The following is a 72,089-nucleotide window of genomic DNA, read 5'->3' on the forward strand; positions in this document are numbered from 1 at the left end:
GTGTGTACCAGACTCGGCACCGTACAACCTACAGGTCCCTGATGGTCAGCAGACCCAATCTGTAGCTGACATAGGCAGTGTGACTACACACACCTTACTTTGAGCAGAATGGGGTCTGAAATACAGATTGCTGAGGGGTGCCTAAGGGCCATGGACAGACCCACTTAAGGAGACCAAAGGAGTGTATATCAAGCCTGTTCAACAAATACTTCAATGAACACCATGCAGAACCTGAAAAAAGAACAATATTTAGATTGTCATTTTTTTTTCAATAAAGGCAAAAAGCAATCAAATGAGGAAAGACAAATCATTTAAACAAATGATATTGGATAACTGGATATCCACATAGAATGAAAAGAACCTTAACTCCAATCTCACACCATCCAAACTGATTTGAAGTGGATCATGGACCTAAAAAGAATTTCAAAAGCCATAAAAATTTTAGAGGTAAATGTATGATGGTAACTTAAAACCTGATGGTACACAAAGGCTTTATTGATAACAGAACAAAAACCATAAAAGAAAAATGATAAAATGAAACTTTATCAAAATTAAGCATTTGTGATCATCAAAGATCACCATTATAAATTAAACAGAATGGGTAAAATTGAAAAAGACTGACAGTATCAAATATTAGCAAGGATATTGAACCACCAGAACTCTATAAAACATTGTTAGTGGCAGCATAAAAACCGTACATTTACTATAGAAAAAGTTCTGTCTATTTCTTTTAACAACTATGACCCAGTGATTCCATGCATAGGTATGCACCCAAGAGGAAAGAAAATCTAGGACTACAGAAAATATTTTTACAAGATATTCACAGCAGAGTAGTAATGTAGTAATGAAATATTGGAAAGAGTTTAGGTATACATTAATAGAAAAATTGAAAAACAAATCATCTTCCTATAATGGAATATTCTTTGACCACAAAAATGTACCTTGAGGGGGACAAACTTCTAATACAAATGGTAACACAAATGAATCTCAAAAGACATTATACTGAGTGAAAGAAGACCTAGGTAAAATATTACATACTTTATGATTGAATTTATATGACATTGTAGAACAGGCTAGATTAATCTATTGTGAAATAAAATCAAAACAGTAGCTGTCTGTAGATGAATGGGAGCAAAAAATAACTGAAAAGGGGAATGAGGATTGCAACCTTCTAGGTCTTTGGATTATACAGGTAGGTGTATGCAATTGTCAAAAGTTAGTGAATGTAGATGGACTAGTGCAATTCATTGTATGTAAATTTACAAAAGGAAAAAAACTAAAAATTCATGTCTAGCTAATGGTATGCATGGTGAAGAATTGAAGGGCAAGTGGACTGATGTTTGCAATTTACTTTGAAATACACACAGAGAACAAAATAGATTCATGACTTTATAGAGGAATTGATAGATAAGTGATAAGTCAAGTAAAATCAACTAGATAATTTAACTTCTTTAGAGACTTCAGGTATTTGATAGCAAAAATATCGTTCTGGAAAAAATCTGTGAGTATAAATTCAAATAAGGAAAGGTTTTGAAATGAAGGACACTGATACTTGGTAGTGTCGGGGGAAGAGGGAGAATCTCCCTCTGCCCTTTCCCTTAAGATTCTTCTGGCTGGCCAAATAATCAAAAAGACAGGTTAGCAGGAGAAAATAATACCAAGTTTAATAACATGTATACATCGGAGAAACTCAGAAATGAGCAACTCGTCCCTCTGTCTAAGCTGCTTTCTTAAGTATCGCAGCTAAAGGTGAAGGAACGTGTTGGGGGTGGGTAGTGGCCTGGGACTTCAGAGGGCAGAAGGACAATTCTTTTCAGGGTCATCTATTGATAATTTGGTCAGGGAGAGAGAGAGTTTTTTGATAAAAGGGGCTTGGTGCCCCTCCCATTGCAACATCTATTTTACATTATCTTTATAGCCATCATGATAGAAGATCTGTTCCAGGAATGAGCCACCATGCCAGATTCTCTAGGCAGTTAGTGGGGGAGGTCAAATATCCTTATTGTCTTCAGCTCGAAATAATCCGCATACCAGAGTGGTGCTTCCTGAGGCAGCTTGCCCTGAGCACTATCAGTTCCCTCCTCTGAAACTTCCCTAGAAGTTTCACATATTAAAAGCTGAGCTGGTGACTGTGGAGAGAGAAATCGTGTTAGTATCTGAGTGATAAGAAGTCTGCAAAGAGAGAAAAGAACGTAGATTAGAATGAGGATGAACAGACAGAAAAGAACAAATCGGAGCACATTTCCCCACACTCCATTAAACCAGTCCCCCAATCCTGGAAATAAGTCAGTGCAATAAAATGTGTTAGCTTCGTTTATCTGATGAAAAATGTCAATCTTCTCTTTTAATAGATTTAAGTTAGATATTACTTGACCTGTTTGATTCACATAAAAGCAACATTTTTCTCCAATGATTGCACATGCTCCTCCTTGCTGGGCAGTGAGCACATCCAGAGCATGTCGATTTTGGAGCACCACAGATGCTAGGCTGTTAATCTCTGACTGGAGTATGTTCAAGGTTTGCATGGTGGTGTTGAACTCTTGCTGCATTACCATAGAGAGATTTAATATTGCCTTTTCCAACTCACAGTCTCCAAAGCTGGGGAATAGGACTCTCAAGGCTGAAAAGAACTTGGAGTTGTGATACACAAATGGATTTTCCACGATTTCTCGACTGGCACGTTTATGTGGCACAATCTTATGAACAAACGAACCCAAGTTTGTAATTTGGCTAGCATTTAAGGTGGAGTGTTTGGTGACAGAAGGAGCCAGGTATCTAAGTCTGCATCGTCCTGACCAATTAGGTGGGAATCCTTTATACACTTTGTTGCCGCATAAAATGAAAAGACCAGTGTAGTTTAAAGACAAGGTTAGAATTGAGTCTGTAGTTCCCAGGATCTGGACTATTTCATGATCTGTGCCACTTGCACTGTTACTACCTAAACATCTCCATTTCCCATGATCTCCTGTCAGTCTGCGAGAACAGAATAGATTGCGGAATAGCTGGTACAGGAGGCCTGCAGTCTGATTTTAGCAGCTATAAAGCCTGGTCTTGTCACCTGACCAGGTGAGTCCAGATTTTTGATCCACCCATATATAGTCTGTGGCATTGGGCAGCCTAACCATGCGGATAGCTGCGATACCCCAAGTTGCACACGGGTGGCTCGTAGGCCATCCAGAGCACTTGGTGATTTGGCAAATGTTTGTGCCAGAGGGAGTAGTGATAGAGTCACTTACAATTCCCTTGAGAGTTCTGAAGATGCCACCTGTGGAATCAAACCACAGAGTTTGACTGCAATATTGTCTCGGTATGTCACCCAGGAAAGGTCCAGCACCATGTTTACTTTCAATGCAGAGGGAAAAACTTTCACCTATTGCTTGTACTTGGGCAATGGACAGTCCTTGACCTTCTAAGTAGTCTTTCTGGGGCCCAAGTGACTCACCAGGAGAAGAAGCAGAGTGAAGTTTCCCTTGTTGCGGATACCATACTCTGTTATTCATCCATTTTCCGTACTTAGTCTACCAGGTGTTCATATCAGCAGGAACAAAGACTAGTTCAGGTTCTTTTGCACTATCTAGCTGTTGACATAACCAACAGCCAGATTGATTAGTTACCGTGGCTAGGGCTTGGTAAACTGGCATAAGGGGGTGTTTGGTCTGTGCCCGACCTGTTGAAAAGGAGAGAGTTAGTAAAAGCAAGACACAGATCGGAAAAGAGCCCATAGCGGAGACTTAGAGAGGGGAAGAGGGACAGATAGAGACCAGCACTCTCCAGTCAGCTTTCTAATAAATGATTAAAAAAAAAAAAAAAAATATATATATATATATCCACTAATAGTTTGTGTGTGTGAGTGTGTATATATATAGGGAGTTTTGAAGCAAGGGGGAGGAAACGGGTCAAGGTAGGTTTTCTCGATCCGTGATCTTGGGAAAGGCTGTCTACTTCATGACGTCGGCTGCTTCTGGGGCCTGGGTTTTGGCCCTCGAAATCCTTAGTTTAAGGTCACCTGTGGGGATTATCTCCCAGTTGTCTTGAGAGCGATGTTCTGGGTCTATTTTGGCGTGGCTCGCATGGATCCAGGAAGATTTTTCCTTTATTTTGATGGCAGTGCAGGTCGTCAGTAAGACTTCATAAGGTCCTTCCCAGCGAGGTGACAGTGCATGTTTTCTTCTAAAGACCTTGATGTACACCCGGTCTCCTGGTCGAAAGGGATGGCAAGGCTTGTCAGAAGGTGGTGGCCATGCCTCTTTTACCTGTTGACGATATGCTTCAAGTATACTAGTTAATTTTTGTATATAACAAGTCATAGCATCAAATTGTTCACTTAAGTTCCCATAATATTCATTTAATCCAGGAATTGAAGGTTTAGAGACGCCAGTAGGCATCGGACGTCCAAAAACTATTTCAAAAGGAGTCAGTCCATGCCTTCTATTTGGAGTATTTTGAATCTTCATAAGGGCCAAGGGCAGAGCCTCTGGCCATTTAAGTCCAGTTTCTTGACAGACTTTTCCTAGAGTTCTTTTTATATCTAGATTTTTACGTTCCACTTGCCCTGATGACTGAGGGTGATATGGGGTATGAAATTTTAATGAATACCCCAGAGTTTTTGCAAGCAAGTGGTTTATCTCTGCTGTAAAATGAGTTCCTTGGTCTGATTCAATCCATAAAGGAATGCCAAAGTGAGGAATAACTTCAGTTACTAATTTCTTTACCACTGTTGTGGCATCTGCATGTCTGGTTGGATAGCATTCAGTCCATCCACTAAACATGCAGACAATAACCAAACAGTGAGAGTAACCTAAAGCTGAAGGCAAGTCTATAAAATCCATTTGGAGTGCCGCAAAAGGCAGCGTGGGCCTGGGAGGACTTCCTGGATCACACTGATTTCTCCCAGAGACTTGGTAAGATTTGCAGTTGTGCACTGGGAGGTGATTTGGTCAGAAATTTTATGGATGCCAGGGCAAAACCAATTGTCTTTTAGTTCCTTAACTATCCCCCGTTTGCACATATGTCCCATTTGGTGGGAGATAAGTGCAAGCCAAAAGTCAAAAGAAAAGGAGCTACTGGAAGTCCATTTGGTCCAATGTATAATCCATCTGATAATTGTTTGGCACCCTTTTGTATCCAAGTGTCTTTTTCAGATTGTGGGGCATTTGCCTGATAGTTAATAACATCAGTCAGGGATAAAGGCAGGTTTAAGAATTGGGTGGAAAACGGATAAGGGGGTCCATAGTGAGCTGCATGTTTAGCAGCTCTGTCAGCCCTGTCATTCCCTAAAGATATGACATCAGTCTCCTTAGTATGGGCTGAACAATGAACAATGGCAATTTTTGAAGGAAGGTGAATAGCTTGTAATAAGGCTGCAATTAAGTGTCCATTAGCAATAGGAGTTCCTGCAGAAGTTAAGAATCCACGGGATTTCCAAATTGTGCCGACAGCATGGCAGACTCCAAAAGCATATTTGTGTAAACGAAAGAAAAACAAGGTTAATGGTTAGAGCAAATTGTAAACCAGTTTTTGAGTTCAGAGGACAGCCAGTGAAGAAGAATTTTAGATGTCAGCATCAAAGCATCTTTTGCAGTTTAATCACCATCTCTGATGGTGTCGTCAGGTCATCTCTTAAGTTTATATCAAGTCCATCAGCTTCAGTTTGTAAGTCTTCAGGAAAAAGTGCAGGTTTAGTTTTCAGTGATTTCAAATGAAAATGATGGAAAAAATCAAAAACGTTAGTTTGGACATCTGTAGCCGGATATTTCAGGAGACTGGAAGAAATCAGGATCCAGTCCAGTCAACAGATATAAAACAAAAACCTCAAAAGACAACAAAACTAGGATCTAATATCCGCAAATGTATACTATAGTTTTTACTGAAATATAATTTTCTTTCTAAAATCACCCTCATTTTTATTAAGATAGCCAAATTAAAACTAACTAGTTTGCAAAATAAGTCTAGTTCCAGTAGAGTTGGCACAATTACTTACATAAGTACAGCAAGAATAGCAATTAATCATATAGGCTCTTTTAAATCTGCTTTGCTGGAACTTTTTATAAGGAATCTCAGATTGGACTTTAAAGGTCTCTCGAGGCCAGGAAAGCCAAGCCAAGGATTTTGTCATCAGACTTCGCCTGTAATACCTACAGATTTGGGTGAATTCCTCTCTTCCAAGGTTCCCCCAAAATATTTCGAGGTTCCTTGTGCCTGCCAGATAAGTGACATTCTTTACTTATCCTGGTAAGTGCCGCTTGGAACATAAGGTACCAGGCCAATATTTCCACGTGGCTTTATTCCATAAAGTCCAATCTTCATTCCTCAAAAGCTGTATGGTTATATCGCAAATATGATGTTCCAGTCACAGCCTTGGTAATATAACCAGTGTTTCCAATTGTGTTCTGTTATAAGGAGAACAGATTCTTATTGAACTTATGCAAATAACTATATTGCCATGAAAACAACAGTACTCACTTACTAAGAGTTTCCAAATCTTGGAGGGATCAGGTAGAGAGAAAAAGATAAATATTTTAATTTTACTTACAAAGGTATCATTTACCAAATTGCTATATATCATAGCTAGCTCAGGAGAAAAGAGAAAAAGTTTTCCTTAAATCAGAAAAAACAAAACATTAAAAATTCAGCAATACTTCAAATGAAAAATCATAAAAATTATAATCATCCTTATCAGTTCATTCAGTCCTGTGTAATCCATTCTTGATCCCAATCTTTTTGTTAGCAGCTTCATGAAGTCATCAGTTTCTCCATCGGATTTCTGTAATTTTTTTTTACCAAGTTCAGTTTTATGATCAGAAAGTTTGTCAGAAACTTGTATTATAGAGTAAGTGTTAAAGTCCTTTCCATGAACTTCTCTGAAGATGAAACATATTTTGCAAAAGCATTAGTGCAAAGAAATAAGTCAGTAAACAAGACCTCAAAATGGCAATTGACAGAGAAATTTGGTTAATTTTGTGACATACAACACTTTAAAATAATAATAACCAGAATTATGACTAATAACCAGGACAGATCAGAATTTCAGTAATGTTATACAATTTTAAAACACCTATGTCAATAACATTTACCCACAAAATAGCACCTAAGCAGACTTATCATCACTTGTCTGACAATGCCTTCCATGTAATTTAACATACTGAATAAGCCTAATAAGTTTAGTATCTTCCTCCTTATAGGAAGAGAGCAAATTTCTTTGAGAAGTTTCAGGGCCCTTTGAAAATTCTCAAAGAAAAAAAGTAAAAAAAAGACTTTATTTAAGATATGAATTTTGGGGAGCTTGTCAAAAATATAAACAATCAAAGCAGAGCATTAACAGTCCAAAAAACCTTAATAGAGAGACCTCAGTCTTTTGAACGTAGGAAATTATTTTAACATTTTTTTTTTCTGTCTTTTAGGTAGACTTACTCAAAGGTAAAGAAAAATCTTTTGTAACCTCTTTATCAAGTTTAAGAAAATCATCCTTTTAAGAGAAATAAGACCAAATTATAATTTTGTACCAGCTTACTTTTGATATTAAAACTCATTTACTTAATTAAATTCATTTCAATCTTAGCCAACTTGACTATGCATAAAACTCCTTTTCTAGAATTCCCTCCACAAACCTTCTATAGCTTTCTTTTTACATTCAGAATTTGTCCCATGTCTTTCTTTTCCCTCCTAGTACTTGAGGACAAATTTATCTTTCTTAATCAACCAAACAAAACATTTCCATTCTTTGTACCTTTATACATCTTACTTTCCTTGTACACAGACATACTTTTCTTAATTTTTTTAGTAGCTTCAATCACATCTATTAATTAGAAATTTTAACCCTTAGAAACCTTAATTTGTAAGTAAAAACTAAACAATTATAAACTTTCTTTTACATTAGTATCTTGTGGCTTGGAAAATTTATGAACACTTCATAACTTCTAGAAATATGTTACTTTATAGTACAATCTTTTAATAAAACACGTTTACCAATAGACCCCAAACATCTTTTAGTTTTCCTGTAATGAAAAGCCAAAAGTAGACAAATGTACATTTAGCAATCAATGTCTAATATCTTATCTTATTTGGAAATGATGATACCCAGAGAATTTTTTTCATAAAATTTAGCAAAACTCTAAAAGTCACCAAAAAGAGTTTGGAAGCTGTAACCACCATAACACATAATTATTGTTTAAAGTTCACCCAACATTCATCTTTTTCACAACTATTTAGTTACTTATTCCCAATAATTATTTAGATTGCCTACAACACTTCATAAGACATTAGATAAAATTAGCCATCATTTAAATTACTATTTTTGTTAACCAGTTCTGTAATAGAAATAACATCAGTTTTTTCCTGCAAAATTACATGCAATTTTCATCACTTCTTATACCTTTAAACATAGTTATCATTAAGATTTTTATCAATAGGTCTTGGTCTTCTAATTTTGGACAAGAGAAGCATTCCCCGTCAGACATTTTAAAACATACTCAGGCAAAGTTGATGTAACCTCTTTATATAAAATTAGCTCAAACATTCCAACCTTTATAATCTTATCAACACTTACACTTTTACATGTTCTCAATTCAATTGTAACCTGAGTCAAGGTCTTAAGGCTAGTCAAATTTTTCCCTTCCTTTTTCTAGCCTTTTCTTAGGTACCAAATAAATAATTATGTGAGAGCTCTCAAAACAATTTTTTTTCCCTTAATTTGGAAGTGTTTCCAATTCAAAGGATCCGTCGTCTGGCCATTGACGAGTAGGATCTTCATTTGTATATTTATTCCAATAGTGACTCAAACCAATAAGCCTTTTTAAGGAAAGACCCGGAGGTAACTTTCCACACTTAGAATAAATCTACCATGGATGCAAGAGGCGTCCCTGGTGATGGCGCAGATGATGTAGCCCCCATGATCCACAGAATTTACTCCCAAAGATATTCAGAAAAAGTAAAGACCTTCGTTGCACAGGCGGTAAGGATGGTGTAGTGAAAACGGTGTCTCCGGTCTCCCACAATAGTGTGGGACGCCTCCAGTCACAGACCCGCTAATCTGTGACACCGGGCGGGCGATACTGGAATGGGATTTTTCCAGCACTAACAAGCAACGATGGTTAAGATGACAAAAGCCCTTATGGACTGGGCCTTTTATGACAAACTCCCCTGAGAGCTTGGCACAGCCGGACAAAGAGACAGTTCGGAACCCCAGTCTACTCGACTGGCCACCAAGGGGCACCCCGGTAAATGCACCTTCCGTATGGTGGAGACCAAGGAGAATATTCTCACCGGTCACAAAGCCAAGTTTTCTCAGGACACAGAACAAGACAGAAGGAAAAACCTCATCCGGTTTTTTTTTTTTTTTTTCTGTGCACAATGACAGCTTTAGCCACGCCTTAGGTCTCTTGGAGCCAGAATAATACCTAGCGGGGGAGGTGCCGCGGGGTTGGGGACTGTGTGCTTTACAGAGTACCTCGTCGTTGCACGGACATTTTCTTGTAGTTGGCGGGGGACCTGTGTCATCTACCCCGTTCCGTGACCCAACTTATCCTGTCACGGGAGTCTTCTGAAAGTGGCGAGCGCCCTAATGGCTCTTAACTGCTCGACCCGCGCCCACCAAATTTGCGGTCTTTTTGGCTTCCAAGATGCCCTCGGCAATGACCTTCACTTCCTGTGCATAATAACCCACAGCAAAGTTTGTAGACGCCGGTCTGGTGAGACCCGCAAACTCACCAGTCTGTGGGGCCGGCCCGGACAGCAGGCTTATAGGGCCTATGCCTGCGTCCTACCCTATGGTATTTCCTTCTTATGACAAAAGACACAGACAAAAGAGAAAAACAGAGACTACCTCTGGGAGGAAAAGGGATCAAGATCATAACCAAGAGTACTCTACCAAATTTAAACCAAGAGTCACTAAAAGCCCAAGAAACTAGTTTCCCAAATATTTTCTCCTGCCAATCTAAATTTAGAAAGAGAAAAAATTCTCACCACTTCCTTCCGCCGGACTCCGCAGATAGAGATTCTGGGAGGCTGACATGGTAAGAAGTCTTACCTTTTGCCGGCTTTCGTCAGGCATTCCCGTATCTCATCATCTGCAGTAGTCCAGGGAGAAGGCAGGTCTTCCAGCCAGAGAAGACAACTTGCCAGCCAGTGTGGCTCCTGGCGATTACGCCAAAACTGTCGGGGGAAGAGGGAGAATCTCCCTCTGCCCTTTCCCTTAAGGTTCTTATGGCTGGCCAAATAATCAACAAGACAGGTTAGCAGGAGAAAATAATACCAAGTTTAATAACATGTATACATGGGAGAAACTCAGAAATGAGCAACTCGTCCCTCTGTCTAAGCTGCTTTCTTAAGTATTGCAGCTAAAGGCGAAGGAACGTGTTGGGGGTGGGTAGTGGCCTGGGACTTCAGAGGGCAGAAGGACAATTCTTTTCAGGGTCATCTATTGATAATTTGGTCAGGGAGAGATAGAGTTTTTTGATAAAAGGGGCTTGGTGCCCCTCCCATTGCAACATCTATTTTACATTATCTTTATAGCCATCATGATAGAAGATCTGTTCCAGGAATGAGCCACCATGCCAGATTCTCTAGGCAGTTAGTGGGGGAGGTCAAATATCCTTATTGTCTTCAGCTCGAAATAATCCACATACCAGAGTGGTGCTTCCTGGGGCAGCTTGCCCTGAGCACCATCAGTAGGAATGTCTGTACTGGAGAAAGTACATCAGTTTATGCGATTGTTTCATCTCAACCACCAAACAATTAAGTGTTTGTGTGTAAAGCTCAATAAGCATTAAAAGAGTCAAAGGAGTCTCATGATAGGACTTAAATTGTACAGAACTGCCCTAGATAAGCCAAATTGTTCTAATAAATAGGTATTGGAAATAAATTACTCTAGTGTAAACAAACTCATGAAATTTCAGTGCTTTTCCTTTTGTATCATAACTTGCTATAATTGATGCTCCTATTTTCATTATCAAAGCCACTAAGGGGATGGAAAACTTTTGGAGCGAATTAGTGCTTTTTGAAAAATTACAAATTTTGAATAGATGTGAATTAAACAAAGCCATATATTGAAGCCACTTTTTGGAGAAACTAAACAAATTTGTAAAAATAATAAAAAAGGGTAGAGAGTGTATAAACGTAGTAATCAGATAATATGTTTCCTAGAACCTCCAAATACCAAAGCTGATTCAGACAACCACTACTGTTACTACTATCATTACTAATTACTATTAATCCAATTAAATTTCCTATAAAAGTATGTGTTCGAAGCGTTCAGATGGGCAATATTTACAGTAAAACACACACACTAAATTAACATTTACTAAAACTCGACTTTATCCTCTCATTCTTTTCTGCCTAAAACTAGGTAATTGCTTCAAAAATGTATACAATTTATTAAATCAAATATAAAACTCTCAATTTTTATAAATGTCAAAGTAAAATGACTAGAGTAATTAACCAAAGTAGCTCATATCTAAATTGATGAAGAAAAAAAGGGAGTAGAAAAAAAACATAGATTAAAACATATAGCAACAGAGCTATATAGAGATGAGATCAGTAGTCCATAGACACCTCTGAGAAATTCCCAAATCAGAGCATCAAATACAGAGGCAGGTAATTAAAAGAGTGCATTCAGACTAGCTAAATCAGTTGGATCAATCCTATTTCTTTGGATTAAGTATTGAGTGCCATAAAGAAAAGTTTAGCATAGTTTCAGATCTCTATTGAAAAGAAAAGGGAATAGAATTCTGTTGTGTTTACCTCAAGGTTAAATCTGCAATACAACTTTCTGTGATTGGCGTTTTGGAAAGTTAGAATCCCAGAGCAGGTTCTGGAATAAGAGAAGCCAAAGTGTCCAGGTAAAAACAAGTAATTTGAAAACGAGAAAATACAATAGTGCATTATAGATAAAATATTGCCTTGTTCTCGATTATTGGTGATGATTAGAAAACAGACTTAATTTTGGTTTTAGAAACTGATATGACTGTTTTTAAGTCAACCCAATTTTTCTTTCCAGTGACCAAAGTAGCTGTTTGTCCTCATCTTATATGTATTCATAATTCCTTATTTTAAAAAGTTCAAATCCTTATCCATAAAGATTATCCAAATAAAATAATTAGTCTACCATATGAAAGATACAGTGACACTAGGCTTCTAGAGTTGGTAGTATATGGCTTCATTTGGAACTATTCTAAAAACAAAAGGAAGAATGAAAATTTTTATAGTATTTGTTTTCGTAATGCTTTTTTTTTTTTTTTGTGAGGAAGATCAGCCCTGAGCTAACATCTGATGCCAATCCTCCTCTTTTTGCTGAGGAAGACTGGCCTTGGGCTAACATCCATGCCCATCTTCCTCTACTTTATATGGGACGCCACCACAGCATGGCTTGACAAGTGGTGCATCAATGCGCAGGGATCTGAACCTGTGAACCCTCCGGCCGAGGAAGCGGAGCACGCTCACTTGAGCACTGCACCACCCGTGGTCACTGTAATGCTTTTTTTCTGAGAGATTTCCACTATTCTAGTTTAGCTTTCCCTCCCTAGTCGTTTCATTGGTGTAACTTTTTAGTTACTACATCCAGGACTTTGAGCAGCTGCTATTTCTCTTTGAGCTTACTCTTTGCATTTGGAATGTTTCATTTCTCTAACCAGTAATACTTCATAATCAATTAAAGAAAATTGTGGAGAATTCAATTCAATCTAGATATAATTAACATCAGTCTTTGCCAGACATTTTATAAGATGTTGAGAATGTCAGGCTGACTATAGCAAGTTGTGGTTGCTCCATTTCTTTAGTGTAACAGTCTAGATAACTAATTAGTCAACTGAGTGATGAGTAAATACTGACACTATTCATATAGTGTTAATTCTATAGGAGGAAGAATGATGAGTTTTGAAAGGAGCTGGGGAAGCATGTTTTTGTTTTTGTTTTTCTTTTTTTTTTTTTGTGAGGAAGTTTAGCCCTGAGCTAACATCTGATGCCAATCCTCCTCTTTTTGCTGAGGAAGACTGGCCTTGGGCTAACATCCATGCCCATCTTCCTCTACTTTATATGGGATGCTGCCTCAGCATGGCTTGCCAAGCAGTGCATCGGTGTGCGCCCAGGATCCCAACCCAGGCTGCCGCAGCGGAGCATATGCCCTTAACCACCACGCCACCGGGATGGCCCCTAGTTTTCTTTTTTGTAATTGACAATACAGGCTTCTAAATGGCAACAGAAGATTTTGCTGGAAATACAGATTTCTGAGTCTAGGAAACAGAGTTTATATCATGGAAATGGTTGATATTGTCTTGAGAACACCTTTAGGGAGAAGCATTCATTATTTCCTAAATGTAGTAGCTGTTATGCATTCCACTCATGTATGCTAAGATACTACCTAGGTAGCACTAATTCTAACATTAACCAGGGATATCATTCAAATTCACTTTTGGCAATATTTACTAGAAAATATTTGAAAAGATTTGAAAAATATTTGAAAAAATAAAATTTGAAAAGAAAAAGTTGTGTCTAGTCTATTATAAAGTTTTAAAAAGCTAAGTATTTTTGTTAATCATTGATTATTTTAAAATAAAAAAGGCAGCTTAATATATTAAACATGAAAGTATACTCTTTTTAGGCTTATTTTTCTTTATAAAAATGATGTATCCTTTCTATTTTATCTATGTATCTATCCATATATCTATCATCTATCTATTCTGTATTTACAAATAACATTGACTCAATTGCTTTAAAACGTGAAAACTTACAAGATTACAGGCTTTTAAACAAAGTCCAAATTTTTAAGAGATGTTTCATATACACCAAAGTCATTGAGATAAGATGTGATATGTTTGTACTTTTACTCATTTTACAATTAATTTTAAATCTTGTGTTATCGTAGGTTGTTGGGATTTCCCTTTCTTTAGAGGGAGACCCAAAGTATGCAGAACCTCAGTGAGATGTTGAATCATAACCATTTTATTAGGCCTGTTGATTTGGACTAAATTAAGTTCTCCCAAAATTCATAGGTTGAAACCCTACCCTGCAATGTGATGGTGTTTGGAGATGGGGCCTTTGGGAGGTAATTCGGTTTAGATGAGGTTATGAGAGTGGGGACCTCATGATGAGATTAGGATCCTTTTAAGAAGAGATACCAGAGAACTTGCTCTTTCTCTATCTCCTCCATGGAGGACACAGGGAGAAAGCAGCAGTCTCCAAGCCAGGAAGAGAGCTCTCACCAGAACCTGACCATGCTAGTACCTGATCTTGGACTTCCCAGCCTCCAGAACTATGAGAAATAAATTTCTGTTGTGTAAGCCACACAGTCTCTGGTATTTTGTTATGGCAGTTTGAGTTGACTAATACAGCTTTTTAAAATTAGTTTGGTCAAAGATAAAAATTATTTTGGGAAAACAATGCTCAGTATCAAGATAATCATGTTCCACATTTACAACTAAATTTTTTTGACTTCTTACTGAAGTATAACATATGTACATATATGTTCATATATCATATTTCATACATCACATGTGTACAACTCCATGAATTTTCACAAACTGAATATACGATAGTAACCAGTACTCATTTCTGGAATCCTAGATGACCCTTTGTCCCTCATTCTAGTTACTACCTAAATGATAATATCTACTATCCTGGTGTTTAACAGCATAGATAATTTTGCCTAGTTTTATACTTTACAAAAATAGAATCCTACAGCGTGTGCTCTTTTGTGTCTGCTTTTTCTCGATGCTTCTCTCAATATACTGTTCTACATAGTGACAAATTATTAATTTTTGTTGTTTATATTACTACATTATGTGAACATACCACAATTTATAATTATTATTATTATTATTAATTTTACTTTTGATGGGCACTTAGGTAAGTTTCCTGTTTGGAGAAATTAAGAATAGTGCAGCTATGAATGTCCCAATACACTGAGGAACACATACATTTATTCCTATTGGATATCTAACTAGGAATGTAATTAATGGTTCATGCTTTGTTCAGCTATAATAGGCACTGTCAAACAATTTTCCAAAATGTTGATTTAATTAAAGAGGAATCAAGCTTTAATGAGTATTTTTTTCTTTTTTTTTGGTAAGGAAGTTTGGCCCTGAGCAAACACCTGTTGCCAATTGTCCTCTTTTTGCTGAGGAAGACTAGCTCTGAGCTAACATCTGTGCCCATCTTCCTCTAGTTTGTATATGGGATGCCACCACAGCATGGTTTGATGAGCTGTGCATAGGTCTGCACCCAGGATCCAAACCCCAGGCCGTGGAAGCAGAGTGCGAATTTAACCACTATGCCACCAGGCTGGTCCCTTTAATGAGTATTTTAAAATTATAAATTGAAAAGCACGTACATTATAGCTCATTGAATGTAAGCCAACACGAAAGCAGAACTCATTTGAAGAGAGGAATGGTGAAATTTAAGACATTCTGTAAAAAGTAAATATATAACCATGTGCAAATTTCTCAAATGTGCACAGTTGAATTAGTACAGTTTTGCATGTCAGAACATCTTTTAGAAATGGATGTTTATTCCTGATAATGCAATCAAAATGTCAAATATAAGTTCTCCAGTGAATATCCTGACACAGTTTTGTATTTTGTGTTCTAGAAGCTCAGACTCTCATGCTTTTTTATTGTTTAACTTCTGATGCTTATGTTTGTTTTTTCTTTGGCAAAGTGCCATTATTTTTGTACATTCTTATGATTATTTTGTTTCACTAGGCTGTTAGGGAGTAGTTCTTAATTCCAAGAGTAATAAACTATGTTCTCAAGGCAAGTTGTAGAGTTTGTCGTTGAAGACATTTACTTGGAACTTTTTAGAAAACAGAAAAGAGTACAGAATGTTAAAACAAATACCCATGTTATTGAATGTCACTATGCATATCACACTCACATATTTAATATGCACACAGACATTAAAGTTACACACACAACATTAAATCACTAGGAGAAAAAAGATGCTATTAGTAGACCCAAAATTAAAAAAAAAAAAACTTTCTTAAGAGAAAGGTGATTGAAACAGATTAATGGTTAAAAATTAAGAACTAAAGAACCACTGTCCATAGTAGATAGAAGAAAGTACTATAATATAACAGCAGTTATTCCTAAGAATAATAAATAAATAAATATCCTAATTGACCTCAAACTCAGAATCTACAAATTTATAAAATATACTGAGGCCTGAGGCAGTCATTAGGGTAAGTAATTAAGAATGAATTCTGAATAGCTATGAAAATTGGGATGATTCATTTATCACACTTATATTTATCAATGAGTGGACTTGGATAGAATGTTATTATTTAGCTTCTTTATAAATCTGTTTATTAAAGAACACTATATTAATAGTATATTAAAATTTTTTCTCATTTTATTTGAAAATTTAAATGGAAAGTATGTCATTTTTCTAATTACTTTACATATGACAGTAGATGTTATGCATTTTCTGTTTCAGTTATATATATAATTTAGATATCTACCATCAAACATCATTATAGAAAAATAGATTAATGAAGAAAAAATGAAAGAGAGAAAATAAAACTAATGAAATATATGTTAATGACAGTATTAAAGGCATCTTTCTCAAAATATTATATCTGAAATGCCATAAATAACAAAGTCAAATTGCCTTGCTTATCATGCACATACCTACTAAATTTTGTAAACGTGTATACAAAAACAAAGTATGAGATGGTATGACGTGATGTTTTCTTTGAGCTGAATATGTCAAATATCTGGCTCATCAAACCATAATCAGAAAAGAAGAAAAAAAATCCCACACCTAATCTAGAATAACTCATATTCTGTGTTGTTAGGGAGATAAGGGAAAAAGAAGGCGTGGATTAAAAAAAAGAGTGGAATCTGTTTTCCATTTGAATACAAGAAGATGCTATGGTACACAGTTACTAAATAAACGGAAAGATAATTTTGCCTTCCCTTATTCTTTAGGGAAAACTAAAACCTGCCTTCAGGGGGGATCAACATTGCAGCTCTCATCAGCTTCTTGCAACTGTCAATAAGCAATTGTTCTGTTTTATCCAGATCTTTAAGCATTTTTAAATTATTAGGAGCAATAAACACAAGCCAATTTAAAGCTAGAAAAATAAATACCAAGATCTTCAGCTGTATAAGACCTCAAAAGTTGATATGAAATATAAATTGTTCTTTTTTATAATACAGTCATTAAAAAATTCCGTATCAATTTTATTCTCCATGCACTTTAATGAAAAGCGCAAAGATCAAATGTGCACATCGTGTCAATTTCAAAACCTAAAGGCTAAATTTCATACCATAAGCCTTTACTAACTCTTACTTTTCTACCGTTTTATGTACAATTTCTTCAGAAAATACCAAAAAGACCATGCTTTCACCTCAGTAATCAATTATTCCACTATCTTTCTTGTTGATTACTTTCCCTCAATTTTCAAAACTCTGTAATTGAAATTAGATACTTCTGCCTAACTGAGCTTCCATAAAATGCACACATTATGATATCCTGTATTTAGAAACAGTAGATTCTTCCCTATTGTGCTCAAGACAAAGTATGCACGCTTTAGACCAAGACTTAAGGCACATCATAATCTAGTCTCACACTATACAATTACCAATAAAATAGTATTTGTCTTTCTCTCTCTCTCGACTTATTCCAGTTAGCATAACACCCTCAACGATGTTGTCACAAATGGTAAGATTTTCTTCTATTTTTTGACTAAATAATATTCCATTGTATATATATACCATTTTTTTTATCCATTCATCCATCGATGGAAACTTAGGTTGCTTCCAAGTATTGGCTATTGTAAACAATGTTGCAATGAACATGCCTTTCCAAGGAGGACTTCTGAAGATCATGCTGATGAAAGAAATGGGCCTTTGCTAGTGGAAGAACATGAAAGGAATGGTACACTGGTAACTTTTTTGTCTGATAAGTAACTCTCAGTTTCTCACTCTGTGTGATTCTTGTAGGGCTGTAAATCAAAGGTCCCTGCCTCCCCTCAAAGAGTGATGACAACACGAGTCAGGCTGGTCAAGCAGAGAATGACATCCATTGGGGAACAGTGATTGGAGCATGAGGGTGTATATTTCTTTTTGAGTTAGCGTTTTTGTTTCCTTTGGATAAACACCCAGAAGTGGAATTGCTAGATCATATGATAGTTCTATTTTCAAGACCCTCCATACTGTTTTCCACAGTGGCTCCACCAATTTGCATTTCCACCAACAGTGCACAAGGGTTCCATTTTCTCCACATCCTTGACAACAGTTGTTAGTTCTTTTCTTTTTGATAATAGCCATTCTAACCAGTGTGAGGTGATATCGTATTGTGGTTTTGATTTGCATTTCCCTGATGATTAGTGATGTTGAGCATCTTTTCATGTATCTGTTGGCCATAAGTATGTTTTCTTTGGAAAAATGTCCATTCAGATCCTCCATTCATTTTTTAATCAGATTGTTTTTTTTTTTTGCTATTGAGTTGTATGAGTTCTTTACATACTTTGGATATTCATCCCTTATCAGATATATGATTTGCAAATATTTTCTTTCATTTGGTAGGATGCATTTTCATTTTGTTTATGATTTCCTTTGCTGTGCAGAAGTCTTTTAGTTTAATGCAGTCCCATCTATTTATTTTTACTTTTTTTTCTTTTTTTTTCCTGAGAAAGCTTTGCCCTGAGCTAACATCTGTGCCAATCATCCTTTATTTTGTATGTGGGTCGCCGCTACAACATGTCCACCAATAAGTGGTGTAGGTCCCCCAGGGAACCGAACCCAGGCTACTGCAGCAGAGTGGGCTGAACTTAATGACTAGGCCATGCAGCTGGCCCCTATTTATTTTGACTTGTGTTACCTTTGCTTTTGGTGTCAGATCCAAAAATTCATCACCAAGATCAATGCCAAGGAGCTCATCCCCTATGTTTTTTTCTAGGAGTTTTATGGTTTCAGGTCTTGTGTTCCAGTCTTTCATCCATTTTGAGTTAATTTTTGTGTATGGCATTAGTTAGTTGCCCAGCTTCATTCTTTTGCATGTGACTATCCAGTTTCCCCAACATCATTATTTGAATAGACTGTTCTTTCCCCATTGTATATTCTTGGATCCTTTGCTGTAAATTAATTGACCATATATGTGTGGGTTTATTTCTGGGCTTTCTATTCTGTTCCTTCAACCTCCATGTCTGTTTTTATGCCAATACCATACTGTTTTGATTACTATATCTTTGTAATACAGTTTGAAATCAGGAAGCATGATGCCTCTGGTTTTGTTCTTCTTTCTCTAGATTGCTTTGGCCATTCGGGGTCTTTTTTTTTTCCATACAAATTTTAGGATTGTTTATTCTATTTCTGTGAAAAATGCCATCTGGAATTTTGATAGAGATTACATTGAGTCTTTATATTGCTTTGAGTATTATGGACACTTTAACAATATTAATTCTTCTAATCCATGAGCATGGAATACATTTCCATTTATTTTTTTCATCTTCAATTTCTTTCATCAATGTCTTATAGTTTTCAGTGTACAGGTCTTTCACATCTTTGGTTAAATTTATCCCTAGGTATTTTACTCTTTTTGATGCAATTGTAAATGGGATTATTTTCTTAATTTCTTTTTCTGATAGTTTGTTATTAGTGTACCAAAATGCAATAGATTTTTATATGTTAATTTTTGTATTCTGCAACTTTACTGAATTCATTTATTTTTGGTGGAGTTTTTAGCATTTTTTCTATATAATATCATGTGATCTGCAAATACTGATGGTTTTACTTCTTCCTTCATATTTGGATGCCTTTTATTTCTTTTTCTTTCCTAATTGCTCTGGCTAGGACTTCCAATACTACGTCGAATAAAAGCGGCGACAGTGGGCAACCTTGTCTCATTCCTGATCTTAGAGAAAAATCTTTCAGCCTTTCACTGTTGAGTATAATGTTAGCTGTGGGCTTGTCATACACAGCCTTTATTAAGTTGAAGTACATTGCCTCTATACCCACCTTGTTGAATTTTTATCATAAATGGAAGTTATATTTGATAAAATGCTTTTTCTGCATCTATTGAGATGACCATATGATTTTTATCCTTCATTTTGTTAATGTGGTGCATCACATTAATTGAGTTGCAGATGATGAACCATCCTTGCATTCCTGGAATCAACCCCACTTGATCATGGTGTATGATCCTTTTAATGTGTTGTTGCATTCAGTTTGTTAATATTTTTTGAGGATTTTTGCATTTATGTTCATTAGGGATATTGGCCTGTAATTTTCTTTTCTTGTGGCATCCTTGTCTGGTTTTGGTATCAGGTTAATGCTAACCTCTTAAAATGAGTTTGGAAGAGTTTCTTCCTCTTCTATTTTTTGGAAGAGTTTGAGAAGGATTGGTATTAATTTTTCTTTAAATGTTTGATAGAATTCACCAGTGAATTCTGTTTGTTTGTTGGGATGTTTTTGATTACTGATTCAATCTCATTATTAGTGATTGGTCTATTCAGATTTTCTATTTCTTCATGATTCAGTCTTGGAAGAACGTATGTTTCCAGAAATTTTTCCATTTGTTTTAGGTTGTCCAATTTGTTGGCATATAATTGTTCACAGTAATCTCTTATGATCTTTTGTATTTCTGTGGTATTAGTTGTAACATTTCCTCTTTCATTTCTGATTTTATTTATTTGAGCCCTCTCTCTTTTTTTTTTCTTTTGGTGAATTTAGCTAAATTTTTGTCAACTTTTCAAAGAACCAGCTCTTAGTTTTATTGATCTTTTCTACTGTCTTTTTAGTCTGTCTTCTCTGATCTTTGTTATTTTCTTTCTTTTACTAACTTTGGGCTTCATTTGTTCTTCTTCTTCTAGTTCCTTGAGGTGTAAAGTTAGGTTGTTTATATAAGAGTTTTCTTGTTTCTGGAGGTAGGCGTTTATCACTATGAACTTCCCTCTTAGAACTGCTTTTGCTCCATCCCACAAATTTTGGTATGTTGTATTTCCATATTCATTTGTCTCAAGATATTTTGTGATTTTGCCTTTGTTCTCTTGTTGAGCCATTGGTTGTTTAGTTGCATGTTGTGTACTCTCCATGTTTGTGAATTTTCCAGTTTTCTTCTTATAATTGATTTCCAGTTTCATACCATTGTGGTACTGAGCTCCTGGGTCTCTTGCTTTTTGCTGTGCCCTGAGGGTGGTAGCTCTTTAAGAATTCTTTCTTCATTGGTTACAATCCTATGGGACCTATGAGCACAAGCCCTGCTGACCACCAGGGCTAGGCGATATAGAGGTGTCCACTGGTAGCAGTTATAAAAATTAAGGGCCAGACAAGAGTATAAGCTACTATCTAGGAGATACCAGCAAGCTGGAGAGAGGCTGAGGAAGAATGCAAAGACTGCAAAGAGGGGCTTCCCTGAGAGCCCCTCTGTAGGTCCCTAGAAGTGTGCCATACCAGAAGCCTGCCCCTCTGGCCAAAGATCTTGGGCAAGCAGCAAGGCTTCTTCCTCAGAAGGACTGGGGAGTGTGTTTTAGTTTGCTATCCATGCAGCACCCTGGAGTGGTAGTCTGCCAAGAACTGTCTCTCTAATTGCTACAGTCCCATGAGATTCAGGAATGCAAGCCCCGCTGGCTTCCAGAGCCAGGCAATCAAGGGGCATCCTCTGGGCTGAAGCCAGAAAAATGTGTGTAAAAGCTACCCTGTAGGAGACACTGGTGTTGTGGAGCATAGCAAAGGGAGAGCGCAAAGAGGGCACCCTCTAAGTAAAAAACGAAAAAAAAAAGTCTAGAGTAATAAAAAATTTTTTAATTAAAAAATAAATGTTTGAAAAATGGAACCTGCCACTTTTAGTAAGTCAGAGGGAGAGCACAAAGATGGCTTTCACTGGTTGGAGGGTAAAGATGGCACCTGCTCAGAAAAAAAAAAGGTACCCACCAGTTTTAGTAAAGTAGAGGGACGGTGCAAAAAATGGCACCTGCCAGCATCTCTGGCCCCAGAGAGTATCCCCACAGACCTGGCACCTCAGGCTGAAGTTTTAAGATCAGCAAATGAATGTCTTTCACATGATGTCTGGGTGCTTTTCAAATGGCTGCTTCTGTGCCGGGCCCAGGCGTGAGCAAGTCTTTGTGTGAGCCCTTTAAGAGGTGTTTCTCAGTTTGCTACAGTCATTTGGGTCTCATGGATTGTGACCCCCATTGATTTTCAAAGACAAATGTTTTGGGGGCTTGTCTGTCAGGTACAAGTCTTGAAAGTTGGGGTGCTTGATGTGGAGTACAAACTCTTCATTCCTCAGGGAGAAGATTTAGGTTTGTGAGTTCCCTCCTGATTGTGGGTTGCCGTGTCAGGGGTGCGGTTTATGGAAAGACTGTGTCTCTTTGCTGATGTGAAGCAGCTGCTCCGCTAGTTTTCAGGTCTTTTTCTGAGGAAATTGTTTCATATGTAGCTATAGATCTGGTGTGTCCATGGTAGGAGATGAGTTCAGGATCTTCCTCTGTCTCCAGCATGGACTGCCTCACAGTAATCAGCTTTTAATGAAGAGAATCTGACTGAACTGACAGTGCAGGACTTCCTGGTCTAGGTCATAAAAGATGACACAGCTTGTACCTGGTTTTATGGAGATCAATCACTCTGAGCATATAGATCATGAGAGCCCAGTACTGTTAGGTAAGAAGTTCAATCTCTGACATTGTCATACTGAAAAAAATCCTGTGGTGAAAGATCACATAGAGATGATGATGCCTCAAGAGCTGGAGCTGTTCTAGGCATCAGCTTTTTGAGTCTCTCCAGCTTAGATACCAGAAACGTTAAGTTAGCACTGTTCAGATTATTCACTCCATCCCTCTGAAGCTGACACCTGGTGGAAAAGAGAAAAACTGTCTTCACCAAGCAGTACTTAGATTACAGATTCACAAACAAAATAAATGTTGTTGATATTTTAAAGCCACTCAGTCCCAAGAGTTTCTTTTCCCCAAAGACAGCAAAAGATAACTGAAACAATGAAGGGAAAAAAAAAATCACAAAACAAGCAATGATCTATAAAAATAGTCACCAAACAAGTAATATTTCAACCAAATTAATGGAAAATGCTAAGAGTGGACACATTTTTGTGAGCATAAAATAGAAATCAGAATTGCCCAAAACAAGGACTATCCTATGGGATCAAACCATCATTCTCTTATTTGAAACAATAAGTGTGTGGAGTGCAAGGTTGTTAAGGCACAACCCAAAGTTATCATAAACATCAGAGTTGAAGAGAAAACTGCATATATACATCATCTTTGCCAGAAATAGGTGTTTAGTGTGGAGAAATAGAAAAAAGATGCTGGTTCAAGTGTTCAGCCACTAGTTGTAGGGAGCTGAAGACAAATAAGTCACAATATGTAGAAACCTTATTGGGTTTCATTGCTAGTAAACTGATGTCCTGCTGAGCAGGAATAGGGACATAGGCTCAGGACTGTTGATGAGAAGGTAACAAAAGAAAAATGACAAACTCAAAGCTGTCTCATGTCCTAGTTTACTCCTCTGTCCATTTCCTACTGAATCTTGTGCAAAAGCTTAAGAAATTATAATATCCAGAAATCATGGATCCTACTCACATCTGGAATGAGAAGGAATTATGCTGTGAGAAAAGGAGAAAATTTGAAAAGATACTTCTCTGTGATATGAAGTAAATATCTAAGAAAATGTGGATTTTTCTATGTTAACAGCTTAATGAAGTAATAAAAGACTCACAAATAAACAAGAAAATAGACCAAAAAAATTAGCTAATATAGCACTGAAAAGAAAAGAAAAATATTTATTATAGGTATAGAAGCAATAAAATGGTGACAAAACATGTCAAACCTTGGAGATATGAAAGATGGATTTGAGGATACCAATCCAAATTAAATTGAAAGAGCCAATACATAGAAAGGTTAGAGGCAGATTATACTTGTGGAAGTCAAAGAAATTGAATTTATGTGTAGTACAAACTCTAGTTAAATACAACTCCCAGACTCCTTGTGCCTAAACCTGTACAACTGAATGTGGTTAGAGAAAGCCACAATCATTTGTAGTTGAGCCTCATCAAACTCATTACTAAGATTATGAGGGCCACCACAGTGCCATCCAGCAATTGCATGACATATCCGAATCAATTCACTGTAAGATTACCTCATGTTTTTTCTCTCCCCTGGTTTTGAAAACAGGGAATTATTTAGCAACATATTACTTGAATTAAGAAATATAGTGGTGTAGAATTGGAGAAAGATGATCAAATTGACCAAGTAGAATTAGATAAAGCAGTCAGGGAGAGTCAAATTTATATACATATCACAGACCATCTCAGCAACTGATATTTAAAAATAAAGTGAAAATTGTCTTGCACTGAAGTTTCTCCACTGTCAACACCTTTAACAGAGTAGCTGTAGGTTAGTTAGCTGATTACACAGTCCAGAGTCTACATCTCAGATTTTCGGGAAAAATAATACAACTTTTTCAGGATGCTAGAGGATGATTTAGTACAGAACATTAAAAGACTGACCAGAATACTAGTTAGTACACAATTATTTGCATTTGCCATCTATGTACTTTCTTGCAACAAGATGCTTAGTAAGAAATAGATTTTACCTCCCTAGTTTTGAATCACTCACATAGGTGATTGAGTTCCCTATCCTAAAGCCAGACGGGTGACAATTTCAAATTCTTGCAATTTTTCTGACCTTTTTAAAAATAGTGTGTGGGTACAGATTACAACTAATCCATTGACAGAGAATTCCAACACATATACTAACACTATAAATTAGGCTGAAGTATTCTTGTTTTGTTTCACAAATCTCCTCAGTCACTTTTATCAGTCACATGTTAGTCTTTCTTGGTTTAGTTCCAAAGGGTAAACTTATCTCCAAATTCTGGGGCACTTAATGTAATAATTTACGTACTGAGTATAGAAATACTCAGAGACCTCTTCATTTGGATAGGGACAATAACGACACTGAGAAATGTGAAGTATGAGGTAGTTTCCAGGAAATCCTATTTTTATCTTGATGGTCATTAATGACTTCCAGAATTGTGTTTTTTCCACTGTAGCACATTGATTTTTTGTCTTCTACCATGTAGGGTTACCGTGATTCTATGCTGAACTCAGAGACTAGAATTAAGTTTATTAAAGCATGTGAGTTTAAAACAAGCTTTGTCCTCATAGAGACTTCTTATCTTTAAATAATGACGTATAACTGAGATAAAATATATATCAGAAGATGCCACTGGGAACAAATAGACTGTTTTTTATGAGTACACACGAATATGCTAAATCCCAACTCATTGCAAATAGTATTTTGAAGTAACATCAAAAGCAGAGCCATGCTAAAGCTGTTCTCATGAATCAAGAGTAGTAGGTAAATGAGCCAACATATAAAAGCCACTTCCAGCAATATAATTTTTTTTTCCTTTTTAATTTGCTTGCTGAATTCATCTTTATAATACCACCTGGGAAGTTTCCAAACAATGAAATTAAAGGGAAAGCTTAAATTTAATCAAGGAGAATGCACAGTGTAATGAAAATAATGAAGGAAATTTCTGTGATCTCCCAGATTTTATATAATTCAAATTATATAATAATTTGAATCCAAATTATTTAGAAAATATGAACTTTGGGAGAAAATGGAAGACTTTCAATTTAGAGAGCAGCCTGTAAAATCTATAAGAATCATATTAGTAAAGTTGAAAAGAGACAAAATAATTTTATTTATTTTTAATTTAATTTATTTATTTTCTGAGGAAGAATCACCCTGAGCTAACATCCATTGCCAATTCCCCTTTTTTTTCTTTGCTTGAGGAAGATCAGCCCTGAGCCAACAACTGCACCAATCTTTCTCTATCCTATACAGGAGACACCGCCACAGCATGGCTGATGAGTGGAGTAAGTCCACACCCAGGGTGCTGACCCATGAATCCAGGCTGCTGAAGCAGAGCATGCAGAACTTTAACCACTTGGCCATAGTGCCAGCCCCAAAATAATTTTATTTTTATAAAAGAAAACTTTATTGTTAAGATGTATTTTGAGCAAAGATCAGAAAGAGCTGCAGGTGTGGATCTTGCAGACACCTGGAAAAAGAGTATCATTGGCAGAATAAGAGGTAGGCAGAGGCCTTGAAGAGAGAGCACATTAGTGTACTCAAGAAGTTGTAAATAGTCCCTGATGGCTGGAATGCAGTGAAAGCAATAAGAGGGGAGTGGAGTAGAATATATAGTTAGGAAGGTAATGGGGCAGCTCTAAAATATTAGAGGTTTTACACCACTGTAAGTAACTTTGAGTGATCTGGGAAGACATTGGAAAGTTTTGAACAAAAGGGAATGAGACCTAGGTTACATTTCAAAAAATCTTTTTGGCTGTTTTGTTAAAGAAAAAATCTGTATGGAACTAAGAGTAGAATCAAAGAAAATGGTTAGGAGACTACTGAAGAAAAAAAATCAAAGAGAGAGATAATGTTACCTTGGACCAATGTGGAAGAAGGGGAGGTGATAAAAAGTGGTTAGATTCTGGACATATATTGGAATCAGAGAACAAGATTTCCTAGCTCAGTAAAAAATATTGTAGAAAAAAGTGGGCAGTCATGGACAATATCAAGGTTTTGGCCCGAGCAATATAAGATGACTTTGCCCTTAATTGTAAAGGGGCAGATAGATAAGGGAGATTAAGTATCAGAAGGGAAGAATTAGAGTTTAGTTTTTGATATGATAAATTTAAGATTATTGTTAGACAGCTAAATGGAGGCATCCAATTGGTAATTCATGTATAAGAAAGTTTAGAGTTCAAAATAAAAGTTAAAGCCAGGGCTATAAATCTGAGAGTCATCAACACAAAGATATTTAAAGCTATGAAACTGAATGATATCATTAAGAGAGCAATGGTACCTAGAAAAGTGAAGAATTTCAAAAACTGAGCCAAGCCCATCAAATTTTAATAAATCATGGATAGGAAAAGAAAGTAAAGATACATCTGAGAACAAATGGCTGAAAAATAGGAAATAAGGCAGACTAACATGGTGTCTTATAAGTCGAATAAAGAAAGTACTTACTTGTCAACCATCACAGTTGCTGCTCATGGGCTCATTGATACAGGAATTTAGATCTCAATTTTTGAATTAATGACATGGAGGAAATTAGTGAGCTTGACCAAACCAGCTATGAAGGAGTAAAGGGATAAAAACATGTCTGAAAAGTGTTGATAGACTCTAGTACAAAAGTGAAGGATTTGGCTTTACATGGTAACCAAGTGAAAAAAATTGAGTGCATGGGCACGGATGCCCGTAAATGAGCAGATGTGGTTGTGAAATCTTGATTGCTTCTACTTTACGAATAGATTATAAGGGAGATCATTATCTGAGAGTGAGGTTGGGAGAGATTTTCAAAGACTGAGAAGAGAGGAGAAGGTATAGAAGAGTGATTTACGTTACTGAGAGGATAATAAACTAAGAAAATCTAGTAAGGTTGGCAGCTCAGACTAATGATGCCATTGGGCTTAATTGTTATGAATTTATAAAGAAACTACTCTTCAAGTTTTGAGGTTTTCCCCAGCATAGTTCTGCTCATGAGCAGGTAATTAGCCTATTAGATAGTTGGTCTCAAACATGGTTAGTCTTGTTCCAGATGGGGACCACTTACAGAGTAAGAAACAAGTTGAATAAATGTGCAAGAAAAAATGTATAAAATTGGGTATGGGGGATGGTTGACACACACAGGCAAAAATTGCTTAAATGTTGATAGAATCAATGGATTGTAAATTTTGATGGAGTTGAGGAGTTTATAGAGTTGAGTGCTAGAGAGTGTGGTAATTCCTCTGCCCTAAAGAAGTTCAAAAGTTAGTGTGGCAGTCAAACCACACAGAAGGAGACACACACACTCACACAACCTAAATACAACAATTCAAGATGGTAGACTGAGAGCTTTCCTTAACACCAGTGGATTGTCAGAAAACAAAGACACGAGAAGAAATTTAAAACAGCCTTATGGTTAGAGGACTGGAAGAGTTCTTGATATCATCAAGTTAAAGAATATTTGAATTCTTTAGGGTTGTCTATGATTTTATATATATTTTCTATGATTTTATATATAGAAAACCCTAAGAAACCACCAAAAAACTTTTAGAAATAATAAATGAATACTGTAAAGTTGCAGGATACAAAATCAACATACAAAAATCAGCTGTGTTTCTATACATGAACAACGAAGCAGCAGAAAGAAAAATTAAGAATACAATCCCATTTACAATTGCAACAAAAAGAATAAAATACCTAGGAATAAACTTAACCAAAGGGGTGAAAGATCTGCACACTGAAAACTATAAAACTTTGTTGAAAGAAATAGAAGACACAAAAAATGGAAAGATATTCCATGCACTTGGATTGGAAGAATTAACATAGTTAAGATGTCCATGCTTCCTAAAGTAATCTATAGATTCAGTGCAATCCCTATCAAAGTTCCAACAACATTTTTCACAGAAATAGAACAAAGAATCCTAAAATTTATATGGAACAACAAAAGACACTGAATAGCCAAAGGAATCCTGAGAAAAAAGAACAAAGCTGGAGGGATCACACTCCATGATTTCAAAATATACTACAAAGCTATAATAACCAAAACAGCATGGCACTGGCACAAAAACAGACACACAGATCAATGGAACCAAATGGAAAGCCCAGAAATAAACCCATACATCTATGGACAGTTAATTTTCAACAAAGGAGCCAAGAACATATAATGGAGAAAGGAAAGTCTCTTCAACAAATTGTGTTGGAAAAACTGGACAGCCACATGCAAAAGAATGAAAATAGACCATTATCTTACACCATACACAAAAACTAACTCAAAATAGATTAAAGACTGGAATGCAAGACCTGAAGCCATGAAACTTCTAGAAGAAAACATACGCAGTACGCTCTTCAATATTGGTCTTAGCAACATATTTTCAAGTACCATGTCTGATCAGGCAAGGGAAACAAAAGAAAAAATAAACAAATGGGACTACTTCAAACTAAAAAGCTTCTGCACAGCAAAGGAAACCATCAACAAAACGAAAAGACAACCTAACAACTGGGAGAAGATATTTGCAAACCATACATCTGATAAGGGCTTAATCTCCAAAATATATAAAGAACGCATACATCTCAACAACAAAAAACTAACAACCCAATTAAAAAATAGGCAAAAGATCTGAACAGGCATTTAACCAAAGAAGATATACCGATGACCAGCAAGCACATTAAAAGATGTTTAACATCATTAACTATCAGGGAAATGCAAATCAAAACTACAATGAGATATCACCTCATTCCTGTCAGAATGGCTATAATTAACAAGACAGGAAACAAGTGTTGGAGAGGACGTGGAGAGAAGGGAACTCTCATACACTGCTGGTGGGAGTGCAAACTGGTGCAGCCACTATGGAAAACAGTATGGAGATGCCTCAAAAAATTAAGAATAGAACTACCATATGATCCAGCTATTCTACTGCTGAGTATTTATCCAATGAACATGAAACACCACTGCGTAAAGATACATGCCAATGTTCATTACAGCATTATTCACAGTAGCCAGGACTTGGAAGCAACCTAGGGGCCCATCAAGGGACGAATGGATAAAGAAGATGCGGTATATATACACAATGGAATACTATTCAGCCATAATAAACGATGAAATTTGGCCATTTGTGACAACATGGATAGATATTGAGGGTATTATGCTAAGTGAAATAAGTCAGAGGGAGACAGTCAAATACGGTACAATCTCACTCATAAGTAGAAAATAAAAACAACAACAAACAATCACCTAGATACAGAGACTGGATTGGTGGTTACCAGAGGGGAAGGGGGGAGGGAGGAAGGCGAAAGAGATGATTAGGCGCATGTGTATGGTGATGGATTGTAATTAGTCTTTGGGTGGTGAAGATGATGTAATCTATATAGACATTGAAATATAATGATGTACACCTGAAACTTATATAACGTTATAAACCAATGTTACTGCAAAAAAATAAAAAGAATATTTGAAAGAGGACATATGGAACCATAGCGTTAGAACCAGAACTTTCATAGGAAGTCTCAGTGGTACATGGAAACTTCACTTCCATTCAGAGTCCCAGAAATTTTCAGAGAGAAAAAAGGGAGGAAGTAAGATAGAAACGAGGGTAATACATATGCTGAATGTTTGTACTGTGTTCCCAGTATCCACTCAGCCACAGTATGAATGGAAAATATATACTCCAGGTTAAAACTAAGAAACTATGTGTCAGGATTTTGGATTATCTCCAAGTCATATTGTGTATAATATAGGGTGGATGCGTGTCATTATACATTTGTCCAAACTCACGACATACAAAGCCAAGACAGAACCCTAATGTATACTATGGACTTCGGTTGATAATGATGTGTCAAGGTAGGTTCATCAATTGCAGCAAATGTACCACTTTGGTCGAGGAGTCTGTGGGGGAAGATGTATATGGGAGCACTTTGTACTTTTCCCTTAAGTTTATTTTGAACCTAAAAATACCTAAAAAATAGAAACTATAATAAAACAAAACAAAACAGAATTTAGTCAATGAACTTTGTTGGTAAGAGATGAAAATATAGTAGAAACAGTAAGAATTGGAAAAAGTTTTAATCTAGGTATATAGACATGAACTGTTAGGTTTTACATAATTAATTGAATTGATAGAAGAGAATAGTGTTGCTTTAGAAAATAAATTGCATGATAATGTAATCAGGGTGATATCTCTCCCAGTTAATAGGAGAGCAGAAGGCATGATGTTACACTGCCCTTTCAGGTCTAATTGTAAAGCTTAGCTGGACAGCTTCAATTTGGTTCATGACTAGGCCACGTTCTAGCTGTGTGACCTCAGGAAATTTATTCTCTTGGAGTCCCAATATACTCTGAAGTAAATTTGGACTAATACTCTCTACTTCATAGATTGTGAGAATTTATAAATTTAAGGCATATAGGGGTCGGCCTGGTGTCTTAGTGGTTAAGTGCGGCGCTCCGCTACTGGCGGCCCCGGTTCGGATCCCGGGCGGGCACCGACGCACCGCTTCTCTGGCCATGCTGAGGCCGCTTCCCACATACAGCAACTAGAAGGATGTGCAACTATGACACACAACTATCTACTGGGGCTTTGGTGGAAAAAAAAAAGGAGGAGGATTGGCAATAGATGTTAGCTCAGAGCCGGTCTTCCTCAGCAAAAAGAGGAGGATTAGCATGGATGTTAGCTCAGGGATGATCTTCCTCACACACACACACAAAAAAACTTAAGGCATATAGGGTTCTTAGAACAGCATATGACACATATAAAGTGCTCAGTAAAATTTAGACATGTATCTATAATATAAAGGTAATAAATAGAAAAATTTCTGGTTTAGTTAACTAAACATAAGCTTCTCCCAAATTCACTTGAGCCCTGTTTTAAAGAGTTGCAAACTATTTTCAGCACTAAATTTTTTGCAGCAAATCATAATAACGCAAATAATTTGCATCAAGAATATTAATTATGCTGATTTAAATCTTACTGAATAGATGTTTTTCTCACTTACTTTCCAAGAAATCATCCTTTATTGAAGGGTGTTGTTTTCATGGACACTATGTGGTAAAGAATTTAATCTTTCCCTTTCATTTCCCACTTGAACCACTGCATTACTCTCTAACAAACATTTCTGCTCCAGCCTTCAGTATCCCCAATCCACCCTACATGTAAAGTCGTACATTGTAAAAGTGTAAATTTGCACATGTCATTTATCTCCTTAGAATCCCACAATTTTTTCTCTTTTCCTTAAAATGAAATGTAAAGTATTTAATAAATACAAGGCACATTCTGGCTTTATCTGTTTCTCCTCCAAATCCTTACATGTAGCAATAAAATAAGCACAGAAGGTAGAATATCTGAATGTGGCAGATTCTCTTACAATTCTCTGACTTTCTACAGCATGGTATCTCTGCATAAAGCAACCTTCCTTCCATTTCTCCCTCTTCTATCAATCTATCCTTATTTTACATTAGGGTTCACTCTTGGTTTTATAAGTTCATTGGTTTTGACAAATGTACAATGACATGTATCCACATTACAATATCATGAACAATAGTTTCATTGCCCTAAAAATCATTTGTGCTCCAACTATCCATCCCTCCTTCCCTGGAAACCCCTAGCATCCACTGATTTTTACTGTCTTCCTAGTTTTTCATTTCCAGAAAGTTATATATTTGGAACCATCCAGTATGTATCATTTTCAGATTGGCTTCATTCACTTAGCAATATGCTTTTAAGGTTCCTCTATCTTTTCATGGCTTGTTGGTTCATATCCTTTTAGTGCTGAAAAATATTCCATTGTCTGGATATGTCAACGTTTATTTATCCATTCATCTACTGAAGGACCAGGACATCTTGGTTGTTTCCAAGTTTTGGCAAATATGAATAAAACTGCTATAGACATCTGTGTGCAGGTTTTTGTGTGGACATAAGTTTTCAACTCCTTTGGGTAAATACTAAGGAGAATTGTTGGATTGTATGTTGAGAGTATGTTTATTTTGTAAGAAACTGCCAGACTTCTAAAGTGCAGTCCCATTACGCATGCCCACCAGCAATGAATGAAGGTTCGTGTTGCTCCACACACATGCATGCATTTTGTGTGTTTGTGTTTTGGATTTTATCCATCATAATAGGTGTATAGTGGCATCTATGTTTTATTTTAACTTACCATGCTCTAATGACATAGACCTCTACATTTTTATATACTCAGTTCTAACAAAGTTCAATACTGTACTAATATACTTCAAAATTTGTTCATGAGAAAGTAAGGTTTATTCCAACAAATATAACTGTTATATCTTAAAATAGTTTTTATTGTAAAAGGTGAGTTATGGCTGTCTAAGTATGCGTTTCCATTTCCTTCATGTTTCCTAATCATCAGTTATGCTTTTGGTTTACTGTTTTTCACACTTCTGTAGTCTTTATGGTGCTTAGAATACTGCCTTTAACTCGTAAACACCTAAATAATTTAAAGAAAAACTATTTTTGTCTACATTTTTATTTAATAAATAAATTCCAGGTAATTTACAATTTTATTCAAAAATGCAACAAATAAAATATAATATCCATCTTCCAAGACATGCCATGTTAATTGAATCACAACAGATAGCTATAGAGGCAGAGTAAGTAAGGAGAAACCTTGTCTAAATTAAAATTTCTTGTCTGTCCCTCCAGGCAGTTTCTGTCTGTGTAGCCATCATACTTCAAAATATTTTAAAATACATTTAAAGTATAAAGGAAAGTACAGTGAAACCTTGTATTACCCAAATTATCAAGATTTTGCCACATGTTGTTTATGTATCCTTTTCTTTTTCTTTGTCTGTCTTTGCAAAAGCATTTAAAGCAAATATCAAATGTCAATTTACCTCTGAAACTCTAAAAAAACCCATCTATTTTACATAATGGTAAAAATAGCAAATATCCGACAAAATTAACCAGTGTTTACTGGATATAAGCTAATAATCAATAATCAAATACGTCTGATGTCATAAAAAATTATATCTCATATTTATGTGAATGAGGATCCATGCACAGTTCACATTGTTGCATTAGGTTGTGTTTCTTTAGCTTCTTGCAGTCTAGAATAGTTCCTCTCCCTCTACCTTTTGTTGTTTTTGTTGTTGTTAACACCTTTATGTTGGAAATCAAATTAGTTGTTCTGAAAAAGTACCATTACTTGGATGTATCCGTTTGGTTTTTGAGGTGTAGTTTCAATTGTTCTTCAATCACTTGTTTTGTCATTTAAATGGAATTTGACTCTCAAGGTGTGATAAGATACAGATCAAGTTTTTCAGCAAGAATATGTAAGTGCTTCATATTAAATTATGTTGGTAAGCACATAAAAATTAGTTGTCCCACTTTTGGGGATACTAAAGTTTATGAATGAATTCATGTGGTAATAGCTTCATTTTTCTATTTGTAGAGTATTCCAATAATTTTTCATGTCATGAGTTTTCCACTGATTATCTTTCCCTTAATCAATTATTAAAACTAAACTGTTCTGTACTGACTGTATCAGACAACCATGATTAACACAAACTAATATCGAGAAAAGAATTCAATGTTTTTATATTTCTTAATGTCATACTTTGAGACAGCAAGAGTTCATCATTCAAATGAAAACTTTGCATATGGAGTTTAATAATCATTATTTACTTAATGATGTTTACATATTGACCTCAATTATTAGTGATATATTAGAGCCAATCTTCACATCAATACCACATCACACATACACATTTCCTATGAATGTTTCTATGAAAAATAATGACACTAACTCAAATATAATCATTAACTTATAGAGAGGAAGCAATATTAAATACATTATGTCTTAAGTGAATAATACTACAATAATTTTTAAAAGGACAAAGCATTGTAAGTAAAGCTAAAGAAGCCAATAAAGTCTTAGAGAGTCATAGAATTCACACGCAGTGTGTAATTTGACTAATCAGGGTGTATCATGATACAAGAAACATAAATTCTTCATGATAAGCATAACAAGGTAAAACGGTTTTTAGCCTAAAATTTGAGACTCAGTTATAATAAATGTTTTTCTAATTTTGTTTTATTTTCTATTCTGAAACAGCCTAGGACATTTGTCTATGGCATATCTTTATTAAATTTGTAAGATATAAAGTAGAATGATAACAAAGATAAATACTTTTTAAATATTTCATAAAATTCAAAATGACTTTTTGGAGTTTTTTCCCAACTTTATTGAGATATTATTGACATATAACATATGTAAGTTTAAGGTGTACAATGACATGATTTGATACACATATACATGCAAAATGATCAGCAAAATAAGGTTTGTTACCACCTCCAACCCCTCATGTAATTACCTTTATTTTTTATCGTGATAACATTTAAGATCTACTCTCTTAACAATTTTCAGGTATAAAATATGGTATTGTTAATTATAGTCACCATACTGTATATTAGATTCCCAGAACTTATTCATCTTGTAGCTGGAAGATTATATCGTTGACCAACATGTCTCCATTTCTCCCAACCCCCAGGCCCTGGCAACCACCATTCTAACTCTCTCTTTTTATGAGTTTGGTTATTTTAGATTCCATATAAAAGTGATATCATACAGTATTTGTCTTTCTCTGACTTATTTTACACAGCATAATGCCTTCAAGTTTCATTCACGTTGTGAAGAAAGGCAGGATTGCCTTTTTATGGCTGAATAATATTCCATTTTATACATACACCACATCTTCTTTATCCATTGATTTATCAATTGACACTAGGGTTGTTTCCATATCTTGGCTACTGTGAATAATGCTGCAATGGACATGGGTGTGCATATATCTCTTCAAGGTACTGATTCTATTTCCTGGAGATATATATCCAGAAGTGGGATTGCTGGAACATATAATAGTTCTATTTTTAATTTTTTTTTTTTTTTGGTGAGGAAGATGGGCCCTGAGCTAACATCTGCCAATCCTCCTCTTTTTTTCCTGAGGAAGACTGGCCCTGGGCTAACATCCATGCCCATCATCCTCCACTTTATATGGGATGCCGCCACAGCATGGCTTGACAAGCGGTGCCTCGGGGCGCGCCCGGGATCTGAACCGGCAAACCCCGGGCCACTGCAGCGAAGCACACGCACTTAACTGTTTGCGCCACCAGGCCGGCCCCTATTTTTAACTTTTTGAAGAAGCTTTATACTGTTTTCCATAGAGGCTACACCAATTTACATATCCAAAAAATAGTGTGCAAATGTGCCCTTTTCCCCGCATCCTTGTCAACACTTATCATCTTGTCTTTTTGATGATAGCCATTCTAACAGGTGTGAGGTGATATCTCATTGTGGTTTTGATTTTCATTTCCCTGATGATTAGTGATGATGAGCATTCTTACATCTATCTGTTGGCCATTTGTATGTCTTCCTTAGAAAATTGTCTATTCATGTTCTCTGCCCATGTTTCAAGCAGATTGTTTTGTTTTGTTTTGTTTTCTTGCTACTGAATTGCATGAGCTTCTTAAATATACTGGATATTAATCTCTAGTCAGATGGATGGTTTGCAAATATTTTGTCCAATTTCATAGCTGCCTTTTCATTTTTTTGATAGTATCTTTCACTTTGCAGAAGCTTTTAGTGTGATATAGTCTCACCTGTTTATTTTTGCTTCTGTTGCCTCTGCTTTTGGTATCATATCCAAAAAATCATTGCCAGGATCAATGTCAAGGAGGTTTTTCTGTGTTTTTTGTTTCTAGAGTTTTACAGTTTCAGGTCTTCCATTTAAGTCTTAAATCTGTTATGAGTCAATTTTTGTGTGTGGTGTTTATAGGGGTCCATTTCAATCTTTTGTTTGTGAATATTCAGTTTTCCCAGAGCCATTTATTGAAGAGACAGTTCTTTCTCCATTGAGTATTATTGGCTCCCTTGTCAAGTATTAGTTGATTTTATATGTGTGGGTTTATTTCTGCTTTCTGGATTCTGTTCCATTGGTCTATGTTTCTGTTTTTGTGCTAGTACCATACTCTTTTAGTTACTATAGCTCTGCAATAAAGTATGAAATCAGAAATTGTGATGCCTTGGGGGCCAGCCCAGTGGCGCAAGCAATTAAGTGCATGCGTTCCGCTGCGGCGGCCCGGGGTTCACTGGTTCGGATCCCGGGCATGCACCAACACACTGCTTGGCAAGCCATGCTGTGGTGGTGTCCCATATAACGTGGAGAAAGAAGGGCATGGATGTTAGCCCAGGGCCAGTCTTCCTCAGCAAAAAAAAAAAAAGAGAGAGAGAGAGAGAGAAGGATTGGCAGTTGTTAGCACAGGGCTGATCTCCTCACAAAAAAAAAAAAAAAAAGAAATTCTGATGGCTTCTGCTTTGTTCTTCCTTCTCAGAACTGCTTTGACTCATTGGAGTCTTTTTGGTTCCATACACATTTTAGAATTCTTTTTTCTTTTTCTGCGAAAAATGTCATTGGAATTTTGACAATGATTTTCCTGAATTTATAGATGGCTTTAGGTGGTATGGACATTCAATATTAATTCTTCTGATCCATGAACATGGGATATCTATCCATTTATTTGTGTCTTCTTCAATATCTTTCATCAGTGTCTTGTAATTTTCATTACACATATGTTTCACCTTCTTGGTTAAATTTATTCTAAGTCTATTATTCTTTTTATTGCTATCTTAAAGGGATTTTCTTTATTTCTCTTTAAGATAGTCCATTGTTAGTGTATACAAATGCAACTGATATTTGTATATTGAATTTCTACCCTGCAACTTTACTAAATTTATTCATTGGCTTTAAGTTTTTGGTGGAATATAAGATTTTTTATATATAAGATAATATCTTGTGCAAATAAAGGCAATTTTACTTTTCTTTTCTGATTTGGATGACTTTTATTCTTTTCTTGCCTAATTGCTCTGACTAGGACTTTCAGTACCATGTTGAGTAGGAGTGGTGAGAGTGAACACCCTTGTCATGTTCCTGATCTTAGCAGGAGAGCTTTCAAAGTTACACCATTGAGTATGATGTTAGCTATGGGTTTAAAATATATTGACTTTATTATGTTGAAGTGCATTACTACAATATCCAATTTGTTGAGAGTTTTTTATCGTGAAAGGGTGTTGAATTTTTCAAATGCTTTTTCTGCATCTGTTGAGATGATCATATGAGTTTTATGTTTCATCCTATTAATATGGCAGATCACATTTGTTTGCAATATGTTGAAACATCCTTGCAACCCCAGAATAAATCCCCTTAGATCACAGTATAGTATCCTTTTAATGTGTTGTTGAAATTGGTTTGGTAGTATTGTGTTGATATTTTTAACATCTATATTTTTTAGGGATATTGTTCTGTAGTTTTCCTGTAGTGTCCTTATCTGGCTTTCTTATCAAGGTAATGCTGGACATATAAAATGAGTTTGGAAATGTCACCTCTTCTTCAATATTTTGGAAGAGTTGAAAGAGATTGGCATAATTGTTCTTTAAAATTTGGTAGAATTCACTTGTGAAGAATGTGTATTCTGCTGTTGTTTGGTGGAATATTCTGTATATGTCTGTAGGTCCATTGGTCTAAGGTATATTAAGTCCAATGTTTCCATACGGATTTACTGTCTGAATTCTTTGTCCATTGTTGAAAGTGGGGATTGATTCCTCTACTATTATTGTATTGCTGTCTATTTCTCCATTCAAATCTGCTAGTATTTGATTCATATGTTTAGGTGCTCCAATGTTGGGTGCATATATACTTACACTTGTTATATCTCTTGATGAATTGACAGCTTTATCATTATAATGACCTTCTCAGTCTTTTGGTACACTTTTTGAATAAAATCTATTTTGTCCAATATAAATATAGCGACCTCTGCTCTCTTTTGGTTTCTATTTGCATGGAATATCTTTTCCTATCCCTTCAATTTCAGTCTATATTTGTCCTTAAAGCTAAAAGTAGACTTTTGTAGGCAGCATATAGTTGGGTCTTTTTTTTTTTTTTAATCAATTCAGCTACTCTATGCCTTTTGATTAGAGAATTTAATTCATTTACACTTAAAGTAATTATTGATAGGTAAGGACTTACTAATGCCATTCTATTCATTGTTTTGTAGTTCCCTTGTTCCTTTCTTCCACTTTTGCTGACTTTCTTTATGAATAGATAATTTTTCATAGTTGTATGCTTGACTCCCTTCTCTTTAACTTTTGCGTGTCTGCTATAGGTTTTTGCTTTGTGATTACCAGGCAGTTTACATAAAATATCTTATAGATATAATAATCTATTTTAAGGTGATAACAGTTTTGATCTCATACAAAAACAACTATTACTTCCATTCCCATGTCTTATGTGTTTGATGTCACAATTTATCTTTTTAAATTGTGTCCCTATTAATAAATTATTATAGCTAAAGTTACATTTAATGCTTTTGTTCTTTAACTTTTATACTAAAGTGATTAACACACTATCATGTTAGAGTATTAGAGTATTCTGAATTTGACTCTATATTAACTTTTATCGTTAAGTTTTATATTTTTATATATATTCATGTTACTAATTAGCGTCCTTTTATTTCAACTTGAAGAACTCCTTTCAGCATTTCTTTTAATCCAGATATAGTGGTGATAAAGTCTCTCAGCTTGTGTTTGTTTGGGGAAGTCTTTATCTCTCCTTCATTTCTAAAAGATAACTTCAATGGGTATTCTTGATTGGCATTTTTTTTTCTTTTGGCACTCTGAATATACCATCTCACTTTCACCTGGCCTACAAGGTTTCTGCTGAGAAAACCAATGACAGCTTCATGCGGTTTGCTCATTATGTGAGGAATTTTTTTTCTTGCTGCTTTTAAAATTCTCTCTTTGTCTTTGATATAGACAGTCTTATTATAATATGTCTTGGAGAAGATAGTTTAGGGTTGTAATTTTGGGGTGACCTATTAGCTTCATGAGCTGGGATGTCCAAATCTTTCCCTAGATTTGTGAATTTCTCAGCCATTATTTCTTTAAATACGATTTCTGCCCCCTTCTCCCTTTCTTCTCCTTCTGGGGCTCTAATAATGCATAGATTGTTTCTTTTAATGATAGCTCATAAATCACATAGGCTTTCATCTCTCTTTTTCATTATTTTTTCTTTTTTGCTCTTCTGACTGGATCACTTCAAATGACCTGTCTTTGAGTTTACTAATTATTTCTTGTGCTTGGTCAAGTCTGCTGTTGAAGTTCTCTATTGAATTCTTCAGTTCAGTCATTATATTCTTCAACTCTAGGATTTTTGTTTGTTTTAATGGTTTATATTTCTTTGTTGAACTTCTCATTTTGTTTATGTGTTGTTTTCTTCATTTTATTTAGTCATTTATCTGTGTTTTCTTGTTGTTCACCGAATTTCTTTAAAAGAATTATTCTGAATTCTATATCAATCCATAGTCCTCCATTTCTTTAGAGTCACTCATCGGAGTTTTATTAGTTTTCTTTGTAAATGTCATGTTTCTTTGGTTTTTCATGATTGTTGTGGCCTTGTGTTGGTGTCTGCACATTTGGGGCAGTAGGCAGATCTTACAGTCTTTACAGACTGGCTTTGCCAGGCAAACCACTTTCCCAGTGAGTTTGTCCAGAGATCTGGGTGGACCACCTGGTGATGACCATGGGTAGGCTTGTTGCTGGCACTCTTGGGGGGCAGGTCTGTGGGCACCTGGGTCTGTAGGTGGGCAGGCCTGGTGCTTGGTTACATGGGGACAAGCCTGGTACCTATGTCTGCAAGTATGGGTCTGGAGCCCAGGTGGACCTGGTGCTTGAATCTGCAGTGATGAACCTGGGACTTGGGTCTGTGTGGGAAGATCTCAATCCTTGCTCCACAGGAGCCAACCAGGTGCTGGAGACCACTCTGTTGGGCCTAGATTCTGGGTCAGTAGGATCAGTCTGGTTCTGGGATGGGCTAGGAGCCTGATTTTGTAGGAGCTGGCCTGGAGTATAAAACCACAGGGGCTGGGCTGGCACTAAGGTCAGCCTGGAAACTGGGGCCATGGGATTCTGCCTGTAACCTGGAGTCAGGAGTCAGACTGGATGTTGGATCTGCATGGGTCACTATGGTTCTGGGGCTTGGTGGGAGCCTGGGTCTATAAGAGCCAGTCTTGAGGCTGTTGTCGCAGGAGCTGGCTTGGTACTGGAGCGGGTCAAAAGGATCGGTCTGGAGTAGTTGGCCTGGCTCAAGGCCTAGCCAGGAGCCTGGTTTGTAGGTGCCTGTCTGGAGTCTGGATTTCGGGGGCTGATAGGGAGCCTGGGACCACAGCAGTCATCTGGGGCTTTGGGACCCAGCTTTCACTGTTATGTGCCAGAAGCCTGGGTTTGTGGGAGTCCACTGGGGGCCTGGTGCCATGGAAGCTGCTTGGGGCTGCAGGAGCCAACAGGTACTAGTGTGCACCTGGAGTCTGGTGCCACAGGAGTCAGCCAGTGTCTGTGTTGGCTGGGATCCAGGGTTAGTGGTAACTCATGGTGAACCTGAGTGTCATAAGAGCTTCCTGGGACCACATGAGCCAGCAAGTGCCAAGGTAGACCTGGAGCCTAGGTCTTTAAGAGTCTGCCAGAAGCCTGGTGTCACAGGAGCTATCTGGTGCTGCTGGATTCAGTTGATGCTAGAGAGGGCTGAGGGTCTGAGTTTGCAGGGACCCACCTGAACCTGTTGCTGTGGAAGCCAGGGTAGCCTCCTGGGCCCCTGGAGATGGCAGGCAATGGGATGAATCAGGAGCTTGGTTTCATAGGAGTTTGCCAAAAGCTTGGTGCTATGGAAATCACTTGGGGCTGCAAGAACCACTTAGGGCCTCAGAAATCAGCCTGGTGCTGGGGCGGGATGGTGCTGGGGTCTACTGTGAAGGTGGGCTGTCACTTTACTCTCCTTCTCTCACAGGAATGATGTCTCTCTCTGCACTGGGCTGCCTGGGCTTGGGGGAAGGCATACGGGAGTAATATGAATCTATCTTTACCCTTCCTCAATGCACCTTTTCTTATATCTGTGCTGTAATCCCTCACATGGAATCCTAAGCTCATATGAAGGTATTTTCACACGTGTATAGTTATTTAAATTGATATTTCTGGGAGATGGGTGCTAGAAATTTCTACACCACCACTTTACTGATTTCACTCCCTCTATCTAATTTTAAAATTCTAGGTTCTTATGGTATCTTTTTCATTCTTACTAATGACTGTGAAATGATTCTTTGAGAATTAGAGTTATAAAAGGGGTAAAACTACTGCTCTGGTCATTATTACATTTTTAGACTTGTTTTTTGCCTGATGATGTTACATGTTTATTTTAATTTCATCTTCTGGCAATGGATCCATATTAGAGGAAAACTTAAGGGAGGATATGCATATAGCCTTGAAAAAAAAATAAACACATAAACTTCCCCAAAATGACCTTAGATATTAGTAAAAAGAAATATATTAGGAGCAGTTGGCCAACCATGGCACCATTGTCACTTCCTTGTAATGAGTCTTTAATTAAACTTGCAGTATAAATTGCAATTGCTTTAGGGGAAAATATAAGAACTCTCATATATCATTATTACAAATAATTTGTTGGTTACTTGAATTTTATGAAAATCATTTTCTATGCTTAACATATTGGGAGAAAAAAGCCACCAACCTAGAATTCTGTATCTGAAAAATTATTCCCCAAAATTGAAGGAAAAATAAATACTTTCTCAGACAAACAAAAATTGAGGGAATTTGTTACCAGTAGACCTGCCTTGCAAGAAATGTTAAAAGAAGTTATTTAGAGAAGGAAAATATGTCAGAAACTCAAATTTGCATTAAAAAAAAGAAGAGCATTAAAAAAAAAGATGAGGGTAAAATCAACATTTTTATTTTTCTTATTCTTAATTTATCTAACAGATAACATTTTGATCAAAATAATAGCAACTATATATAAAGATTGGAGGGAAGAATTTGGATTATTTTGTTATTATAAGGTACTCACACTACCTATAAACTGGTATACTGCTATTTGAGAGTGGATTTGGATTACCTGTAAAAATATATTGCAAACTCTAGAGCAATGACTAAAATAAGAAGTACGACTAATACGTTAAGAAAAGAGCAAAATGAGAATCATATAAAAGGTTCAAGTAAACCAAAAAAGGCAGAAAAAGAGTGGAAGACAAAAATAGGAACAAAGAACAAGAGCAACAAATTGAAAACAATAACAGATATGGTACATATTAATCCAACTATATCAATAATCCCTTTGAAAGACAATAGTTGAAATGTGGCAATGAAAAAGAGATTTTCAGAGTGGATCAAAAAACAAAACTCACCTATACGTTGCCTACAAAAAACTACTTTCAATATAAGGATACATATAGATTAAAAGTAAATAGATGGAGAAAAAAACTACCACACTAACAACATTCAAAAGAAGCAGGAGTAGCTATACAAATTTCAGACAGAGCAGACTTCAAAGCAAAACAAGTTATCAGTTATAAAGAAGTTTATTACATAATAATAAAGGATTCTTTATTCTCCAAGAAGACACAACAATCCTTAATGAGTATGCTTCTAACAGCAGGCAGTTGAATAATTTGTGAGAAAAAATCTAGAACTGCAAGGAGAAATAAGTGAGTCCACTGACGAAGTTGAGACTTCAGCACCCCTTCATCAGAAATAGACAGAGCCAGCAGGCAGAAAATCAGTTAGGAATGGTTGAACTCAAAAACACCATCAATAAACTGGATACAATGGACATCTGTAGACTACTTTATCAAACAACAGCAGATTATACTTTCTTCTCAATTCATGTGGAACATCCACCAAGATAGACCACATTCTGGGCATTAAAACACACTTGAACAAATTTAAAAGAATGGAAATCATACAATGTCTTCTCTCAAACCACAAGGGAATTAAGGTAGAAGTCAATAGCAGAAAAATAACTGGAAAATCCCAGAACACTTGGAGATTAAATAAAACATTTCTGAATAACACGTGAGTCAAAGAAAAATTCTCAAGAGAAATTTGAAAATATTTTGAAAATGAAAACACACATCAAAATTTGTGAGATGCAGTGAAAGCAGTGCTCAGAGGGAAATTTATAGCATTGACTGAATATTAGAAATGAAGAAATATCTAAAATGAATACTCTAAGATTCCACCTTAGGAAACTAGAAAAAGAAGACCAAATTAAATCCAAAGTAAGCAGAAGAAAAGTAATAATGAGAATTAGAGCAGAAATCAATGATATTTCAAAAGAAAATCCATAGAGACAGTCAACAAAACCAAAAGCTGATTCTTTAAAATTATCAATAAATAATAAGCCTCTAGCCAGATTAACCAAGAAGAAAGAGAGACAGCACAAAATACTAATATCAGAAATGAAAGAGGGGACATCACTATAGCTCCTGTGAACATTAAAAAGATAATAAAGGAATAGAATCAATAAATCTATGCCTGAAAATTTGATAACCTACATGCAATAGAACAATTCCTTGAAAGACAAGCTGGCAAAACACACAAAAGAAGAAATAGGCAATCTGTATAGGCTCATATCTATTAAAGGAATTGAATTAATAAATAACAACTTTCAAAACAGAAAGCAACCAGTACAGATTTGTTCCCTGGAGAATTCTACCAATATTTAAAGAAGAAATCATATCAATACTCTATAATCTCTTTTAGAAAATAGAAGCAAAGGGAATACTTCCTAATTCATTCTGTGAGGCCAGAATTACCTTATACAAAAAGCAGACAAAGAGATTACAAGAAAATAAAACTACAGACCAGTATCTCTCATGAACATACATGCAAAGTCGTCAACAAAATATTAGGAAATTGTATCCAACAATGTATAAAAAATTATACACCACAACCTAATGCAATTTATACCAAATATGCAAGATTGATTCAACATTCAAATATAAATTAATGTAATCCATCCCTCAACAGCCTAAAGAAGAAAAATCACATGATCATATTCATAGATGCAAAAAAAAGCTTTTGACAAAATCCAACACATATTCATAATAAAAACTCTAAGTAAATTGGAAAGAGAAGGGAACTTGCACAATTCAAAACAGAATCTCTAGAAAAATCTATAACTAAAATCACATGTAATGATGAGAAAGTCAAAGCTTTTCACTAAGGTTAGGAATAAGGCAATGATGTTACCTCTCACCACTGCTTTTCAATATTGTACTCTAGGTCCTTGCTAATGCAATGAGAGAAGAAAAGGAAATAACAGGTATTAAGATTGGAAAGGAAGAATAAAATATCTCTGTTTATAGATGACATGTTCATCTATGTAGAAAATCTGAAGGAATCAAGAAAAACTCCTGAAACTAATAAGAGATATGCAAGGTTGCAGGATACAAGGTTAATATAAAAAAGTCAACTGCTTTAAACAAGTGAAATTTGAAATTAAAAATACAATATCAATCAACAATACATTAAATGGATCATACACCAAAATCAAGTGGGAAATATTCAAAGGATGCAAGGATGGTTCATCATCCACAAATCAATTAATGTGATACATGACTATCTGCAAATCAATTAACATGATACACCATATTAACAAAATAAAAGAAAAAAATCATATGATCATCTCAATAGATGTAGAAAAATAATTTGACAAAATTCAAAATTCATTCATGATAAAAACTCTCAACAAATTAGGTACAGAGGGATTGTACCTCAACATAATAAAGGCCATATATGGCAAGCCCACAGTTAACATCATAATCAATGGTCAAAAGCATAAAGCACTTTCTCTAAGATCAGGAACTAAACAAGGATGCCCACTCGTACCACTTTTATTCAACATAGTACTGAATGTCCTAGCCAGAGCAATTAGGCAAGAAAAAGGAAAAAAAGGCATCCAAATCAGAAAGGAAGAAGTGAAATTGTCTCCATTTGCAGATGATGTAGTATTACGTATATTCAGAAATTCCTGAAGACTCCACACAAAAAAAAACCTGTTAGAACTAATAAACGAACTCAGTAAATTGCAGGATATAAAATCAATATACAAAAATCACTTTAGTTTCTATACACTAAAAATGAACTATTAGAAATAGAAATTAAGAAAGCAATCCCATTTACAATTTCATATAAAAGAATAAAATACCTAGAAATAAAATTAATCAAGAGAGTGAAAGATCTGTATACTGAAAACTATAAGACATTGATGAAAGAAATTGAAGAAGGTAAAAATAAATGAAAGAAATTCCATGGTCATGGAAGAATTAATATTGTTAAAATGTCCACATTACTAAATCTACAGATTCAATACAATCCCTATCAAAATACCAGAAATAGAACAAACTATCCTAAAATTTATATGGAACCACAAGATCCCGAATAGCCAAAGCAAAGTTGATAAAGAGAATGAACCTGCAGGCATCACAATTCCTGATTTCAAACTATAATACGAAGCTATAGTAATCCAAACAGTATGATATTGGCATAAAGATGGAAACATAGATCAATGAAACAGATTGGAGAGCACACAAATAAACCCATGCATATATGTTCAATTAATTTACAACAAGAGAGCCAAGAATATACAACAGGGAAATGATAGTCTCTTCACTTAATGGTGTTGGGAAAACTTTTACCTAACACAAAAACTAACTCAAAATGGATGAATACCTGAACATAAGACCTGAAACCATAAAACTTTTAGAAGAAAACACAGCGGGGGGCAATAAGCTCCTTGATGTTGGTCTTGTGAATGACTTTTGGATTTGACATCAAAAGCGAAGGCAACAAAAGCAAAAATAAACAAATGAGACTACATAAAACTAAAAGGCTCTACACACCAAAGGAAACCATCAACAAAAAGAGAAGCCAATCTATGGAACAGGAGAAAATATTTGCAAATTCTATATCTGAAAAGGGGTTAATATCCAAAATATAAAGGGAACTCATACAACTCAATAGCAAAAAAAAAATCTGTTTTAGAAATAGCAGAGGAACTGAATAGCCGTTTTCCAAAGAAAATATATAAATGGCCACCAGGTACATGAAAAAGATGGTCCACATTATTAACCATAAGAGAAATGCAAATCAAAACCTCAATGAGCTATCACTTCACATCTGTTAGAATGGCCATCATCAAGAAGACAAGAGATAACAAGTGTTGGTGAGGATGTGGAAAAAAGGGAACACTTGTAGACTGTTGTTGGGAATGTAAATTGGTGCAGCCACTATGAAAACCAGTATGGAATTTCCTCAAAACATTAAAAATAGAACTACCATATGATCCAGCAATTCCACTTCTGGGTATATATCTAAAGGAAATGAAAACAGGATGTTTAAGAGATATTGGATTCTCATGTTCACTGCAGCATTATTCACAATATCCAAGATACAGAAACAATCTAAGTGTCCATTGACAGATGCATAGATAAAGAAGATCTGGTACATATATACAATGGAATATTATTCAGCCATGAAAAAGAAGGAAATCTTGCCAGTGACAACATGATGGACCTTGAAGTCACCATGCTAAGTGAATTAAGCTAGACAGAAAAAGACTACATGGTATCATTTATATGTGGAATTAAAAAAAAACAAAACAAAAAAGTCAGTATCATAGAGTAGAAACGTGGTTGCCAGGGGCTAGGGTTGGGGAAAATAGGTAGAGGTTGATAAAAGGGTACATGCTTCCAGCTAAAAGATGAACAAGGTCTTAGGATCTAATGTATAACATAGTGACTATAGTTGATAACACTGTATTGTATAATTGGCATTGCTAAAAGAGTAAAACTTAAATGATCTCACCAAAAAAAATTAAACGGGTGAGGTTCTGCATGTGTTAATTGAACAGACGGGAGAATCCTATATACATACATATATATAGTCATTTCAATGCGATGCACACTTTAAATATCTTACAATTTAATTTGTTGATTATACCTCAATAAAGCTGAAAAAATTCAATACCATTTACATTATCAAATGAAATACTTAGGTATAATTCTAATAGAATATGTTACAAGATGTATATGAGAAAAACCACAAAACTCTGCTAAATGAAATCAATCAATCAATGAAAAGATATTCTTAATACACTAGATAGATATTCTAGATGTAAGTTTAAAAAATGGAGAGATATTGGCTAGTTTCAGTCCTCCAACTTTGTTCTTCTCTTTCAATAGTTTGTTGGTGATTCTGGATCTTTTGCCTCGCCATATAAACTTTAGAATCAGTATGTCAATATCCACAAAATAACTTGTGAGACTTTGGGAGGAGGAAGGGCTAAACAGGCAGAGCACAAAGAATTTTTAGGGCATTGAAACTCCTCTGTATGATACCATAAGAGTGGATATATATCATTATAAATTTGTGTAAACCGATAAAATGTACAATATCAAGAGTGAACCCTAATATAAACTATGGACTCTCAGTGATAATGATATCTGAATATAGGTTCATCAATTACAACAAATGTTGATAAGGGGAATGGCCTGAAAGTGGGGAGGCAGGGGATATATGGCAAATCTCTGTACATTTACCTCATTTGTACAGTGAAACTAAAAGTGCACTAAAAAATAAAGTCTGTTAAATAAAAATAGTTCATTACCCTAGATAAATTTTTGGAGTCAGAGTGTGGACTGAAGTAGCTTGTGTCCATTATAAGTGTCATCAATATATTCCTTCCCTCTTCACACATGCTATTTTCTCATTATGAAATGAAATTTCTTCTTCCTCCTTATTATATTACCATTCCCACTTGGATCTGACCTGGCCTTACACTTTTCTTGACTAATGGAATGTGGCAAAAGTGACATAAAGGAACTTCTGATGCTAAGTCCTAGGAAGCCTTTAGGTTTCTGCCTGGGCCTCCTGGAAGGTTTACACTTAGAACACTCTAGCGTAAGGATAGCTCCAAGCTTCAGATCAATATATAAGCTCTCTAGCAAACAGACCCTGATAAGCCCAGAATTTTGGCTATTTCTGCCAAGGCACCAGATATTTTAGTGCAAGGACCTCAGACTCTCATAATCATCCAAACCATCAGCTGAATGCCACCAGGTGAACTTTGGTTGATATCACATGGAACAAAAATTGCACAAGCAAGTCCTGCATAAATTTTTGGCCTACACAATTGTGAGATTTAACTAAATGTATTTTGTTTTAAGCCACTAAATTAGAATAACTTGTTATAAAGCCTAAGTAACCTGAACAGATCTGTCTAGTAAGCCAATATTTCCGTTTCAACTTTAAACATTGCTGCTTTATGAAAACATGTCCAAGATTCAATAAAAAAATTTCTGTTTGGGGAGTGTGAACTATGGTTTTGCAAACAAATTTGCATAACTTTTCTATTTCTTGATGGATTAATATATCCAACTATAGATTTTCTTTAATTTGCATGAAGTTAACTGATTTTGACTGGTTTGAAAAAACTAATAAGCAGTGTATATATAAATTTACATAAAGGACACTCAAGATTTCTAGAAAACAATATTCAATTTATATTTTAAATATGTTGCTCCCGTAATTCAGGGAGAGAATGTGGCTTAACTCTCATAATATTAATGGCCTTGGTTACTGGATTATAAGATAAGAAGCAAAAGAATTAATGAGAAATTTATACTTGTAAGCAATATTAAAATTTAATATTTCATAGATAATTGTAGATATCTATAATATGTAGATATTTAAGATAAGACATCATATAAGATATCCTATATATAGATATAAGATAACAACTTAATGCAATATTCCTAATCAAGATTATCATTATCAAAATTGTATTTGTTAAATAATTATGTCATAAAATAATGTTTACTATCTCACTTTATCAACATGTAGAAATAAAGTTAATATGATAATCTACTTTTTCATTTTGTTTCTCTTTAAAATCTAATAAATTTGCTTATTTTTTATTCACATAAGGATTTTTTTGTGTATGGCAACACCATTAACATGAGATCTATCCTCTTAACAAATTTTATTGCACAATAAAATACTGTTAACTATAGACATGATGTTGTATAGCAGATCTCTAGAAATTACTGATCTGGCATGACTGAAACTTCATGCCCATTAAGCAGCAGCTCTCTATTTCTCCCTTCCTCCAGGCCCTGACAACCACCATTCCACTCTCTGTTTCAATGAGTTTGACTATTGTAGATACCTCATATAAGTGGAATCATGAGTATTTGTCCATCTGTGATTCACTTATTTCATGTAGCATAACAACCCACCAGGTTTATCCATGTTGTCAGCATTGCAGGATTTCCTTCTTTTAGAGCTGAATAATATTTCATCACATGAATATGCCACACTTTCTCTATCCATTTACCTGTTAATGGACATTCAGGTTGATTCCTTACCTTAGCTATTGTGAATAATGCTGCAATGAACATGGAAGTGCAGCTATTACTTTGAGGGACTGATTTCAATACTTTGGATATATATCCAGAAGTGGAATTGCTGGGTCATATGGGAGTTTTAATGTTTTGAGGAATCTCCACACTGTTTTCCATAGTGGCTCCATCATTTTACATTCTCACCAACAGTGTATAAGTGTTCCAATTTATCCACATCCTTACCATCACTTGCTCTTTTTTTTCTTTTTTGATAATAGCCATCCTAATAGGTGAGATGTGATATCACATTGTTGTTTTGATTTTCATTTCCCTGATGATTAATGTTGAGCATATTTCACATACCTGTTGGTTATTTGCATGTCTTCTTTGGAGAAATGTCTGTTCAAGTCTTTTGCCCATTTTTAGTTGTTGTTGTTTGTTTTTTTGCTATTGAGCTGTATGAATTCCTTACATATTTTGGATATTAACCCCTTATCAGACATATGGTTTGTAAATATTTTCTTCCATTCCAAAGGTGGTCTTTTCACTGTGTTGACTGTTTCCTTTGCTGCGCAGACGATTTTACTTTGATGTAGTCCACTTGTCTATTTTTGTTGTTGTTGCTTCTTGTGCTTTTGGTATCATATCCAAGAAACCATTGTCAAGACCAATGTCATAAAGCCTTTCCCCCGCATTTTCTTTTAGGAGTTTTACAGTTCCAAGTCTTATGTTTAAATCTTTAATCCATTTTGAATCTATTTTTGTGTATGTAAGATAAGGGTCCCAGTTCATTCTTCTGCACATGGCTATCGAGTGTTCCTAACACCATTTGTTGAAGAGATTATCCTTTCCCACTGTGCATTCTTGTCATCTTTTTTTGACTATCAATTTACCACATTGTGTGTTTTGTTTCTGAGCTCTTTTTCTGTTTCATTGGTCTGTATGTCTGTTTTTAAGCAGGATTATACTGCTTTAATTACTATAGCTTTGTAATGTATTTTGAAATCAGGATATGTGATGCTTCCAGCTTTGTTCTTCTTTCTCAACACTGCTTTGAATATTAATTGTCTTTTGTGGTTTCATATAAATTTTAGGATTATTTTTTCTATTTCTGTAAAGAATGCTTTGGGATTTTGATAGGGGTTGCATTGAACCTATAGATTGCTTTGGGTAGTGTGGACATTTTAACAATATTAATTCTTCCAATCCATGAACATAGGATTTCTTTACATTTATTTGTCGTCTTTAATTTCTTTCATCAGTATTACGTAGTTTTAAGTGTTCAAGTCTTTCATCTCCTTGATTAAGTTTTTCCTAACTATTTTATTACTCAAGATGCATTGTAAATGGGACTATTTTCTGCATTTCTTAATTTCCTTGTCAGACAGTTCTTTGTGTGTGGAAACACAACTGATTTTTGCATGTTGCTTTTGTAGCCTGCAACTTCACTGATTTCATTTATTGGTTTTAACCTATTTTATGGAGTTTTTAGGGTTTTTTGTGTGTATGTATGAGGAAGATTAGCCCTGAGCTAACATCTGTTGCCAATCTTCCTCTTTTTTGCTGAGGAAGATTGGCCCTGAGCTAACATCTGTGCCCATCTTCCTCTATTTTATGTGGGATGCCGCCACAGCATGGCTTGATAAGCGGTGCTTAGGTCCTCACCTGGGATCCAAACCTGTGAATCTAGGCCACTGAAGCCAAGCACACGAACTTAACCACTATGCCACGGGGCCAGCCCCTAGGGTTTTTAATAAGATTATAAGATTATGTTGTCTGTAGAGATAATTGTACTTCTTTCATTCACATTTGGATGCTTTTATTTCTTTTTCTTGCCTAATTGCTCTGGCTAGGACATCCATTACTTTGTTGAATAAAAGTGGCAAAAGTGGGCATCCTTGTCTTGTTCCTGATCTTTGAGGAAATGTTTTCAGGTTTTCACCATTGAGTATGATGTTAGTGGTGGGCTTTTCATATATGCCTTTATAATGTTATGTTCCCTTTATACCTAGTTTGTTAGGTGTTTGTATCATGAAATTCTACTTAATCTTATCAAATAATTTTCTGTATCTACTGGCATAATAATGTGATTTTTATCCCTCATTCTGTTAATGTGGTGTATCACAATAATGTATTTGCACATGTTGAACCATCTTTGCATCCCAGGGATAAATCCCACGTGATATATGATCCTTTCATTGTGCTTTTGGATTTGGTTTGCTAGTATTTTCTTGAGATTTTTGCATCTACATTCATCAGAGATATTGGCCTGTAGTTTCTTTTCTTGTAATGTGTTTGTCTGGCTTTGGCATCAGCTTAATGATGGCCTCGTAAAATGAGTTTGAAATGTTTCCTCTTTAATTTTTTGCAAGACTTTGAGAAGACTTCCTATCAATTTTTTAAATGTTTGGTGGAATTCACCAGTGAAATAATTTTGTCCTAGGCATTTCGTTGTTTGAAGGTTTTTATTATAAGTTTACTTATCTCCTTATTTATTATTGTCTTTTTCATATTTTATATTTCTTTATAATTCAGTTCTGGTAGGTTGTGTGTTTCTAGGAATCTATTCATTTCTTCTATGTTATCCAATATCCACGATTGTTCACAGAGACTTTTATGATCCTTTATTATTTCTGTGGCATCAGTTGTAATGTCTCCTCTTTCTTTACTGATTTTATTTATTTGATACTTCTCCCTTTTTTTTGAATTAGGTTAGCTAAAGGTTTCTACAATTTTCTTTATCATTTCAAGAAAACTATTCAGTTTCAATGATATTTCTATTGTTTTTTTAATTTCTACTGTGTTTATTTCTGCTCTAATCTTTATTATTTACTTCCTTCTAGGAACTTTGGAATTAGTTTGTTTGTGTTTTCTGATTCCGTCACATGTAAAGTTAGGTCATCATTTAAGATCTTTCTTGTTAAATGTAGGTGCTTATTGTTATAAACTTCCCTCTTAGTATGGCTTTTGCTGCATTTCATAAGCTCTAGTATTTTTTATTTTTTTTCATTTGTCTTGAGATATTTTATGATATCTGTTTTGATTTATTCTTTAATCATTGGTTGTTCAAGAGTGTGTTGTTAATATTCCACATATTTGTGAAATTTCCAGTTTTCTTATGTTAATGATTTCTAGTTACATTCCATTGTGGTTGAAAAAGATACTTGGTATTATTTCAATCTTCTTAAATTTGTTAAGACTTGTTTTGTGACGTAACATGTGATGCAGCTTGGAGAATGTTCCATGTGCACTTGAGAAGAATGTGTATTCTGCTGATGTTTGATGGATAGTTATGTATATGTCTGTTATGTTTATTTGGCCTATTGTTTAGTTGAAGTCTGCTATTTCATTATTGATATACTTCACAATATTGAAAGAAGGAGTATTCAAGTCTCCTACTATTAGTGTATTGCTGTCTATTTCTTCCTTCAGATCCATCGATATTTGCTTTAGATATTTAGGTGCTCTGATGTTGGGTGCATATATATTTATAATTATTATATCTTCCTGATGAATTGACCCTTTTATCACTATATAATGACTTTATTTGTTTCTTGTGACAGTGTTGGACTAAAAATTTATTTTGTCTGATATAATTATAGTCACTGCTGTTCTCTTTTGGTTACCATTTACATGGAATATCTTTTTCCATCCCTTCATTTTCAGCCTATGTTGGTCTTAAATCTAAATTTAGTCTCTTGTAGACAGTATATAGTTGGATCTTGTTTTATCTTCTATATATGAGTGAAATCCTATGGTGTTTGACTTTCTTCATCTGACTTATTTTGCTTAGCATACTATCCTCAAGGTCCATCTATATTGTCACAAATGGCAAGATTTCATCTTTTTTATGGCTGAGTGGTATTCCATTGTATATACATACCTCATCCTCTTTATTCATTCATCCATTGATGGGCATTTAGGTTTTTTCCAAGTCTTGGCTATTGTGAATATTGCTGCAGTGAACATAGGGGTGTGTGTATCCTTTTGAATTAATGTTTTTGTGTTCTTTGGATAAATACACAGAAGTGGAATATCTGGATCATATGGTAGTTTTACTCTTAATTCTTTGAGAAATCTCTATACTGTTTTCCATAGTGGCGGCACCAGTTTACATTCCCAACAACAGTCTACAAGGGTTCCATTTTCTTCACACCCTCTCCAACACTTGGTATTTCTTGTCTTTTAAATAATGGCCATTCTGATGGGTATGAGGTGATGTCTCATTGTGATTTTGATTTGCCTTAACCTAATAATTAGTGATGAACACCTTTTCATGTGCCTGTTGGCCATCTGTATATCTTCTCTGGAAACATGTCTGTTCAGATCCTCTGCCCATTTTTTGATCACGTTGTTTTTTTCTTGATGAGTTGTAACAGCTCTTTATATATTTTGGATATTAACCCCTTATCAAATATATGATTTGAAAATGTCTTCTCCCAATTGTTAGATTGTCTTTTTGTTTTCCTGATAGTTTCCTTTCCCGTGCAGAAGCTTTTTAGTTTGATGTAGTCCCATTTGTTTATTTTTTCTTTCGTTTCCCTTGCCTGAGAAGACATGATGTTCTAAAAGAGATTGCTAAGACAATTGTCTTAGATGTCAAATGTCCATTGTCAAAAAGCATACTGCCTATGTTTTCTTCTGGAGTTTCATGGTTTCTGGTCTTACATTCAAGTCTTTAATCCATTTTGAGTTACTTTTTGTGTATGGTGTAAGATAAGGGTCTACTTTTATTCTTTTGCATGTGGCTGTCCAGTTTTCCCAACAACACTTGTTGAAGAGACTTTCCTTTTTCCATTGTATGTTTCCGGCTCCTCTTTCAAAAATTAGCTGTCCATAGATGTGTGGGTTTATTTCTGGGTTCTCCATTCTGTTCCACTGATCTGTGTGTATGTTTTTCTGCAAGTACCATGCTGTTTTGATTACTATAGCTTTGTAGTATATTTTGAAATCAGGGAGTGTGATACTGCCAGCTTTGCTTTTTTCCTCAGGATTGCTTTGGCTATTTGGGATCTTTTATTGTTCCATATAAATTTTAGGATTCTATGTTCCATTTCCAAGAAAAATGTGTTGGAACTTTGATTAGGATTGTATTGAATCTGTAGCTTGCTTTAGGAAGTATGAATGTTTTAATTATTAAACTATTTAATTTGTTCAATCCATGAGCATGGAACATCTTTCCATTTCTTTGTGTCTTCTTCAATTTCTTTCAAAAATGTTTTATAGTTTTCAGCATACAGGTATTTTACCTCCTTGGTTAAATTTATTCCTAGGTATTTTATTCTTTTTGTTCCAACTGTTAGTGGTATTGTATTCTTGATTTCTCCCTCTGCTATTTCATTGTTAGTGTATAGAAAGGCAACTAATTTTTGTATGTTGATTTTGTACTCTGCAACTTTACTGTATTCCTTTATTATTTCTAATAGTTTTTTGGCAGTCTTTAGGGTTTTCTGTATATAGAATCACATCATCCACAAATAGTGACAGTTTCACTTCTTCCTTTCCATTTTAGACTCCTTTTATTTCTTTTTATTGCCTAATTGCTACGGCTAGGCCTTCCAATACTCTATTAATTTTTCTCTATTAATACTTCTATTAAATAAGAGTGTCAAAAGTGAGCATCCTTGTCTTGTTCCTGTTCTTAGAGGGATAGCTTTCAGTTTTGCACTGTTGAGTATGAGGTTAGCTGTGGGTTTTTTATATATAGCCTTTATTATATTGAGGTACTTTCCCTCAATACCCATTTTTTTCAGAGTTTTTATCAGAAATGGATGCTATATCTTGTCAAATGCTTTCTCTGCATCTATTAACATGATCATGTGATTTTTATTCTTCATTTTGTTAATGTGGTATATCCCACTGATTGATTTGCAGGTGTTGAACCATCCTTGCATCCCTGGAATAAGTTCCATTTGATCATGGTGTATGATCCTTTTAATGTATTATTGTACTCAATTTGCTAATATTTTGTTGAGGATTTTTACATCTATGTTCATCAGTGATATTGGCCTGTAATTTTCTTTTATTATGTTGTCCTCGTCTAGTTTTGGTATCATGGTTATGTTGGCCTTGTAAAGTGAGTTAGAAAGCATCACCTCCTGTTCAATTTTTGAAGAGTTTGAGAAGGATCAGTATTAAATCTCCTTCAATGTTTGGTAGAATTCACCAGGGAAGCCATCTGGGCCTGAACTTTTCTTTTTTGGGAGGTTTTTGATTAGTGTTTCTATCTCCTTACTATTTATCGGTCCATTTATATCCTCTATTTATTCTTGATTCAGTTTTGAAAGGTTGTATAATTCTAAGAATTTATCCATTTCTTTCAGATTATCTAATTTGTTGGTGTACAGCTTTTTGTAGTATTTTCTTACAATCCTTTGCATTTCTGTGGTATCCATTGTAATTTTTTCTCTTTTGTTTCCAATTTTATTTGTTTGAGCCTTCTCTCTTTTTTTCTTGGTAAGTCTAGCTAAAGGTTTGTCAATTTTGTTTATCTTTTCAGAGAACTAGCTCTTAGTTTCATTGATCTTTTCTACTCTCTTTTTAGTCTCTATTTCATTTATCTCTGCTCTGATTTTTATTATTTCCTTCCTTCTACTGATTTTGGGCTTCATTTGTTCTTCTTTTTCTAGTTCCTTTAGGTGTAATGTTAAATTGTTTATTTGAGATTTTTGTTCTTTCTTCAAGTATGCCTGTATTACTATAAACTTCCCTCTTAACACTGCTTTTGCTGTATCCCATAGATTTTGGTATGTCGTGTTTTCATTTTCATTTGTCTGCAGATATTCTTTTATTTCTCTTTTGATTTTTTTGTTGACCCAACAGTTGTTCAGTAGCATTTTTTAAATCTCTACATATCTGTGACTTTTCTAGTTTTCTTCTTGTAGTTGATTTCTAGTTTTATACCCCTGTTATCAGAAAGGTTGTTTGATATTATTTCAATCTTCTTAAATATATTGAGATTTTTTGTTTTGTGGCCTAATATGTGATCTATCCTGGAGAATGTCCAAGTGCATTCAAAAAGAATGTGTATTCTGCAGTTTTGGGATGGAATGTTCTGTGTATATCTATTAAGTCCATCTGGTCTATTGTGTTATTTAAGGCCAAAGTTTTATTATTGATCTTCTGTCTGGATGATCTATTCATTGATGTAAATGGAGTGTTAAAGTCTCCTACTATTATTGTGTTACTGCAATTTCTCATTTTATTTCTGTTAATATTTGTTTTACCTATTTGGGTGCTTCTATGTTGGGTGCATAGATATCTATAAATGTTAGATCCTCTTGTTGTATTGTCATTTTTATCACTATGTAGTGCCCTATTTTGTCTTGTTACAGTTTTTGTTTTAATATCTATTTTGTCTGAGAATGTTGCTACCCCAGCTTTCTTTTCATTTCCATTTGCATGTAATATCTTTTTTTCCATCCCATCACTTTCAGTTTGTGAGTATCTTTAGGTCTGAAGTATGTCTCTTGTATGCAGCATATATATGGGTCTTGTTTTTATCCAATCAACCACGCTATGTCTTTTGATTGGGGCATTTAGTCCATTTGCATTTAAAGTAACTATTGAAGTATGTACTTATTGCCATTTTGTTACTTTTTTCTGGATGTTTTTGTAATTCTTCTCTGTTCCTTTCTTCTTCTCTTGCTCTCTTCCCTTGTGATTTGATGGCTTTCTTTAGTGTTATATTTGGGTTCCTTTCTCTTTATTTTTTGTTTATGTATTGTAGGTTTTTGATTCATGGCTGCTATGAGGTTCATATATGATAATCTACGTAAAAGGTAACCCTATATTAAGTTGCTGGTCTCTTAAGTTTGACCTCTTACTAAAAGCCCTACAGTTTTACTCTGCCCCCCCTCCCATTTTGTTTTTGATATATTTTACCTGTTTGATTTTGGGGTATCCCTTAACCTCTTATCATATAGATGATTTTAGTACTTTTGTCTTTTGACCTTCATAGTAGCTTTATAAGTGATTGATCCACTATCTTTCCTATATATTTGCCTTTACCAGTGATATTTTTTTCTTTGATAATTTTCTTATTCCTATTTGTGGCCTTTTCTTTTCTACTTAAATAAGTCCCTTTAACATTTCTTATAAGGCTAGTTTAGTGGTGATGAACTCCTTTAGTTTTTTCTTGTATGGAAATCTCTTTATCTCTCCTTCCATTCTGAGTGATAACCTTGCCAGGTAGAGTATTCTTGGTGGTAGGTTTTTTCCTTTCAGCACTTTGAATATATCATTCTACCCCCTTCCACCCTGATTGGTTTCTGCTGAAAGTCAGCTGATAGCCTCATGGAATTTTCTTTTTATGTAACTTGCTGCTTTTTCTTGTAGCTTTTAGGATTGTCTCTCTATCTTTAATTCTTGACATTTTAATTATAATGTGTCTCGGTATGGGCCTCTTTGGGTTCATCTTGTTTGGTACTCTTTGTGCTTTCTGTACCTGGATGTCTGTTTCCTTCCCCATGTTAGAGAAGGTTTCAACTATTGTTTCTTAAAATAAATTATCTATCCCTTTGTCTCTCTCTTCTCCTTCTAGGACACCTAAATGTGAATGTTAGTGGACTTGATGTTGTTCCAGGGATCCCTTAGACTGTTCCCATTCTTTTCAATTCTTTTTTCTTTTTTCTGCTCAGCTTGGGTGATTTCCTCTACTCTTTTGTCCTGATCACTGATTCACCATTCTGTATTATCTACTCTGTTATTGATTTCCTCTAGTGAATTTTTTATTTCCATTACTGTGTTCTTCAGCTCTGATTGGTTCTTTTTTTTACTTTCTAACTCTTTGTTGAAGTTCTCCCTGTGTTCATCTATTCTTCTCTCCAGTTCAGTGAGCATCGTTATTAATATTAGTTGGTATTTATCAGGTAGATTGTTTATCTCTCTTTCAATTAGCTCTTCTTCTGAGGATTTGTCCTATTCTTTTATTTGGAACAAATTCCTTTGTCTCCTCATTTTGCCTACTTGTCTGTGTTTATTTCTATGTACTAGGTAGATCAGCTACCCAATCTTAGAAATATGGCCTTATGTAGGAAATGTCTTATGGAGCCCAGCAGTGTGTTATCCTCTCATCACCCATGCCAAATGCTCCAGGGGTGTCCCTTGTGTGGGCTGCATGTACTCTTCTGTTGTGGTGGGATAGCTATTGCTGTGGGCATGTGGGTAGCCTGAGCAGGCCCCCAGGCTGGCTGGTTGTAAGGTCTGGCCACATGTGGCTGCTATGGGCACATTATTCGGTAGGGCAAGCCCCAGCCATGGCTGGCTGTAAGGTCTGGTAGTGCACAACTACTGCAGTTTTTCTGGTTAGCCAGGTCCCCAGTGTGGCTGGTCGCTAGGCCTGTGGGCACACAACTGCTGCAGACACCTGGTGTGGCTGGCTGCATGGCCCTGTGGCACTCGGCTGCCCCAGATGTATTGGTGGATGGGGAAGGCTTCAGGTGAGGCTAGCTGTGCTGCACACAGCTGTTGCCATCTTGCATTTGGGTGGGGTAAACCTCTGGCAAGAACTTGCTACTCAGCCCTGCAATGCACAGCTGCCTCAGGAAGCACTGATGGGTGGGGTAGGCCCCAGGTGTGATACCATGCAATTGTTTCAGACATTGGTAGGTGAGGCAAATCTCCTGCGTCGTTGCTTCCAAGGCCCAGTGGGGCAAGTCTGCTGTGGGCTCACTGGTGGGTGGAGCCAATCCTTGGTGGGGGGCTGCCTGCTGCCTGGCTGCACGCAATTGCTTTGGGTGCTCTAGTGGGCGGGAAGACTCCTGCACTAACAGGCTAGAAGAAGGATTCCCATAGCACCTGCCAGTGTCTGTGATAGCACAACTGAACTGGGTTACAATAATGGCTGCCATCAGTGTTTCAGTCTCTAGGAGGTGGGCCCAGGAACCTCTCGCCTCTCCAGGATGCACTCTGAGCTTCGTAAGTGAGTCTCTTTTACCAAAGGACTATGCACTTTTCTATCTGGTGCTTTTGTGCTTGTTTCTGTGTGGGGGCTTTTTAAGAGCAGGTTTTTGTTTCCCTGAAGTTCTACAGTTTTCCCTGGCATGTTCCCCACTGGTTTTCAAAGCCAGGTATTATGGGATCTCATCTCTCTTGTGCTGGATCTAAAGGCTGGAGTGCCTAACATGGAGCTCAAATCCCCCAATCCTCCAGGTAAAGGTCTGTACCTTTGAAATCGCTCCTGACTATGAAGTGCCATGGCTAGGGCGTGGTTTTTTCCCTCAGCAGGGCTGTATCTCTGCCTCTTCCATCCGTCTCTGTGTTGTATCTTGTTGTGAAGGTTCTTTTTATCCAGTTTCCAGATCTCTCTCAGAGGAAATTTTTCCACAAGGCACAGGAAATTTTTCCACAGGGAGTTGTAGGTTTGTTGTGTCCATGGGAGGAGGCAAGTTCAGGATCCTCCTATGCTGCCATCTTCCCCAAAGTCCTCATCCATTTACATTTAAAGTAATTATTGATAGGTGAGATTTTTTTGTTTACCTTAGGAAACTTGGGCTACTAACATAATTATATCTGTTTGGTAGTCTCAATATTTTATTGACTCAAAACTCCTTTCTTAGTATCCAGATGCTGAATGAGCTTTTTAATTTCCTAAGCAATATTACAACAACACTTGACTTTGGGTATTTGTAATATGCTCATCTTTTTCATTATCTGTGCCTAAAACAGAATGTCAAGTTTTAGAGAAGCTTATTCAAGACCATTGCTTGTCTTAATATTTCTTTGACCTTACAGTTTAATTTAAACATCTTGTTTTTAACCAGTTACAACTGAAATATAAATAGCACCCAATACTTTTCAGCTAGCCATTCACTATCTAAAAAATTCTCATTTCTACATCACCATTAAATGTTACACAAGTCCAAATTCTGCTAAACTAGTTCTCCTTTTTAATAAATGCAAGTCTCACAAGTGTCTAGTAAATGCTCACACTAAATGCATGTCTTCTACTTTGGCTGATATTCAACACTGAAGATAACTCTATTAAGATTTTATTTGGTTATGATTAGTATCACAAGCATAATCAAGGTGTACTCTTCATGGAGATGTTGTGTTTTCTAGACACTTTGTTAAAAAACATTCTGTTAATCACAACTAATTCTACTCACTCTTGATACAAGTATCCAAAGCAACTCCAAACAATTATTTAACTTAAAGTCTATACTAACAAAAATGCTCCTGCTGACTATTATAAAAACTAAACAACTCTTAGTAATTCAAGCACAATTAATGTTATAAGGACAGTTGCTCATTAGGATTTCTTAATAAAAATGATTCATTTTTAAAAAGATATCAAACTGACTTCACAAATTAAAATTATATCAGCTATCTCAATCTGTCTTATATATTCAGATTTCATCCAAGTAATCTTCTGATGTCTACTTACACAACAAAGGAAATCTCAAGTGATAGAATAAACTAACTCAAACTTTACAAGCATAATATGGAGAAAATTTTACCCAAGAGAGTTTGGAAACCAAATATTATCTTGTGTACAATTTTTATAACTCAATTGAAATAGGATAGAATAAGTGCTGAATTCCTACCACAAGAGCCATTTCAATATATACTAATAAATGTTAATCCGTTGCTTCAATGACTTAAAAGCCTTTAATTTTTATTTTGCTGTTACATATTCTAATGGAAATAAAACTTTCCCTTGTCAAAAGGCTAATGATTTGAATCTTATCCCACCCCTCAGATAATATTGTGTTTCTCCCACCTGGAGAATACCTTTAATACTCTCTTTAGGTTAAAAAAATTCCTCATTTTATAATCAAAATACTCAAGGGAGCATGTAAAATATTCTCATTAAATAGACACTTCAAGGTCTACTTCACTCCACTTAGTTCCACAAATTCAAAAAAGTTCAAACATTCTAAATCACCCATGGCCTAGAGGTCTATTCCTATAGCTAGTGAAAAAGTATCCAATACTTCAAAATCTCTGTAAAGTTTGCCATATGAAATTCTTCCAAAAAGAACTAATTCTAGGCTTGACAACTTCTGTGATGGATTCCAACTTGGTACCTTCTGATCTTGTCAGATCCTATCAGAAAACTAGTACATTGTCCATAGCCACATACTCAAAGGATGAGTTTTCATTCCCAAATGGAACATACATCATTGGATACAGCTCTATATTATATGTAACTATGAGACTGAATAAATATATTGTAAGAGACACCAAAAATTGTCAACTTAGAACCGTGTCTAAAATTAGCATTCCTGATATTCTTAATCATGAATACTGATTTAACTAAACAACTCATGCTTCTTCATCTAATTATGCTTTCAGTCATAAAACCAGGACACCTAGTTTCACTGGAGGTCTGATGCAGAGGCACACTAAAGTGTGCCCAATGGACAAATATAAATTCTTCGGCTAAAATAGTTCTAAATAATAAAACAGTTCTCAACTATTTACTGGTGAACCAATGCAAAATCCATACAATAAATGTCTTAGTCCATTCATGCTGCCATGACAGAATACCACAGACTAAATGGCTTATAAACAGCAGGAATATTTCGCTCAAAATTCTAGAGGCTGAACATCAGATATCAGGGTCTGCATGGTTGAGCGAGGGCCCTCCTCCAGGTGGTAGTATTCTTGTTGCATCCTCACATGGTGGAAGGGACTAGGGAGCTCTGTGGTATCTCTTTTATAAGAACACTGATCCCATTAATGAGGGCTCCACCCTCAAGACTTAATCACCTCCTAAAGACATCATCTACTAACTTCATCAACTTTGGTGGTTAAGATTTCTATATATGAATTTGGAGGGAACAAAAACATTCAGGCCATAGTAATAATTAATACATCTTTTATGCTTGAGTAAAACTTGTTCTCCCTAATAGATGAAGCATATTTATGTGACAATATGAAATGTATTTGAATTATTCATTAACTTTAGAAAGAAAGAAGAAAGTTACAGATGATTACTGATGTCTAGATTCCTTGTAAAATTGTTTAAATAAGGTCAAACTTTTTTTCTGGAACTTGAAGTGTTCTATAATATGGTTCAATGTTGGGAAAATAATCTGGGACCAGGGCAACAGTATGAGCAAAAGTACTGAAGTTAAAGTGTTTATACTGTAGAGAGGGAGTACATATAATGGAGATAAAGAATATAGTCAGATTTATTCATATTAAAGAGTAATTAGAAGTAAAGTTTGAGGAAGATGGTAAAGTCACAGTGAGGAGACCTTTAGCCAATTGCCTAGGACTGCAGAATGGAGAGAATTTTGTTGCTAAGCAGCTAGATCTAGAAATTAATCAAATGAGAGACAAAAAGTAAGGGGATTGATATGTCTTTTTGTCATGTGAGGTCTCAAATAAAAATCTTTGTTCAAAGAGATGGGCAACACAAACTATCTGTGAATATGGCTACAGCTAGAAAGGACCATGGGAACCATTAATTATTCTGGTAGTAAGTCATTCAAGAATTTACCTGTAAATAAGAAAGCACTAGTATGAATGAATACAGACACACAAACACAGACACAAATACTTTGACAAGTGTTCATATTTTGAGGAGGTTCTATACCCTCTGTCATTTCCTATTCTACACTATTTTACTTGTTTGAGAGCACCAAATTGTATTTTTAATGAGTTGTTACTCATAGCTTGGAAAACACTGAATTAGGTTATACATGGGACTGGGCGGGAAAGAGGTACTAGGGAACAGAGGTCAATGAATTTGATGAAGCTGTGGAGAGAAGAAAAAAAGAATTTATAAAGATGATGTATAACAGTCTTCTTAGAAGTCTCTGTAATATTATGGCATGATGAAAATATTCTACTCTCTCAGGAGGTGTAGTCTCTGGAGTCATTGTATAAAATAACGCAAAGGGGGCAAAGGCAGTCTGGATCAACTATCCTTGGGAGTTTGTTTTCCTATTACCTGCTTGCAAGCTAAGGTCTTAGGAATAATTTTAGATGGTTTTATATTGGTTATGTTCACTCAGTGCTATATTATTGACAAATAACTCTTTTCTATCACAACCACAATCCATATTCTATAATAATTACCAAATATATATATGAAGAGATACATGGAGAGAAAATCAGTATATTAGGATTTTACTAACTATTTAGAGGTGTTATCCTCAAAGATTTCATTTACTAATCTTATTTTATTCTACGAACTCTTGGCATTTTGTGAACTGTGCCTTTCTTTAGTACTGGAACAGCACCCATATAATCTAGGTACTCTTGCCACTTCAATGATAAGGATAATGTGGAGCCTAAAACAATTCCCCTGTCAACCATATGCAACCACAAAGCAAACACTAAGAAAAATATTAGATCCTGTATTAAACGTGGACAAGATGAAGAATTCTTAAATTTTACAATTTAAACTAACATTATTGAAATTTAATACAAATAACTTTAAAAAACAACGACAATGTAGATTTTCAGCTGAGGGTTCTATATATCGATGAAGAAAGTTAGACAATCAGAAAGTTAAGAAACAATGTGGACAACAAAGCTCAAATTATTAAAAGCATAAAGTGTTTGAAATCAATATGTTCATGATTTCATTCTTTAGGCTGAAGTATCAAGCTATCTCATCCCAGTTTCCACCTTTTACTCATTCTCCTAAACATACTCTGTGATTTATTTCCCCAGCAGCATTGGTAGTTTGTTGTAGGAGTGACAAAAGCAGGGAGAAAAGATTAATCTAGTTTGGGTTGAGGATTTTAGCCAACAGTGGTTGAATTGACGGAGTCTAGAGCTAGGCTATAGGGATAAAAGGTAAAATAAAGGGAACTTAAAAAGTGGGAAAAAATGCAAAGAAAAGGGATTTGAGTCTTTTATAAATTTAAGGACTAAGTTCTGATTAAGAATAATAGTTGCAGTTAATTTTTGATATTAAGAGTTAGGATATTGATGAACATCGATGCAAAAATCCTCAATAAAATACTAGCAAATCGCATACAACAATACGTTAAAAAGATTATACACCATGATCAAGTGGGATTTATTCCAGGGATGCAGGGATGGTTTAACATTCGCAAATCAATCAACGTAATATACCACATTAATAAAATGAAGAATAAAAACCACATGATCATCTCAATAGATGCAGAGAAAGCATTTGACAAGATACAGCATCCATTTATGATAAAAAGTCTGAATAAAATGGGTATAGAAGGAAAGTACCTCAACATAATAAAGACCATATATGAGAAACCCACAGCTAATATCATCCTCAATGGTGAAAAACTGAAAGCCATCCCTCTAAGAACAGGAACCAGACAAGGATGCCCACTGTCACCACTCCTATTTAACATAGTACTGGAAGTCCTAGCCAGAGCAATCAGGCAAGAGAAAGAAATAAAAGGGATCCAAATTGGAAAAGAAGAAGTGAAACTGTCACTATTTGCAGATGACATGATTTTATATATAGAAAACCCCAAAGAATCCACCAGAAAACTTTTAGAAGTAATAAACGAATATGGTAAAGTTGCAGGATACAAAATCAACATACAAAAATCAGTTGCATTTCTGTACACTAACAACGAAGTAGCAGAAAGAGAAATTAAGAATACCATCCCATTTACAATTGCAACAAAAAGAATAAAATACCTAGGAATAAACTTAACCAAAGAGGTGAAAGATCTGTACACCGAAAACTATAAAACATTTCTGAAAGAAATTGAAGAAGACACAAAGAAATGGAAAGATATTCCGTGCTCTTGGATTGGAAGAATTAACATAGTTAAGATGTCCATACTTCCTAAAGCGATCTATAGATTCAATGCAATCCCTATCAAAGTTCCAACAACATTTTTCACAGAAATAGAACAAAGAATCCTAAAATTTATATGGAACAACAAAAGACCCCGAATAGCTAAAGGAATCCTGAGAAAAAAGAACAAAGCTGGAGGTATCACACTCCCTGATTTCAAAATATACTACAAAGCTGTAGTAACCAAAACAGCATGGTACTGGCACAAAAACAGACACACAGATCAATGGAATAGAATCGAAAGCCCAGAAATAAACCCACACGTCTATGGACAGCTAATCTTTGACAAAGGAGCCAAGAACATACAATGGGGAAAAGAAGGTCTCTTCAACAAATGGTGTTGGGAAAACTGGATAGCCATATGCAAAAAAATGAAGGTAGACCCTTACCTTACACCATACACAAAAATTAACTCCAAATGGATTAAAGACTTGAATGTAAGACCTGAAACTGTGAAACTTCTAGAAGAAAACATAGGCAGTACGCTCTTCGACATCAGTCTTAGCAACATCTTCTCAAACACCACGTCTGACCGGGCAAGAGAAACAATAGAAAAAATAAACAAATGGGACTACATCAAACTAAAAAGCTTCTGCACAGCAAAGGAAACCATCAACAAAACGAAAAGACAACCTAACAATTGGGAGAAGATATTTGCAAACCATACTTCTGATAAGGGCTTAATCTCCAAAATATATAAAGAACTCATGCATCTTACCAACAAAAAAACTACCAACCCAATTAAAAAATGGGCAAAGGACCTGAACAGACATTTCTCCAAAGAAGATATACAGATGGCCAACAGACACATGAAAAGATGTTCAAAGTCACTAACTATCAGGGAAATGCAAATCAAAACTACAATGAGATACCACCTCACGCCCGTCAGAATGGCTATAATTAACAAGACAGAAAACAACATGTGTTGGAGAGGATGTGGAGAGAAGGGAACTCTCATACACTGCTGGTGGGAGTGCAAACTGGTGCAGCCACTATGGAAAACAGTATGGAGATTCCTCAAAAAATCAAGGATAGAACTACCATATGATCCAGCCATCCCACTGCTGGGTATTTATCCAAAGAACTTGAAAACACCAATTTGTAAAGGTACATGCACCCATGCGTTCATTGCAGCGTTATTCACAATAGCCAAGACTTGGAAGCAACCTAAGTGCCCGTCAAGGGACGAATGGATAAAGAAGATGTGGTATATATACACAATGGAATACTACTCAGCCATAAGAAACGATGAAATCCAGCCATTTGTGACATCATGGATGGACATTGAGGGTATAATGCAAAGTGAAATAAGTCAGAGGGAGAAGGTCAAATACCGTATGATTTCCTTCATTAAGTAGTAGATAATAACAACAATAAACAAACACATAGGGACAGAGATTGGATTGGTGGTTACCAGAGGGGAAGGGGGGAGGGAGGAGGGTGAAAGGGATAATTCGGTACATGTGTGTGGTGATGGGTTGTAATTAGTATTTTGGTGGTGAACATGATGTAATCTATGCAGAAATAGAAGTACAATGATGTACACCTGAAATTTTTACAATGTTATAAACCAATGTTACTGCAATAAACAAAAAATTAAAAAAAAAAAAAGAGTTAGGATAGTCGAGGGTGGTGATATGATACTAAAGGTAATGGCTCAATGTCATTGCCTAAATAGTGTTGAACATGAATTGTAAAGGTAAAATAAAGTGAGTGCTGTATGGGTTGACTATATGCTCATCAAGTACAGAAAGTGGGTAAACTTACTGGTGGATAATAAATTAGTAAATCAGATGTCCAAATCTTTGAGGTTTGTGTAGGATTAATTTAGGAGTTGGTATAAGAGTAAGAAAGGTAAATAGTGGTTTAATGAGATGGCTATTAGCTTAGTGGCTTCGAAGTCGCTTTGGTACTCAATGCAAATTGAAATTAGACATCTGGTCTTTATGGCATATGGGGATTCTCAGAATGGAAATCTCTGCTGGGCTTCACATTGTTGACTGGTAGTTTTAGTAGAATTAAGTAGGAATAAGGAGTTTTCCATGAAGAAGTATGAGTAGGGAGGAGCAACTGTTGTTGCTTTTCATGAAAGGAAGATTCCATAAGTGAAAGGAAAATTATTCCAGACAAAAGAGGTCAAGGAACATAGAATCAAGATGAAAAAAGAATTAAGCAAAAATCTGTACAGGGTCTAGGAGAAAAGTCCTGAATCAGGTATCTTTCATTTTTATATTCCTACTATGGGAAGTGGATTTGATCAGTGTGTTTTACATCCCTCATAGCAGACTTCACTTTCCTGTGATTTTTAAATTTGTCCAAAGGTTCTTGATGTCATTACCTTAAGCACTCTCAGTACTTTAATGATCTGATGATGACTGTGGATATTCACTAGATAAATAAAAATAGGCATATTATGTGTAAAATATTGAATGCAATTTTACAAATTTCTAATGTGTATCTTTGCCCTAACTGCTCTGCCCACATTTGTCCTCAAGATCATTAACTTATTTAGGCCTGTATTTTTTTTTTCTTTTTTTTTCTTTGGTGAGGAAGATTGGACCTGAGCTAACATCTGTGCCAATATTCCTGTACTTTGTATGTGGGATGCCACCGCAGCATGAGCAGTATGTAGGTCCTCACCCAGGATCCAAACCCATGAACCCCGGGCCACTGAAGTGGAGTGCATGAACTTAACCACTATGCCACCAGGCTGGCCCTGGGCCTGTATTTTTAACTTATGTTTCCCAAGTGTGTAGCACAATATCTGTACATCATGTGGTTTTATTAATATTTTATTCAAGGAAGAAAGCAACAAATCAGTATTGACAGACAGGCATTGTGCTAGTACCAGAATTCTCATTTTCACAAATGTGTGACAATACATTTATATTATTGAGATAAATTTTTTTGTATTTGTATTTTTCATATAAGATATGTACATATTTTTGTTTATGACATAAATGCATCTGAAGATCTAACTTGGGAATTGGTTACCTTGCAATCATAAAAATGCAGAGCTTTAGATGTCTTTGCCCCCGTAAGACAATGCTGCACTCCCCAAAACTAGCCTCTCTCCTTTTGGGATTTATTGATTTCCTTAGCATTTCTGAAGAAATTTTATTTTGCCTTCAGTGTACTCCCATCTCCAGCTGTTACTCTCCCAGTTAGCTTGATTTCCCTCCACTTTATATGGCCAGAGGATTTGAAAAATATTCTTCAGGGTTAATGAAATATAAGCATATTTGAGTAACATCCATCTCAACTAGTGATACTCCCCCCTCCAAAACCACAGTTGTCTATTGTTGATTGAACATTATGGTACATACTAGTACATGTGTAAGACAATTGATAATTTGACCCTTGCAGTTTGACAGAATTAAATGAAAGAGGAACACAGGAAGGAGATTGGACCAGTAATAATTTGTTAACATGGATATAAATATTAAGGACAATGAGAAAAAATAATAATATACGAGTATTTTTAATAGGTATCTCCTGAGTAATGTGACTAAATTATTTACCATTTGAAGGTGAAAGGAAAAACTCTATATTGATATTTATACCAAGTAAATATGTGTAAATAAAGATTCCCTCTCAAAACATATGTTCACTTTTCCATTTGTTTTCCCATTTGTTTTATATATTTATTGTGGAAATGTTCACACATATTTACATATTTAGAGAACAGTATAATTGATCACTATGTTTCCTTCATCTAGGTTCAATAAATGTCATCCTATGGTCAATCACCATTCTTTTGTAGACCCACAGTCTCACTCTGCCTCACCATTATTTATGAACAAATGCAGTGCAGTATGCTGAGTCATGTCTTGAGCCAAACACTAACCCATTTGAACCCGTACCGTTCTATTCTTCCTCTACCTTGACCTGTTCATAACCCCCACCTCTGTCCCTGCCCTTCTTTACATTTTTTCCTTTAGTGTTTCTGCTCTGATGGTGTGACTCTGCCAGAGGACAGATCTTTAAGATCAGCACTGCATATAGCCATCTCAGAGGGAGGAGACCAAACAGTGATGCTTCCTGCTCTGTCCTCTTTTGCTCTCAGCAATGGCTCCATACAGCGGCTCCATAACAGCTGTGGGTGAGGCCCTGGTGCAAGTGAGGATCACTTTTGTTTCTCTGGCTAGCAGTGTTTCTGTTCCTTTCTGGATGGTCCTAAGTTGGGCTCTCCTGACTCCATGATCCCCCAGAAGTGGTGATTTCCTTGTGGGTAACAGGCACTGGCAAAGGCATGAAGCCTCGAGGCTGGCTATCTTACAGCCTGCATTTTGGGAGCCAGAGACATATTCTCCACATGAAAGTCAATAACCTTTGCTGTCTAAACACCTCCCAGTGTTCGCCGAAACAGATCAGTGTGCTCTCCTTGAGGACTAGCCTTTTGTCCAGAATGACTGGTACTAGCACAGTTTTGTGGAGCAGCACCCGGAATCCCTGGTTGCCCTCAGTACCCGTTTTGGGGGCTTTTGAGGAATGTTATAGACAAATGATATCATTTATGAAGACAAGCCTGAAACACTTTCTACCACATTTGAACATCTGGCACATAAGATGGACAGTGAAAAGACAATTCCCATGCATGAGATGTGGATTAACAGATGAAGAAATAGTATGACAATTGAGGTTTCAAGAGAGCAATAATTCTACTTTGATGTAAAGTGGGTAGGAAGGCTGGTGGACCCACAAGTGGTTTCTTCAACTGGCAGTGGTGGTACACCACAGTTGATATCTTCACCACGAAAGTAATACCTCAAATGTGCAGAATAAAGCATGATTGATTGTCAATGAAATAGATAACTTTTTTCATTCACTGGATGTTGATGTAATTTTAAGTAGAATTGAGATCTGGACTGAAGGAAACCCCATTCCAACAGATATCAGAAATGGTCTCTGTGGGGGATTTGCTCCCAAAAGAGAACAAGCGTTAACACCCACTTGCCCTATAACGTTGCACATATTTTTGTAAAGGAAGCATATCGTATCTATCTTGGCTTAACCTTTGTTGGAACAGTATATGATCTTTATTATTATGGAGTTGATAGTTTCTTGGATGACAATTTGTTTGATTTTGCATTTATTGTGTCACATGAGATCAGTCATAATTGGCGTATGAGGCATGATGAAAACACCTGTAAATGTGGGCATCAAATATGCATGTTTGCATCAAAAATGGAGGCAACTAGATTTAGCAACTTCAGTTATGCTGAGTTGCAAAAACAAAATGTTTGTATGTTTCACCAAGCACAGGGAACATCTTTATGCAGACACACTGTGGGAACGGTATGTTTGAAGAATGAGAAGGGTGTGACTGTAGCTCCTTACATTTTGTAGAAATGATCCATGTTGTCAGTCAAACTGCACTCTGAGGCCTGAGGCTGCTTGTGTTTTTGGTCTCTGTTACAAAGACTGCAACTTCATGCCATCAGGCAAAGTGTGTAGAAAAGAGGACAACAAAAATGATCTTCCAAAGTGGTGTGGCAGGACGTCCTATCATTGTCCAGAAGATGTGTATATGTGGGATGGGATCTCATGCAAGGGCAGTGGCTACTGCTATGAAAAGAGATGCAATAACCATGATGAGCAGTGCAAGAAAATTTTTGGCAAAGAGGTCAAGAGTGCAAATCAGAGTTGCTACAAGGAAGTGAACACCCAAGGTGACCGTTTTGGTCACTGTAGTCTCAATGGCTCTACATGTGTACAATGTAACATCTCAGATATCCTGTACGGCAGGGTTCAGTGTGAGAACAGGACAGAAATTTCCCTCCTGAGAGATCATTGTACTATGCATTGGACTCACCTCAATGGCATCACCTGCTGGGGTACAGATTACCACTTTGGGATGACCATACCTGATATTGGTGAATTGAAAGATGATACAGAGTGTGGTGCAGAACGTATCTGCATCCAAAGGTAGTGTGTCCCTATGTCACATTTGGACAGTAATCGTTCACTAGAGACCTGCAATAGGAACGGAGTCTGCAACAATAGACATCACTGCCATTGCAACTATGCCTGGGACCCTCCCAACTGCCTGGTGAAAGGCAGCGGAGGTAGTGTTGACAGTGGCCCACCCCCTCAATGAAGAGAGAATGAAAATGTGCAAGCGAAGGGCTACCTGTTACCTTTTTGGTTGATTCCATTTTTTGTTTTATTATTATGTTTGTTAATTTTTCTTTTTATAAGACTCAAAAAGTCAGTTAAGGAGAAGAGCAAAATGTTCCAATTTCACCTATGGAAAAAGAGCAAAATAGTCCAACTGCGTTTTAGAAAGAAAAGCAAAAAATTTGGGAAACCCAATTCCTATGAAATTTTTCATGTATAAAGGTTTAGTCTCCTGGCAGTAGAAATGTTACAGCATGCATCATAATCATTGACAAAAAATCCCTGAGGTTTTTTATTATTTGAGATCATAAACATTAGCCATTAAACAATTAGCAAAATATGCTAATTTCTACATACTTCAACTTTCCATTATTTTAAGTAATTTTAGCGGTCAATTTTTCATGGAATTAGCTCTTAAGGTTTCTTGAGAAAAATCACAGCTCATGGATGGTGTGTGTGTGTTTTTAATTTG

Source organism: Diceros bicornis, chromosome 11 (genome assembly GCF_020826845.1).
Source record: "Diceros bicornis minor isolate mBicDic1 chromosome 11, mDicBic1.mat.cur, whole genome shotgun sequence".
NCBI lineage: Eukaryota > Metazoa > Chordata > Mammalia > Perissodactyla > Rhinocerotidae > Diceros > Diceros bicornis.